The sequence below is a fragment of the Mus caroli genome, unplaced genomic scaffold, assembly GCF_978045245.1.
Source record: "Mus caroli unplaced genomic scaffold, Mus_caroli_1 scaffold_18, whole genome shotgun sequence".
Classification (NCBI taxonomy): Eukaryota; Metazoa; Chordata; class Mammalia; order Rodentia; family Muridae; genus Mus; species Mus caroli.
In genome coordinates this window covers 74,963,268-75,035,356 of record NW_028227273.1, presented here as the reverse complement: position 1 = coordinate 75,035,356, position 72,089 = coordinate 74,963,268, and the positions used below count along the sequence as shown (strand labels likewise).

At 37.0% G+C, this 72,089-nt stretch overlaps 1 protein-coding gene across 1 annotated transcript; it reads left to right on the top strand.

Annotated features, from left to right (window-relative positions):
* The first annotated feature begins 30,913 nt into the window (after nucleotides 1–30,913).
* LOC110289209 (vomeronasal type-2 receptor 116-like) lies at nucleotides 30,914–66,799 on the top strand. Its single transcript, XM_085832674.1, has 6 exons — nucleotides 30,914–31,131; nucleotides 49,846–50,140; nucleotides 50,476–51,267; nucleotides 51,924–52,139; nucleotides 54,541–54,664; nucleotides 65,853–66,799. Exons 1-6 carry the CDS (start codon nucleotides 30,914–30,916, stop codon nucleotides 66,797–66,799), a joined length of 2,592 nt encoding a protein of 863 aa, XP_085688800.1.
* The last annotated feature ends 5,290 nt before the right edge of the window (nucleotides 66,800–72,089 follow it).

The window sequence follows — 72,089 nt, the reverse complement described above, 5'->3', positions numbered from 1 at the left end:
GACACAGCTGGAGTTATCACAGAAAAAGCTTCATTTGAGGAAATGCCTCCATGAGATCCAACTGTAAGGCATTTTCTCAACTAGTGATCAAGGGGGAAAGGCCCCTTGTGGGTGGGACCATCTCTGGGCTGGTAGTCTTGGTTCTATAAGAGAGCAGGCTGAGCAAGCCAGGGGAAGCAAGCCAGTAAGAAACATCCCTCCATGTCCTCTGCATCAGCTCCTGCTTCCTGACCTGCTTGAGTTCCAGTCCTGACTTCCTTGGTGATGAACAGCAGTATGGAAGTGTAAGCCAAATAAACCCTTTCCTTCCCAAAAAAAAAAAAAAGAAGTGTTCAGTCCAAAATGTTCTCCTTAGTTCAGTGCCTCTGACTCCTCTCTTTGTCCTCAGCACTTATACATCTTTCAGAATACATGATCATGATCAGATGTAAGAAAGTTAATCACAAGTTCACACATAAAATCAAATCATAAATTGAATTAGAAGCTTACAACAGATGTTTATATGCATATCCATTGAGAGTAATTATCTGGCTTAACATTAATCACATGTCACAGTTTCATTGAAAGTTAAAAGTCATAACTAAGTTATTAGTGAAAAGTTGCATGGATAAACTTAGTCAATATTTTATGTTATGTACTCACACCAATAATAAATCCTAGTATCTTTTCTATGACCTTTGTTTAATTGTTTTATAACCTCTTAGAATGTGCTCTGACTAGTAGAAAGTCTGTTTACAAACTATAAGCAATGACACCTGGGAGAATGCCAAGGTTCTCATTGAAGCATTGACTATCAAAAGGACATATAGGGATCTGCGGCAGACATCTTGGTTCCCGGACCCTGCTGAGAGTATTCTGCACAGGTGAGAGTGCGGAATAGAGAAGCTAACAGCTTCTGGGACAGGTGGGAGCCACAGAACTTCCAAGGCACCCCCCTTTTCGGGCCCCAGATATCTGGCCACTTTCCCCAGCCAGAGGATAGGGGTACACCCAGCCCGGAAGTGCTTGGACTGAGCATCTGCTTCAGACATCTTGGTTCCAAGACTCCTCAAGAGTATTCTGCACAGGTGAGAGTGTAGAATACAGAAGCTAACAGCTTCTGGGACAGGCCAAAGCAACTCAGCTTTGGGACAGGTCCTGTTTTGGGCCATCGTCTTCCACCAGGAGGGAAGTCCTAACGCCAGATATTGGTGCACCTTCCCTGTAAGAGGAGAGTTTGCCTGCAGAGAGTGCTCTGAGCACTGAAACTCAGAGGAGAGAGCTAGTCTCACAGGTCTGCTGATAGAGGGTAACAGAATCACCTGAGGAACAAGCTCTAAGCAGAGACAACTAAATCAACTAACTCCAGAGATTACCAGATGGCAAAAGGTACACATAAGAATCTTACTAACAGAAACCAAGACCACTTACCATCACCAGAACCCAGCACTCCCACCTCGCCCAGGCCAGGGCACCCCAACACACCCAAAAAGCTAGACCTGGATGTAAAAGCATATCTCATGATGATGGTAGAGGACATCAAGAAGGACCTTAATAACTCACTCAAAGAAATACAGGAGAACATTGCTAAACTGGTAGAAGATCTTAAAGAGGAAGAACAAAAATCCCTTAAAGATATACAGGAGAACATGACCAAACAGGCAATGGAATTAAATAAAACCAACCAAGACCTAAAAAGGGAAGTAGACACAATAAAGAAAACCCAAAGTGAGGCAACGCTGGAGATAGAAACCCTAGGAAAGAAATCTGGAACCATAGATGTGAGCATCAGCAACAGAATACAAGATATGGAAGAGAGAATCTCAGGTGCAGAAGATTCCATAGAGAACATCGGCACAACAATTAAAGAAAATACAAAACGCAAAAAGATCCTAACTCAAAACATCCAGGAAATCCAGGACACAATAAGAAGACCAAACCTAAGGATAATAGGAGTAGATGAGAATGAAGATTTTCAACTTAAAGGGCCAGCAAATATCTTCAACAAAATTATAGAAGAAAACTTCCAAAACCTAAAGAAAGAGATGCCCATGAACGTACAAGAAGCCTACAGAACTCCAAATAGACTGGACCAGAAAAGAAATTCCTCCCGACACATAATAATCAGAACAAAAAATGCACTAAATAAAGAGAGAATATTAAAAGCAGTAAGGGAGAAAGGTCAAGTAACAAATAAAGGCAGGCCTATCAGAATTACACCAGACTTTTCACCAGAGACTATGAAAGCCAGAAGAGCCTGGACAGATGTTATACAGACACTAAGAGAACAAAAATGCCAGCCCAGGCTACTATACCCAGCGAAACTCTCAATTACCATAGATGGAGAAACCAAAGTATTCCATGACAAAACCAAATTCACACATTATCGTTCCACAAATCCAGCCCTTCAAAGGATAATAAAAGAAAAAAAAAATACAAGGACGGAAATCACACCCTAGAAAAAGCAAGAAAGTAATCCCTCAACAAACCAAAGACAGCCACAAGAACAGAATGCCAACTCTAACAACAAAAATAAAAGGAAACAACAATTACTTTTCCTTAATATCTCTTAATATCAATGGACTCAATTCCCCAATAAAAAGACATAGACTAACAGACTGGCTACACAAACAGGACCCAACATTCTGCTGCTTACAGGGAAACCATCTCAGGGAAATGGACAGACACTACCTCAGAGTTAAAGGCTGGAAAACAATTTTAAAAGCAAATGGTCTGAAGAAACAATCTGGAGTAGCCATTCTAATATCTAATAAAATGGGCTTCCAACCCAAAGTTATAAAAAAAGACAAGGAGGGACACTTCATACTCATCACAGGTAAAATCCTCCAAGAGGAACTCTTAATTCTGAATATCTATACTCCAAATGCAACGGTAGCCACATTCATTAAAGACACTTTAGTAAAGCTCAAAGCACACATTGCACCTCACACATTAATAGTGGGAGACTTCAACACACCACTTTCATCAATGGACATATCATGAAAACAGAAACTAAACAGGGACACAGTGAAACTAACAGAAATTATGAAACAAAAGGATCTAGACCAATGGAATAGAATTGAAGACCCAGAAATGAACCCACACACCTATGGTCACTTGATCTTTGACAAGGGAGCAAAAACCATCCAGTGGAAAAAAGACAGCATCTTCAACAAATGGTGCTGGCACAACTGGATGTTACCGTGTAGAAGAATTCGAATTGATCCATTCCTATCTCCTTGTACTAAGGTCAAATCTAAGTGATTAAGTAACCACATAAAACCAGAGACACTGAAACTTATTGAGGAGAAAGTAGGGAAAACCCTCGAAGATAGGAGTACAGGGAAAAAATTCCTGAATAGAACAGCATTGGCTTGTGCTGTAAGATCGAGAATCTACAAATGGGACCTAATAATATTGCAAAACTTCTGCAAGGCAAAAGACCAAGTCAATGAGACAAAAAGGCCACCAACAGATTGGGAAAGGATCTTTACCTATTCTAAATCAGATAGGGGACTAATATTTAATATATATAAAGAACACAAGAAGGTGGACTCCAGAAAATCAAATAACCCCATTAAAAAATGGGGCTCAGAGCTAAACAAAGAATTCTCACCTGAGGAATACCAAACGGCTGAGAAGCACCTGAAAAAATGTTCAACATCCTTAATCATCAGGGAAATGCAAATCTAAACAACCCTGAGATTCCACTCACACCAGTCAGGATGGCTAAGATGAAAAATTCAGGTGACAGCAGATGCTGGCAAGGATGTGGAGAAAGAGGAACACTCCTCCATTGTTGGTGGGATTGCAAGCTTGTACAACTACTCTGGATATCAATCTGGTGATTTCTCAGAAAACTGGATATAGTACTACCAGAGGATCCTGCAATACATCTCCTGGGCATATATGCAGAAGATGTTCCAACCTGTAAGAAGGACACATGCTCCACTATGTTAATAGCAGTCTTATTTATAATAGCCAGAAGCTGGAAAGAAGCCAGATGCCCCTCAAGAGAGGAATGGATACAGAAAATGTGGTAGATTTACACAATGGAGTACTACTCCGCTATTAAAAAGAATGAATTTATGAAATTCCTAGGCAAATGGACGGACCTGGAGGGTATCATCTGAGTGAGGTAACCCAATCACAAAGGAACTCAAACAATATGTACTCACTGATAAGTGGATATTAGCCCAGAAACTTAAGATACCCAAGATATAAGATTCAATTTGCTAAACATATGAAACTCAAGAAGAAAGAAGGCCAAAGTGTCGACACTTTGCCCCTTCTTAGAATTGGGAACAAAACACCCATGTAAGGAGTTACAGAGACAAAGTTTGGAGGTGTGTTAAAAGGATGGACAATTTAGAGCCTGCCATATCCAGGGTTCCATCCCATAATCAGCTTCCAAATGCTGACACCATTGCATATACTAGCAAGATTTTGCTGAAAGGACCCAGATATAGCTGTCTCTTGTGAGACTATGCCGGGGCTTAGCAAACACAGAAGTGGATGTTCATAGTCAGCTAGTGGATGGATCACAGGGCCCCCAATGGAGGAGCTAGAGAAAGTACCCAAGGAGCTAAAGGGATCTGCAACTATCCCGAGCTTTTGTCCCCGCCGGCAAGAACACACTCAGGACAACTGGAATCTTCTGCAGCAAAGCTTTATTGCTTACTTCTCAGGAAGATCTCGACCCCAGAAAATGGAGTCCCTTATATAGCACTCAGTCATGACGTTTCAGCACCTGATGTGGCGTGACAGCTCTTGATTCGTTGCTCGCTCATCACACCACTATTACACCCCGAGAATGGGCAGTGACTAGGAGTGAGTTCACTCTCGCACTTGCGCACAAGGCTTGTTTACTAGTTTGTCACAGCGGAGGCCAGCGCCATCTTATAATGGTGATTGCTCGCGGCACGCGCACGGCTCTCCACAGCGATTGCTCGCTGCACGCTGCACGCTGCACGGCTTTCCACATCTCCCCCTTTTTATTTTATTAAATTGAGGCTGGACTAGGTCTGTGTAATTATGCCCATCCGCTGTGGCTCCTGTCTTAGGTCGTTCCTCCAATGTCACAGCCTTTTCCTGTCATAGGGTAACCCTATCGCCACTGGGCCCCGTGTCTTAGGATGATCTGTGCATGAGGAAAGTTGCCCATCCCTGGATACCGCAGTGCTATGTGACAGTAACTACTAAATGACCTAGGGCGAACTCTACAAAAGAGGCCAGCCACCAATGTCAACTAATTTTTGAGCATAGATAGCCAGATTTCGGGGGAGGCGCCTTGCTCAATGGCAGCAAGTGCTTGAGCTATCACAACCTTGTCACGTGATTGTTGGGTTCTGAGCTTGCAAACCAACCAGAGCATGAACACAAGTCCACAGCAGGTGGCAACGCCAAATAAACCCACCCCCACCCATTCCTTAAAATAAGAAAATGCAGATGAAATCCAGGAGGAGAGGCCCTCTGTCAATGACAGGTCCACTCGCGTTGAGTTGATCTTTAAAACTGCCACCCTCAGGGCCTCAAGAGTCTCATCGAATCCCTCAGACCAATTTCCTGCAAGATACAAGGAAAGCTGTCTAGACAGATTAGCTGCATAAGTAAAATTTTCATATTGGACACTGGTAATACACAGGGCTTCCAGTTTTCTTTCACAACCCAACTGGGCCATCTGGTATAGAACTCCTATCTGTTCTTCTGCCAAGTCAAGGCGCTGATTCAATATCATCAGCCCTCCCTTTAACTTGGTACTAGCAGAAGTTTGGACAGTGATGGCATCAGCCAGATCTGCTGAAAGCTGATTTAATTTTGTGCCTGATTGAACCGTACTAACCATAGCATACCCTGCAGCTGTAGCAGCAGCTGCACTGGCTGAAATTGCTATGATCACGGCAGCAGTAATTCCAAAATCTCTTTTTTGTCGAAACAGGGATAAGGTGGAGGGTGTTTCCACCGGAACCGGGATCCAACGTGGGATCCGTGCTACCATGGCACGGGTGTTCTTTGTTATGTCCCAACATTGAGAAATCCAACAAGAATCATTGGAACAGACTTCAAATGAATCATTTGAAAGAATAAACAAGAAAGGGGGGTAAACACAGACTGGGGTAGATGGATAATTAATCTGGTTTACCAAAGTTTTATTGAACCCAGTGATCTCTACACTGGTATTAGTATATCCATAAGAATCCTGGGAGGCAGCATGTATTCCCCAATACTGAGCAAATCTTGAGATGCCATTAAAAGAAGCCTTTCCAACTGCTCCTCCCTGGATAAAGATCAAAGGATTGAGTTCTGTACAACTGCCATTGACTCCACAAAGCACCCACTTGTGAAAGGGATGCATTCTAAAGTCCTGTATGAAAAGTCCCTTTTTCATAACAAATTCCTTCTCTGGATCATCTATCATGTTGGGAGAAAAGGAAAAGGTTTTACTCTGATCTGCCCAACGAGTGATGGAGGATTGACAATCAGACCAAGGCAATATCAGCCCTTCATCTTCCAAGCTACAATGAGGGGCTATTTTTGGTTGGTGGGGACGTTCTTTGTCTGAAAAGTTAGGTGGTAGAAATGTACCATTAACCCAAATTGCCTCCTGCCAAAAGGTCCGATTTGTAAAGGTTATATCTGCATTGGAAGTATCTTGGGTTGTACTTACCCAACCTCCTCGGTGCTCATTAAACTTCCCCAAAGCTCGAGCTGTGAGGTTGATACATTTTCCTGGTCCATTCATTTGAAAACATAAAGAACCCTGTTCTAATAAAGAGCGATTTTCCCCTAATGGTGCTCGGGTGGGATCATAGGGTAGATATGGCAAATCTAATGTTTTATTAGTAGTAAAGAATTTTGGAAAAACTATAGCATTATGGCGAACTGGCATTGGTTTAGGGAAAGTCGAGAGAATGGCCCATCTCTGTTCGCCCCTCATACTAGGAACCTGAGACAAGTTCAGCATTGTCAGGATCAGGAGCAGTCCTCGGGAGGTCTGCATCTTCTGCACCATCCTTGATGAATATCTTGCGGGTGAGTCGTTCCGGCAGCCAAAATGGGTTGTCTTCACTCTGTGGAAAAACACAAACAGCTCCCCTGGATCTTATCAAAATAGGATCCGGGCCTTTCCACAGACCAGTTAAGACATCCTTCCATTTGACCATTTCTTTTGGTCTATCAGGGTCTGAGCTATGTCGATCAGATGCAGAGCGACCTTGCTCGTCAAGATTCAAAAAATTGAGTGTAAAGAGTGCCATAGATACAGCTACTCTTGGCACTGAGGGCAGAGTCTCATCAACTCCCCTTTTTTGTTTTATGAGATAAGACTTAAGTGTACGGTGAGCACGTTCCACAATGCCTTGTCCTTGAGGATTATAAGGAAGGCCAGTTAAGTGAGTGACATCCATTTGATGACAAAATTGCTGAAATTTAGTAGAGGTATATGCTGGCCCATTATCAGTTTTAAGAATTGTGGGCTTGCCCCAAGCACTCCATGCTTCTAAACAGTGCTGTATAACATGAGAGGCTTTCTCACCTGTTAAAGGTGTAGCAAACATAACACCAGAGCAGGTGTCAATGGAAACATGTAAATATTGATTTCTTCCAAAGGAGGAAATATGAGTGACATCCATTTGCCAGACCTGTAATGGTCTGATGCCTCGGGGGTTTACCCCTACATGAGGAGTAGGCAGAAATTGACAACAGTTTTGACATTGGGTGACAATGTCACGAGCTTCTTTCCTAGTTAAAGTGAAACGGCGGCGTAATGTTTCAGCCGTCACGTGGAAGCGTTTATGAAACTCCCTTGCAGCCTCTGACTGCGAGGACAGAGCAGCAGCCACTATTCTAGTAGCTTTGTCTGCCAAGTCATTTCCATGAGACATGGGGCCAGGAAGGCCAGAATGAGCCCTAACATGAGTAATATACACAAGATGTCTTCTATGTAACAAGGCTGACTGAATTTGCTGAAAAATGTGAGCAAGCTTGCTAGAGGGTCTAATTAAGCCAGCAACTTCAAGCATATTAACTGCATTGACCACATATGAAGAGTCAGATACAATATTGAGCGGTCCCGGAAAAGTTTCAAGGACTTCTAGAACTACCAAACACTCTACAACCTGGGGTGATGTCTCATTATATTGTTTAGATGTTACTTGGCCATTTACTACATATGCACCTATGCCAGATTTGGATCCATCTGTATACACTACTACTCCATCCGGAAGTGGGTGTTTGGCTGTTATTACTGGAAACACTATGGCTTGGCTTAAGGCAAATTGTAAAATTGGATGTTTTGGATAATGATTATCAATTTGTCCTGAATAAGAGGCAACCAAGACTGCCCAATCGTTAGTTGTTGCTGCCAGGGTTTGAACTTGAGCAGAAGTATAAGGTACGATTAGCATATGAGGTTCTTTCCCAAAATAAGTAATAGCTGCTTTTATCCCCCTAAGTGCAAGTTGAGCAATTGCATTAGGATACCACTCAATGATTTTTGCAGGGGAAGCATTAGGATGGACCCACAATAAGGGTCCTTTTTGCCATAAGACTGCTGTTGGTAACTGTGCAGTTTTTAATATGCACAATTCAAATGACTTTGACTCCTCAATGCGTTGTAATTGAGCATCTTGTAAGGCCTTTTCTATCGTTTGTAAAGCTTGACATGCAGCTGGGGTAAGTGCTCTGTGGGAGGAGATGTGGGTATCTCCCTCTAATATGTCAAATAAGGGCTTTAATTCTGCTGATGGAATTTTCAAAAATGGTCTTAGCCAATTAATATCTCCTAGCAATTTTTGGAAATCATTCAAGGTATGTAGTTGATCTTTGCGAATCTCTAATTTTTGAGGAACAATTTTGTCAGGATAAATGAGTGACCCTAGGAAGGCTCCCATTCGAGCAACTTGCACCTTTTCAGTGGCCACCTGCAATCCCCATTGCCCTAACGTTTTTATTAATATAGGGTATGCATCTTGCAATAACTTTGAATTTTTATGGCAAATCAAAATGTCATCCATATAAATTATCACCTGTAATGATGGAAAATGCTCTCTAACTGACTTAAGTGCCAATTGCACATACAGTTGACACATGGTGGGACTATTCGCCATCCCCTGAGGTAGGACCTTCCATTGGTATCTTTGATCCGGTTCTAAATGATTAATGGCTGGGATGGTAAATGCAAATCTTTGCCTATCTTGAGGGCATAAAGGTATAGAGAAAAAGCAATCTTTAATATCTATAATTATAATTTCCCAATTTTTGGGTAAGGCAGAAAGCAATGGTAGCCCTCGCTGAACTGGTCCAAATAGACGCATTTGTGCATTAATGGCTCTAAGATCATGTAATAAGCGCCATTTGCCAGATTTTTTCTTAATTACGAAAATAGGTGTATTCCAGGGTGAGGTAGAGGGCTCTAAATGACCCAAGCATAGCTGTTCAGAAATTAGTTTTGTAGCTGCTTCTAACTTTTCAGAGGAGAGAGGCCATTGAGGAACCCATACAACTTCCTCTGTAAGCCATGGTATGGGCATGGAGCCCTCAACGGCCCCTAGAAAAAACCCAAACCTTGTCTCCCATTATTACCTTTTTGAGGGATAGGTTCAAGTTTACCCTGCTCTCCTTTCCCTAATCCCCTTCCTTCTTTATAGCCCATTTTCTTCATTATTTGAACAGCTTGTGGCGAGTATTCATTAGTCAAAGTCAATCCTAGTGCCTGTAAAATGTCTCTCCCCCAGAGATTTACTGGGAGTGGTAGAACATAGGGAGTGAATCGTCCTGTTTGACCTTCAGGAGCTGTCCAGCTCAAAGAACGGGAACTAATAGTGGGACAGGACTGATAACCTAAACCTTGCAAAGAACGTGATGACTGAGTAACGGGCCAAGTTTTTGGCCACCATTGGGAAGACAGGATACTTTTATCTGCTCCTGTGTCTAAAATCCCTTTAAATTGTTTTCCTTCTATAACTAATTCTAAGAATGGCCTGGAGTCAAGAGGCATCACTAAGTAAGCAGAATCATTTCCAGTAGAACCAATCCCTCTGGTAGCTCGAGGGACACCAGAGGAAGGAAAACAGCCATGTAGGCTTGGCAAAATTATTAACTGAGCTATTCTATCCCCTTGTGAAATAGAAAAGACACCCTGAGGACAGGAACAGAGAACTTGAAGTTCCCCTTCATAGTCTTGATCTACGACTCCAGGGTGAACAATAAGACCTTGTAAGGTAAGGGAGGCCCGGCCCAATATTAGGCCAACACTCCCGGATGGCAGAGGTCCTTTATAGTCAGTAGGAATAGGCTGTACCCCCATTTGGGGCATTAGCATGAATCGGGTGGTGGTACGGAGGTCCAACCCAGCTGATCCTTCTGTTGCCCTGCGGACTGTGGGGTCCACCTTTTGCCTGTCGAGGTCCCATATGTTTTCGGGCCCTGAGACCTGAGGGCCCTGTACTGGTTTTTTGGAATGGTCTCATTATCTACTGCTTGAGGGAATCCTGGCTGCAGGGGCCTGCCTCGAATGTCCCTGACTGAACGACAATCTCTAGCCCAATGATATCCTTTTCCACACTTAGTACACAGTCCTGGTGCTCTCCTTTTGACAAGGGCTCTACAGTCCTTTTTTAAGTGTCCCGGTTTGCCACAATTATAGCAGAGTTTGAGCTCAGCCATGTCAGGGCGTTTTTGCCCTTGTAGAATGGCAGCTGCTAAACCTGCATTAGTGAGTGGCCCTCCAAGCTCACGGCAAACCTTCAACCAATCCTGCAGTCCCTTGCTCTTTCTAGGTGTAATAGCCGCCCTGCATTCCTGGGTAGCCTGTTCATAGATCAACTGTTCAATTAAAGGCATAGCTGTTTCTGGATCCCCAAAAATTCTCCCTGCCTCTTCTGTCATTCTAGCCACAAAATCTGAGAATGACTCCTGTGCGCCCTGGGTGATCTTGGTCAAATGCCCACTTGCCTCTCCCTTCTTAGAGAGTGCCTTCCATGCCTTAACTGCAGCAGCTGAGATCTGAGCATAAGCTCCCCAATGGTAATTTGTCTGGTTATTAGCGTGTTGTCCCTGACCTGTAAGCAACTCAAAAGTCCATGTTCCTTGGTCCCCTTCAACATTGGCATTGGCCCTTGCCTGTGCTTGGCAGGAGTCTTGCCACAAAGCTTTCCATTCTAAATACATTCCCATGTTAGGAGATGCGGCTTTTACTACAGTCATCCAATCGCCGGGGGTCATTGCCAGAGTAGCAAGCCTTTCGACTTGGGCTACAGTAAAGTTGGCATTGAGTCCATAGTTACGAACTGACTCTGCTAATTCTTTAATCTGTATATACTCCACTGGGGCATGAACACGTCCACCCTCTGCGCCTTCGAAGACTGGGAACGCTTGCTGCACTTTTCTCTGTTCCTCTTTTGAAATGAATGAGTCTGATTGATACCTCTGCACGTAGGGCGGAGGTGTACTAGGACCCAGAGGTTGCGGATCTGAAGATCGCATAGTGATTTGACATTTGTCTCTAGCTACTTTTGCTTTCTTTATGTTATTCTGTAACTGATTAGCTCGTCTTTCATCTGGCTGGTATCTTTCTTCCTCTAAGTCTGTCTCCTCAGAGGAGCTAAGTTCCTTATCCAATTCTGAGCTACTGACAGCTAGTGCCTTAAACTCATCTAATGGCGGGTAGAGGCTCCTTTCCTTATGTGCCTCTCCAGTTCTTTCTCTCTTCTTCTCTCCCTTTACATCCCTTTTTCTAATCTCTCCCAAGGCATTCTTTCCTTTGTATCTCTTTTCCTCGGGCTCAAGGCCCGTGGAAAGGCCTAAATTCTTCGGTGCACCTTGTTTCGTCCCAACTTTCAATCTCTCTCCCCACTCTGCCTCTGATAGACTGTCTTGAATTTCGTCCAAAATCTTCTGTCCTGCTTCTACCATCTGCTCACAATCCTCATCTGTTAAGCACGATCTCACCAATTTCCATAACGGCATGACCCCTGCTTTAAGTTTGCCGTTCTTCTGTTCCCTAACTAGATCTCCTTTCAGTTTATCCCAAGAAGTGACAGTTAACGAACCTGAGCAAGCATACCATGGTGCCACATGGTCTACCTCCCTGACAAATGCCTCTATACTCTTAGTGGCGATTTTTAGGCCACACTGCTTCAGGACTGACCTTAACGCCACTACTACAGAGTGAGAAATTCCCATTCTGCCGCTATCCAGTCCTGACCGTGACTGAAACTAATCGCTGTCCAGGCACTGTCCAGGTGCTGTCCGAGCCTGACTGCGACTGGGAACCAGTCAGCAGTTCCAGCGGTGGAAACAAAACGAAACTGAAAGGGAAAGTGCGATCCCCGTGCAAACAATCATAAGGGCATCTAACTCTGGAGAAATTTCAAGACAATACTTACCTTGCAGAGCTGTAGTGTCCCGCAGTTCTGATTCCGCCCCGCGAACGAGGGATCTTCCTTGCGCCGGTGTGATGGTAGTTCCCGGGTCTTCGGCGCCACTTATCCCGAGCTTTTGTCCCCGCCGGCAAGAACACACTCAGGACAACCGGAATCTTCTGCAGCAAAGCTTTATTGCTTACTTCTCAGGAAGATCTCGACCCCAGAAAATGGAGTCCCTTATATAGCACTCAGTCATGACGTTTCAGCACCTGATGTGGCGTGACAGCTCTTGATTCGTTGCTCGCTCATCACACCACTATTACACCCCGAGAATGGGCAGTGACTAGGAGTGAGTTCACTCTCGCACTTGCGCACAAGGCTTGTTTACTAGTTTGTCACAGCGGAGGCCAGCGCCATCTTATAATGGTGATTGCTCGCGGCACGCGCACGGCTCTCCACAGTGATTGCTCGCTGCACGCTGCACGCTGCACGGCTTTCCACATGCAACCCTATAGGTGGAACAACATTATGAACTAACCAGTTCCCGGGAGCTCTTGACTCTAGCTGCATATGTATCAAAAGATGGCCTAGTCGGCCATCACTGGAAATAGAGGCCCATTGGTCTTGCAAACTTTATATGCCCCAGTACAGGGGAACGCCAGGACCAAAAAGTGGGAGTGGGTGGGTAGGGGAGTGGGTGAGATGGGATTGGGGACTTTCAGGATAGCATTGGAAATGTAAATGAGGAAAATACCTAATAAAGAGCATAAAAAAGGACATATAGGAGTCCCACTATTAAAAATAGCTTAATTAACACAAATATAATTTTAAGAATTCTTATAGAGTCATCATAAAAACTAAAGAAATCATGCATTTGTCTATACATCATCAATTCAAGATAGTACATCTTCCTGGATCTGCAGAGTTCTGCTCAAAAAGGGTTGGGCAAATACCTAGTAATTGTTATATATGTGTAATAATAACAGGAAAAGCATATTAATAGCAAAAATCTTTCCAAAAATCATTCAATTTTAGGGCTTGTCTCTTGGAGCTTCATCATAGAAGCAATCTAAAGTGAAGTAAATTCAAGAAGATCACCTGCTAGTCATTAGTTTATCCTATGATGGCTTCTGACAAAACTTAAAGTTGGGGATGAGAGATATAGTCAGAGAGGGTGGGTATTGGACTGTGTGGGGACCTTGGAAAATATAATCAATATGTTGAATTTTATATAAGGATAAATATATTATTATTAAGATTTTTAAGGAAAAATTTATAGAGGGGATGAGGACTTGCTCTGCAATTCATGGTGTCATATATCCTTAGAATTCAAGTTTGGTTCCCAGAAATAATATTAGGCAGTTCACAAACATCCAAATCTTGAGGATATAACACAAATACTAGACTCAATGTTTATAAACATGAAAGGCTCATATATTCACATATAAACACAGACAGTAAGATGCAAAAAAGTAAAACAGAAGGTACTCATATTAATATCAATGTGATGGCAAGCAACAGATGTGCTGAAAAAGAAAAAGTAAGATAGACAGCTTGGGAACCTGGGTATAGGAAATTTGAGTATTCTCCCTACATTAGTACATTTTTTATATTAATTATAATGCTATATTTTTAGTGCATGCATGTGTTTTGAAATTAATTTCATTTTTATTTGAATAATTAATGAAGGTATTTGATATCACAAACAGAAATGATAACAATTAACAAATATTAATTCTGAAGAAAAAAAGACAGATAAAAATGTAAATGAAATATTATAGTCCAGAGGGAAAAGTGATACTTAGGATGTTTATTAAAAGAAATAAGATAAATGACATTTTGTCATATATAAATATTCTATATTCAAATAAATACGTATAAAAATTTAAAGATTGTTATGATTTTTGAGAATCTATACATGTAGGGAATTAAATAACATTTTCTAATAATTCAGCATAGTATCTCAAAATCTACAGTCACAGCACAATGATCAGAGTCAACTTGAATACAACAGACTTTGTCAGTTTCTTTTGCATACCTAAATTTATTTTATATTTTTGTTTTGTTTTTTTGAAACAGGGTTTCTCTGTGTAGCACTGGCTGTCCAGGAACTCACTCTGTAGACCAGGCTGGCCTTGAACTCAGAAATTAACTAGCCTCTGCCTCCCAAGTGATGGAGTTAAAGACATGCACCACCAATACCTGGCACATACCTTATTTTTAAAGCACATGCTTTATAATAAACATAATATGAAAATGCATACTATTTTTTCTCATTTCTATTCTTGAGATTATAAAATGATTGCATCATTTTACTCTTTCATTATCTCTATGCAAATTTTTATGCACTTACTTTCTCATTTTAATTTCATGTAGTTATCTTTCATTTATTGCCCAGGAGGACCTGAACATACAAGTTATGCACAGACACACATGCAAATGCACATTCACAGGTACATCCACAAACCCTAACAGATACACAAACACACATGAATCCTCACATACACAAACACAAGCATGACTTTAGGGGCAAATACACACACACACACACACACACACACACATGCACGCACACGCACACACATACACACACACAATTGTAGATAACTAAGGAATGCTGTGAAATAGTTTGCCCAATGTGTAATATTCTTCCACAGGGAAGATTATAATTTTCCCCATGAAAGACTACATAACATCACTCTACATCTGTCTTATGAGATATGGAATGAGAATGTTTCAGTCGGTTGCACACACCCACTTCTAGAAGATGAATGGTAAAATAAACCTTACAGTGCTGAAAAAGTGCCATTAATCCTTACCACAGTGAGAACTTGCCAAACAATCTTATGCCACAAAGCCTGCAATGTGTGCTATGAGCTGCTTTTGTTTGTATTTTTAAATTTGATTGAATATAACTCTGCAGATTATGTCTTCCTTAGAATATACACAAAGAAGAAGGGAGCTCAAAAACTAGACCTCACTGCCAATGAAAAGTGGAATTGGGATAAATAAAGGCCCTTGGTTACAACAGGGTAGACACCAAGGAAAAGCTTTTGTAGTTAATACAAATAATAAAGTCATGAGGGAATTTTGTATGCATTCAAGACCCAGTCAGTGTTTGTGCACTAAAAATCAGCACTGCTGAAATTAAAACACAGAAATCAATTTTAAAGGTAACTTAAAATTCCAATATTGTTAGAAGAGCCATATTCACTGCTAATATACAAGAGAGAAAACATGGTATAAAGAAAGAAACAAGAGTGACATTATCTACATGAGAAATGTTCTAGAAAATTGGTTTTTCTTTTAATATGTAAAATTGCTTGCACTGGAGCATAGTTCCAGTAAATAATAAAGTCTATGAAAAACAAAATTGTCTAATATTCATTTCCTGTGACACATCAATTTTACAAAGCAATGAAGAGTAAAAATGAATATATTAGATGACATTAATTTTGGCATACATATTAAAACTCATATTTTACTTGATGTAAAGGAAAATTTCACTCTCATAAACCTTGAGAGAAAATTCTTAGTTTGTCTTGGAAAGATTCAAGATACATCAACCGAAGGATTGAACAAAAAGACCAATAGTATGAATTATGCATTTCAGGATCTTAGTGATGGTCATGGGGACCAGATCTTGATCTTAACACACACATTTCAGGAAGAGTACATGTGTTCTAACAGTTTTACCTTCACCTGAAAATGTGGGCTACATCACAAATATGAACACACATGCAAATAATGGATGTAATAGCAAGTTTCTAAAGACTATACCATGAATGTGACTATAAAACAAGCACTTTTCTCTTAAAATTATTCCATACTCATAAGGAACACTCTATACAATAAATGCTCTTAATACATTATAATAAAAGTTGATGAAATTGTCATTAATTTAGTTTGTTTTTTTTCTGATTTTATGCAAGTTCAATGTTTTTCACATCAGTCAGACTTATTATTTATAATTACTAAACCAAAATTGTTGCTCACATATCAGGAGTAGATTTTTTGCAGTGAAGGGTTTGCTGCTCCATAAAATAAAGAGAAACACATGTCCATGCACACTGGTACCTGAATAGCTGAGAAGAAAAGGCACCAGAAAAGTGGATTTATGAGGAATATTGATTATAATGAAATAGAAGAGGCCCCACCCAACAAACACAGGTTTTCCATCTACTATTCATATGAGAAAACATAATGATTTCCCTTGAGTCAAAATATGATTCCCTAAAGAATTAGAAATACCATGAAATATTTTATCCAAATAAAAAATTTAATATACCCATAATTGATATTTTTTTAAAATAAAAAATAAATGTGTGAAAGAAATAAACCACTAAGTTTATATTTATTTTTTTCAATTTTTATTAGATATTCTCTTCATTTACAGTTCAAATGCGATCTAGAAAGTCTCCTTTACCCTCCCTTCTACCCTGCTCCCCTAACCAACAACTCCCACTTCTTGGCCCTGGCTTTCACCTATCTATACTGGGGTATATAAAGTTTGCAAGACCAAGGGGCCTCTCAACCCAATGATGACCAACTAGGCCATCTTCTGCTTCATATACAGTCAGAGACACGAGCTCTGGTGTTACTGGTTAGTTCATATTTATGTTCCACCTATAGGGTTGCAGACCCCTTAAGCTCCTAGGGTACTTTTTCTAGCTCCTCCATTGGAGGCCCTGTGTTACATCCTATAAATGACTTTGAGCATCCACTTCTGTATTTGCCAGACACTGGCATAGCCTCACAAGAGACAGCTATATCAGGGCCCTTTCAGCAAAATCTTGCTGGCATGGGCAATAGTGTCTATGTTTGGTGGCTGATTATAGGATGGGTCCCACAGTGGGGTAGTCTCTTGATGGTCCATCCTTTCATCTTAGCTCCATACTTTGTCTCTCTAACTCCTTCCATGGGTATTTTCTTTCCTATTCTAAGGAGGAATAAAGTATCCACACATTCATCTTCCTTCTTGATTTTCCTGTGTTTTGCAAACTGTATCTTGGGTATTCTAAGTTTCTGGGCTTATATCCACTTATCAGTGAGTGCATATCAAGTGACTTCTTTTGTGATTGGGTTACATCACTCAGGATGATATCCTCCAGATACATTCATTAGCCCAAGAATTTCATAAATTCATTGTTTTTAATAGCTGAGTAGTACTCCATTGTGTAAATATACCACATTTTCTATATCAATTCCTCTGTTGAGCGACATCTGGGTTCTTTCCAGCTTCTGGCCATTATAAATAAGGCTCCTATGAACATAGTGGAGCATGTGTCCTTATTACCAGTTGGAACATCTTCTGGGTATATGCCCAGGAGAGGTATAGCTGGATATTCCAGTAGTATTATGTACAATTTTCTGAGGAACCTCCAGACTGACTTCCAGAGTGGTTGTACAAGCTTGGAATCCTACCATCAATGAGGAGTGTTCCACTTTATCCTCATCCTTGCCAGCATCTGCTTTCACCTGAATTTTATATCTTAGTCATTCTGACTGGTGTGAGGTGGTCTTGCAGGGTTGTTTTGATTTGCATTTCCCTAATGACTAAGGATGTTGAACATTTGTCAGGTGCTTCTCAGCCCTTGGTATTCCTCAGATGAGAATTCTTTGTTTAGTTCTGTACCCCATTTTCTAATGGAGTTATTTGAATTTCTGGAATCCAGCTTCTTGAGCTCTTTGTATGAATATTAGTCCCTGTCAGATATAGGATTGGTAAAAATCGTTTCCCAATCTGTTGGTGGTATTTTTCTCTTATTGACAGTGTATTTTGCCTTACAGAAGCTTTGCAATTTTATGAGGTTTTATTTGGAGATTCTTGATCTTACAGCTCAAGCCAATGCTGCTCTGGTTAGGAATTTTTCCCCTTTGCCTATATCTTCGAGGTTTTTCCTCACTTTCTTCTCTATAAGTTTCAGTGTCTCTGGTTTTATGTGGATTACTTTGATCTACTTTGAATTGAGATTTGTACAAGGAGATAAGAATGGATCAATTCGCACCATTTGTTGAAAATGCTGTCTTTTTTTCCATTGGATGGTTTTAGCTCCCTTGTCAAAGATCAAGTTACCATAGGTGTGTGGGTTGATTTCTGGGTCTTCAATTCTGTTACATTGGTCTACCTGTCTGTCACTGTACCAGTACTATGTAGTTTTATCACAATTGCTCTGTAGTACAGCTTAATGTCAGGCATGGTGATTCCACCAGAGGATCTTATATTGTTGAGAATAGTTTTTGCTATCGTAGGTTTTTTGTTATTCCAGATGAATTTGCAAAATGTCCTTTCTAACTCAGTGAAAAATTGAGTTGGAATTTTGATGGGGATTGTATTGAATCGATAGAATGCTTTAGGCAGGATAGCCATTTTTACTATATTAATCCTGCCAATCCATTAACATGGAAGATCTTGCCATCTTCTGAGATCTTCTTTAATGTCTTTCTTCAGAGACTTGAAGTTTTGTTATACAGCTCTTTAACTTCCTTCGATAGAGTCACACCAAGGTATTTTATATTATTTGTGACTGTTGAGAAGGGTGTTGTTTCCCTAATTTCTTTTCAGCCTGTTTATCCTTTGTGTAGAGAAAGGCCACTGATTTGTTTGAGTTAATGTTATATCCAGCTACTGCACTGAAGCTATTTATCAAGTTTAGGAGTTCTCTGTTGAAATTTTTAGGGTCACTTATGTATACTATCATAACATCTGCAAATAATGACATTTGGACTTTTTCCTTTCCAATTTGTATCCCCTTGATCTCTTTTCGTTGTTGAATTGCTCTCACTAGGACTTCAAATACTATATTGAATAGGTAGGGAGAAAGTGGGCAGCCTTGTCTAGTCCCTGATTTTAGTGGGATTGCTTTGAGTTTCTATCCATTTAGTTTGATGTAGGTACTGGTTTGCTGTAGATTGATTTTATTATGTTTAGGTATGGGCCTTGAATTCATGATCTTTCCAAACTTTTATCATGAAGGGGTGTTGGATTTTGTCAAATGTTTTCTCAGCATCTAACCAGATGATTATGTGGTTTTTGTCTTTGAGTTTGTTTATATAGTGGATTACGTTGATGGATTTCCATATATTAAACCATCATTGCATTCCAGGGATGAAGCCTACATGGTCATGATGGGTGATCTTTTTGATGTGTTCTTGGATTCGGTTTGTGAGGATTTTATTGAGTATTTTTGCATCCATATTCATAAGGGAAATTGATCTGAAGTTCTCTTTCTTTGTTGGATCTTTGTGTGGCTTAGGTATCAGAGTGTGGGTTCATAGAATGAATTGGGTAGAGTACCTTCTGTTTTTATTTTCTGGAATAGTTTGAGGAGAATTGGATTTAGGTCTTCTTTGAAAGTCTGATAGAACTCTGCACTAAACCCATCTGGTCCTGGACTTTTTTTGGTTGGAAGACTATTGATTGCTTCTATTTCTTTAGGGGGAAGTGGGACTATTAAGATTGTTAATCTGATCTTGATTTAATTTTGGTACCTAGTATCTGTCTAGGGAGTTGTCCACTTCATCAAGGTTTTCCAGTTTTGTAGAGTATAGCCTTTTGTAGTAGCATCTGATGACGTTTTTGATTTCCTCAGGTTCTGCTGTTATGTCTCCTTTTTCATTTCTGATTTTGTTAATCAGGATAGTATTCCTGTGCCCTCTAGTTAGTCTGGCTAAGGGTTTATCTATTTGCTGATTTTCTCAAAGAACCAGCTCCTGGTTTGGTTGATTGTTTGAGTAGTTCTTTTTGTTTCTGCTTGTTTGATTTCAGCCCTGAGTTTGATTATTTCCTGTTGTTTAATCCTCTTGGGTGAATATGCTTCCTTTCATTCCAGAGCATCTAGGTGTGCTTTCAAGCTGCTAGTGTATGCTCTCTCTAGTTTCTTTTTTTTGAGGTACTCAGAGCTATTAGTTTTCCTCTTAAGACTGCTTTCATTGTGTCTCATAAGTTTGGGTATGTTGTCGCTTCATTTTCAATAAACTCTAAACAGTCTTAAATTTCTTTCATTATTTCTTCCTTGACCAAGGTATCTTTGAGTAGAGTGTTGTTCAGTTTCCACGTGAATGTCGGCTCTCTATTATTTATGCTGTTACTGAAGATCAGGCTTAGTCTGTGGTGATCTGATAGGATGCATGAAATAATTTCAATATTTTTGTATCTCTTGGGACCTGTTTTGGGACCGATTATATGGTCAATTTTGGAGGTAGTACCATGAGGTGCTGAGAAGAAGGGATTTATTGTTTGTTTGTTTGTTTGCTTTAGGATAAAATGTTCTGTACATATGCATTAAATCCATTTGTTTCTTAACTTCTGTTAGTGTCCATGCATCTCTGTTTAGTTTCTGTTTCCAGGATCTATCCATTGATGAGAGTGGGGTGTTGAAGTCTCCCACTATTATTGTGTGAGGTGCAATGTGTGCTTTGAGCTTTACTAAAGTTTCTTTAATGAATGTGGCTGTCCTTGCATTTGGAGCATAGATGTTCAGAATTGTTAGTTAATCTTGGTAGATTTTAACTTTGATGAGTATAAAGTGCCACTGCTTGTCTTTTTTGATAGTTTTGGGTTGGACGTCAATTTTATTCGATATTAGAATGGTTACTCCAGGTTGTTTCTTTGGAATATTTGCTTGGATTTTTTTTTTCAGCCTTTTACTTTGAGGTAGTGTCCGTTTTTGTCCCTGAGGTGAGTCTCCTGCAAGCAGCAAAATGGTGGGTGCTGTTTGTGTAGCCAATCTGTTAGTCTATGTCTTTTTATTGGGGAATTGAGTTCATTGGCATTAAGAGAAATTAAAGAAAAGTAATTGTTGCTTCCTGTCATTTTTATGGATAAAGTTGGGATTTTGTTCTTGTGGTTGTCTTCTTTTAAGTTTGTTGAAAAATTACTTTCTTTGTTTTTCTAGAGTGAAGGCTCCACTTTTGTATTGGTGTTTTCCCTTTATTATTCTTTGAAGGGTTGAATTCTTGGAAAGATATTTTGTGAATTTGGTTTTGTCATGCAATTCTTTTGTTTCTCCATCTATGGTAATTGAGAGTTTTACCCAGGTATATTAGCCTGGGCTGGCATTTGTATTCTCTTAGTGTCTGTATAACATCTATCTAGGCTTTTCTGGCTTCGATAGTCTCTGGTGAGATGTCTTCAGTAATTCTAATAGGCCTGCCTTTATATGTTACTTGACCTTTTTCTCTTACTGGTTTTAATATTCTGTCTTTATTTAGTGCATTTTATGTTCTGATCATTATGTGTCAGGAGGAATTTCTTTTCAGGCCCTGTCTATTTGGAGTTCTGTAGGCTTCTTGTATGTCCATAGGGATCTCTTTAAGTATGGGAAGTTTCCTTCTATAATTTTGTTGAAGATATATGCTGGCCCTTTAAGTTGAAAATCTTCATTCTCATTAACTTCTATTATCCGTAGGATTGGACTTCTCATTTTGTCCTGGATTTCCTTGATGTCTTGAGTTAGGATCTTTTTTCATTTTGCATTTTCTTTGATTGTTTTGTCCATGTGCTCTATGGAATCTTCTGCTTCTGAGATTCTCTCTTCCATCTCTTGTATTCTGTTGCTGATGCTCGCATTTATGGTTCCTGATTTCTTTCCTAGGGTTTCTATCTCCAGAGATGTCTCCCTTTGCATTTTCCTCATTGTTTCTACTTCCCTTTTTAGATCTTGGATGGTTTTGTTCAATTCCATCACCTGTTTGGTTATTTTCTGTAATTCTTTAAAGGATTTTTGTGTTTCTCCTTTTAGGACTTCTTCGTGTTTTGCAGTGTTTTCCTGTAATTCTTTAAGGACTTCTACCTGTTTAGCAATGTTCTTCTGTATTTCTTTAAGTGAATTATTAATGCCCTTCTTAAAATATTCTACCACCATCATGAAATATGATTTTAAATCTGAATCTTGCTTTTCGGGTGTGTGGGGTAACCAGGACTTGCTGTGGTGTGTGTACTGTGTTCTGATGATCTCCAGTGGTCACGGTTTCTGTTAGTAAGATTCTTATGTTTGCCATTCACAATCCAGTAATCTCTGGTGTTAATGTTCTCGCTGTCTCTGTCTGGAGCTTGTTCCTCCTGTGACTCTGTTAACCTCTGTCAGCACTCCTGGGAATCAAACTCTCACCTGAGTCTCAGTGGTCAGAGCACTCTCTGCAGGCAATCTCTCCTTCTGCAGGGCAGGTGTCCAGAAATCTGGAGCTCCAATCCTCCTCCTGAGTCCTGGGGTCAGAGCCCTCCTTGTAGGCTGACTCTCCTCTGGCAAGGAAGGTGCCCAGAGGCCTGGGTCTCAGCTCTGCCTCCTAGCTGAGGATGCAGATCCTAAGGGACCCTGTCTAAGAAGCTCTTTTGCTTCTGTGGTCCACATGCTCTCCAGTGATCACGAGGTCCTGGGTGTGCTAGGGGGCTGCTGCGTGGAAAGTCCTCTGGAACACTTGGCATTCATTCATTAGCTCCCACTTACAACTACTGTCATATCTTTAAGATCAGTCTAACTCTTTCTTTCTATTATGGGGACTCATCATATGCCTGTATTCTTGTCTATTGTGAAGGGGAAGAATAAGTTAATTATGATGGATGATATGAAGTCTTTGATATTTGGGTGGGGGGGTGAGCAAAAAAATGTCAGTCCTTTACACTCTTATCTCAGATTAGCTTGATAGGGTGGTGTCTCATTTTTTGTTGCTATGCAAAAAAAGGTATCTAAAGAAAAGGGGAGAAAAAGTGCTTATTGTGTTTAGAATTGCAGGTTGTAGAACGTCATGACAAATAGGTTAAGGAGGAAGGTCCTTAAACATGTCAACAGTCAAGAGGACACAGTGATCACTGTCCTACCACAGTATTCTTCTCTTTGCCTTAGACAGACTCTCTAGTGGAGACTGTTTTCCTTCCTCTGTTACTCATCATAGATAGGCCTTCTTCAGTTTGTTATCAAAGACTTTATAGCAAAATCAGTTGACTTGTTTAGTGTATAATACTCCTTCCTATTTTCCTCTATTCAGATGTTCTGTAATGATATGTTTAGCCTCAGACAGTCCCATTCTTTCTGCACATATCCCTCTATTTCTATAACCAACTGTATACTTCCATAAGAAAGTATGTATAGGGCAAATGTCATAGGATGAAATAATGAATCTAAAGCTTAAGTTTGTCATCTCCCCTGTATGCCCCTGTGTGCAATTTGAAACAAACAATTTATATGTTATTGTGCTGTGATAAATGTTAGTAATAGATGTGTATCCCATTCCAGTGGATGGAAAATGAGGTTTTAAAGGTACCAGAAAACATGTATTATGGCTCACTGGTATAAATGATAAAGGACCTATGTCAAAAATAAAATTAGGTTTAAGATATTGCAGGTCTATTGTATACCAGGGCAAATATAACAATAATTTTACTAAGCTATTATAATCCAACTTGACTACTTAAAAATGTATCTTTACATCTGCCAGGGATCGTCCCAGGTAAAAGAGTGATTTCTTCCTGAGTAACCCAGGTCTTGATTTATTTATAGATAAAAACCATCCAGTTAACTCATAGAGAAATGACTAGCTAAAGTAATGTTAATTTTTAGTAGAACCATAACATACATAGATGATATAACTTATAGTTTCATGTGAATCATATTATTATTTCTTGTGGTTTGAATATCTTTGCCCCAAGGAGTGATACTATTAGGAGGTATTATCATGTTGGTATATGTGTGTCCTTGTTGGATTAGGTGTGTCATTGTGTTTGTGAGCTTTAAGACCCTCATCCTAGCTGCAGTGAAGTGACCCTTTTTTTTAGCCACCTTCATATGAAGTAGAACTGTCAGATCTTTCCTTATCAGGCATGCCTGTACACTGCCATGTTCCCACCTTGACAATTTTGAGCCAACCTCTGAAAACTTTGCCTTCCCAGATTAAATAATCTCCTTAGAATGGCTATGCTCATGGTGTCCATTAGTAGCAGTGAAACTCTAAGCTATCTACCCTGTATAATTTAGAAAATAGTTTTTCATTTCCCGTCGAACCATTTCTTTGTATAGATGTCTCTGTTTTATTTTTCTATAACACCTAAGTATAATATTATCTCTAATGATCATTCAAAGACAATATTTCATGTAATATGTAAGAGATATGAAAAAAGGCACACAGAGCTTATGAATGTAGTTCATCAGAGAAATATGAGGAAATTAATTTCTTACCATTACCAAACAAACTGTGAGACTTTCTCTAGACCCTATAAAAATGAAATGAGCTATTTATTCTCTCAATCATGGGGAGACTATTCTAGAGAGCAACTTGAAAAATTAATGCCTAATATGACAGAGTGACATGCTCTAAATTTAGCTGAAAGTAACATGTTTAAAAAGAGCAGAACAATTCTAATGAATGAAACAAGATTTTCAAGGTATCAGTAAAACATATTTTGGCAAAGTATAAGAGCTATAAATACTAAAATGGGATCTGGGACCAAAATTAAAATTACAATTATATGAAAATAGATTTGAGGCCCTAGTAAATACCAGGACTGATGTAATAATAATTTCACATGACTCAGGGAATTCAACATGTCTACCTCAAAAAGTGTCTACATTTCTGCTGGGAAGTGGGATATTCCCTCACATAAAACAAAAATTTAAATATATTAAATGTATTGGTACAGAAAGACAGGTATTGAGATGAAAGTTACATGTAGCAAATATACCTTGGAATTATGTGGAAGAAATATATTAAAACAGTGGGAAAAACAGACTAATGTTTTTTCAACTTCATATAGAAGCCACAAAGTGGGTAATGTTCCTAATAGAAATTGAAAACTTCTATCAAAAAACAATTAAACACATTCAATCAGAAGGATATGGCATGTTATGACTCTCCAAATGTTTGAAGTTCGTCATTGACCCATAACTTTGAAATGGTTGAATAACAAATTTGGTCATACAGAATCATGACCCTTAACTAAGAAATAGTTATCAGGCCTAGAAGTGCTAGGCCAAGAAGAGCAGGAGACTTGAAATATAGGTGAGTCCACCTGTGCTTAGAAGTCTCCTGTATTTAACATTAAAAAAATCATAAAATGATGAATGTTAATTAAATTAGAATTATAAATAAATTCATCCTATTTGTTACATGCAATATGATTTATCCTTAACAATTTGGTGTCTAAATTATGGTTTATATAAAGGGTTAAGTTAAAAGATTGCTTTTTCTAAAAAAACAAAAAAACAAAAATACATATCCTTAAGAGAACAGGACAAATGAAAATACTCTTAACTTTGTCCACAAAATGAAATGATAGTCATGAAGAGTTTTAGCATAAGAAATTTTTAAACCTTTAGCCATTCTTTTTATAATAATTTTAAAGCAAATATTGGGAATAATAATAAAAAGTTTTTCAGATCTATATCTTATCATGCAATGGATGATATGCTATAGAGTAATTATAATAATGGTACCTTTAAAATTACTTATTGAAGTAAAAGAATTTTGTCTTTCTTAAGATTGCAATTTTTTTCCTGAAAAAAGAAAACTACTTAACATATAAGTCTTCATAAAATTCAGTAACATCAACTACAGATTAGAAAAGATTAATTATAAACTGTTAATTATTTTAGAAAATTACTGGAAAATATTAATTGATTTTTGGATCACCTTTGAATTAAATCCTCAAGAGTTAGAGATGGCTATAATGAGAATAACTTTACACATTAAACCTGACCGTGCTATGGTTTATGTATGTGGTAAAAATTAAACAAGTTTTACATATTATAACATAAATCATATTATGATGATTCTGCACAATTCTACAGAGCAAACTATTGTAGAAAAATCTAATTGTACCTTAAGTGAGATAATAATAAAAGTAAAAAGGGATATGAGATCTCCTATTGAAGTATTTCAAAATGATTTATTATCCTAAAACTTTTGAATGTCAGTGAGAGAGTCTTAAAGCTCTTGCATTCTACCATAAAAAATACAAAGGGGAAGACAAAAAAGACAGCAAAGCAGATGAAGATCTGAAAGTTGAACCCATTACATGGGAACAGCTCAAAAGAAAAAAAAAAAGGTGAAAAACCTTAAAAAGCTTAAAACTTCATCCTTGTTTTGGTATTTATATTAAGTATAAAGGTCATATTTTTTTTTCCAGAACACCCGCAACTTTCATTGGGAAAAGTGAAGGAAATATAACCATCTCTACAGTAGCTAATGAAGCTTTTTGGTAAACTGGTTTTCTTGCTTTACTGTTACATGTCTTCCATTCATAAGGCACATTTGGGGATATGACCCATTATTACAGTTTCTTTCTTTCTTTCTTTCTTTTTTTTTTTTTTTTTTTTTTTTTTCGAGACAGGGTTTCTCTGTATAGCTCTGGCTGTCCTGGAAATCACTCTGTAGACCAGGCGCGCCTCGAACTCAGAAATCCACCTGCCTCTGCCTCCCGAGTGCTGGGATTAAAGGCTTGCGCCACCACGCCCAGCTTGCAGTTTCTTTATGCAGTCCAAAATGGCTTAAAAAGAAGGACAGATGCCATTCACATGCTCATGCATAGAGCAGAGCCAACATTAGTTGTTTTGCACATACCATACTTTTCATTAATATATAAATACAAAAAAGTTCCAATGATCTTACTTTTAAAACATTGTTGATTTTCCGAACAAAAGCACCAGACAACAAGAAAGTTGCTATCATCCTGACAAGATTCCCCTTTAATATGATAAAACCAACATCTCTTCCAGTTGTCTGCCTGGTAGAGGTGTTTCCTCAAAATCTGCATCCAAGACAGTTTCAAAGACACTAGCCATAGGTGTTCCAGACTTAATGACTGCATTATGTAGGCTTGTTTTTTTCTGGTTACAGATGTTTCCAAAATGCTTGTAAACTGAATAAAAGACTTGGCCAATATCCCTATATTCTTATTGTCTCCAATTATGTTGTTGTTGACACCTAAGAGGAAGCTTTCTGTAGAGAACAATTCTTTCATTTCTCTGAGAGGTGGAGAGGATGGTTGCTGTTGCCAGACTTTGGTTCATACAGGAAAGTTGGTTGCAGTTTTTAGATGGTCAAAGGTGAAAAAAAAATATTCATGGATCTCTTTGTGTGTGTCTCTCTCTCCACTCTCCTCTCTCTTCTGTCTACTGTTAGGGTGTGAAACTAAGCATAATTATGTGTTAAAAGGAAAAGAAAAGTAGAATATTGTATCTCTATAAAATATGAAAGTGATATAAGTCTGAAATTTCTTAGATTAGTAATGATTTTGGAAGATGATTGAAAATTCATTCTCATAAAGACCTAATTGGATTAATAATAATTAATTTAAGATGTATGATTAACTACTTAAGTCTTTGAGAATTGCTCATCAACAAGCTGTTAAATCCTTTACATGTGTAAAAACATAGTTTTTGTTTGTTTGTTTTTTTGTTTTTTTTTTTTTTTTTTTTTTTTGGTTCCCAAGAAAATCCTTTCCTAAAGTCAGTGAGTGTTGTAGACAAGAGACCCAGTCAATCAGAAGTTTTAAGATAGTGGCTACTTGCTAAAATGCCAGTAATTCTCTTTATCTTAGGAAAGAGAATCTTGTGTCCCTTCAACTTATATAGGACTGGTACCTAATACCATGTCAAAGTCAATGCTGGATACAAGAATTTCTGTATGATTTCCTGGAAGAGAGTTTGGCAAATTAGAAATACCCTTTCCATTTGGCTCATGGAGTGACTATTTTGGTTTCGTTATTGTGCCTATTTTCATGTTCATTTAAGTGGTCTGTCTTCTTATGGACTGTATCCATGATTACATGTTTAAATTGATATAAAAGGGCTTGAATTTAAAATTCTTAGTTTAAGTTTCTACACTTAAAAGCTACTGATATATACTGTAAGTAATAATTAAGAAATTCTTGTTGGAATCAGTCATCTTACAGATGATAAAATCCTTTAGTGGATTAAGAACAAACACTGTTGCCATGCTCAGAATTGATGCCCATAAATATATGGATAAGCCTAACATTATTTGCTGTATATGTATTGCAGCTTAATCTCAGAATAAATAGCAAGCAAAAAGCAAAGGATTTTTAACCTATTTTGATAGACTTTATACAGATAGGTAGGTCTCACTCACTCAGAGACCTTGAGAATGTGGTATTTAAGATATTTTTTTATTTTTAATATTTTTTATTACATATTTTCCTCAATTACATTTCCAATGCTATCCCAAAAGTCCCCCATACCCTACACCCCCCCCACTTCCCTACCCACCCATTCCCATTTATTTTGGCCCTGGCTTTCCCCTGTACTGGGGCATATAAAGTTTGCGTGTCCAATGGGCCTCTCATTCCAGTGATGGCCAACTAGGCGATCTTTTGATACATACGCAGCTAGAGTCAAGAGCTCCAGGGTACTGGTTAGTTTATAATGTTGTTCTGCCTATAGGGTTGCAGATCCCTTTAGCTCCTTGGGTACTTTCTCTAGCTCCTCCATTGGGAGCCCTATGATCCATCCAATAGCTGACTGTGAGCATCCACTTCTGTGTTTGCTAGGCCCCGGCATAGTCTCACAAGAGACAGCTATATCTGGGTCCTTTCAGCAAAATCTTGCTAGTATATGCAATGGTATCAGCGTCTAGAAGCTGATTATAGGATGGATCCCTGGATATGGCAGTCTCTAGATGGTCCATCCTTTCATCACAGCCCCAAACTTTGTCCCTGTATCTCCTTCCATGGGTGTTTCTTTCCCAATTCTAAGAAGGGGCACATTGTCCACACTTTGGTCTTCATTCTTCTTGAGTTTCATGTGTTTAGCAAATTGTATCTTATATCTTGGGTATCCTAAGTTTTGGGCTAATATCCACTTATCAGTGAGTACATATTGTGTGAGTTCCTTTGTGATTGTGTTACCTCACTCAGGATGATGCCCTCCAGGTCCATCCATTTGCCTAAGAATTTCATAAATTCATTCTTTTTAATAGATGAGTAGTACTCCATTGTGAAAATGTACCACATTTTCTGTATCCATTCCTCTGTTGAGGGGCATCTGGGTTCTTTCCAGCTTCTGGCTATTATAAATAAGACTGCTATGAACATAGTGGAGCATGTGTCCTTCTTACCGGTTGGGACATCTTCTGGATATATGCCCAGGAGAGGTATTGCTGGATCCTCTGGTAGTACTATGTCCAATTTTCTAAGGAACCACCAGACTGATTTTCAGAGTGGTTGTACAAGTTTGCAATCCCACCAACAATGGAGGAGTGTTCCTCTTATTTTTTAAAAAAGAGCTTTTTGTGATAGACAAATCAGGGAAGGCAGCAGTCTATATCTGCTCCAAAGAAAATTATGGACAAAGGTCAATTTTCTCCTTGAGATTGCTACAAATGTGTAAAAACTGGTCACTGGGATGTAAAGTGCCCTTTAATTTGACTGATGAAAGTATACAGTCCAAACTGTAACAAGCAAGATACGGAATAGGCAATTACCCCATTTTTACTATAAAAGGTAGGAGATTCCTAAATATTTCTGCTTCACAGTCAGAAATTCTGGGCATGGCTGCTGAAATGGATGTCTCCACTGACACAGATAAACTTTGGGTGACTGTACCAGGAGTCATTATATTTCTGTCTTTTTATTTAAAACAGAAATACTTGGTCAAAACATCCTTCTTCCTCAGGTAAATGTTTTTTTCTCACAGGTACTTGATGGGTTTGAAAAGTAGATTAATGAAAGAGATTCCTAAATCCAGATATAACATTAATCAGTGAAGTTCTGATAATATTATCATGCTCACAAACCTAAAAATTAACGTTTCCTTAGGTTGTCTTCTAAGTATCAAATTGAAATGGAGTTTTAATTTTGCTCATTTTACATAATCTCTTTACAGAACTTTGAACCAAATAAGATAAAATAGATGTAATTTACTGAAAGCTGTAAATACAAATGATCTAGACATTGTAATAGTAATTCTTACCTTGACAATTTTCAAAAGTTTAATTATTGTGTAAAATTTAAAGATATTAGAGATAAATTCCCTTTCTTGAACTAAAAGCAGAAAATATTGGGAAAATGTACACCAATGCATATTGTACCAAATGTCTTGTAAGTTGTTTCCTATAATTCACACTTTTTCATTGCCAGCAAAAGCCCTGCAATGTATTAATTTTGAGTTGTTATACCTGCAATGTTTTCTTTTTAGATTTTTCACTTTTCAGTTAGTTGGCCTCTTATGAGGTAACCTGTGGGGAACAGCATAAATTGTTTATCATATTAAAGGGTTCTTGATTCATATGGTTCGCCAATTCATCCCAAGAGAAGATCAACCCTGAGCTCTTGCTGTCTGTAGTCTTTGCTGAAGTCATAGTGCCTTTGGCTAGTGAAGAATGTGAACAAACATAATTCCAAACTTGTTTTGCACTTGAATAGAAGGCCTCAGCAGCAGAGTTCATGTGAAATAACCGTTTCAAAATTCCCAAAGTCATTCTAAATCCCTTGGAATGATTAGTGAGACAGACTGAGTCATCAACAAATACACAACATACATAGTTACAAAAACATGAACCAAGCATATATGTACTGGACACTATTTGTTCTGCATCAAGGAGACCCATGAACTAATAGGATGTTCTCTTGGATTTTTATGTTCTGGTTCTTGCAAATAAACAAATTTGTCTCTGCTTTTACCTATAATATCAGTAGATGTTATGTACAAATCTCTGAAGAATTTCACCATAAAGGAGATGTCGTGATTGGTGCGTTTTTCCCACTTCACACATTCTACACTGGGAAGAAAAATCCACATTCGACTATCCCATATTACTATTTGGACACTCACATACAGTAAGTTCAATTATTTATTTTTCAAGTTCTAATTCTTACATCTTAAATGGAATAGTCATTAAACTTTACTAATCTGTTATATTTATTTTGACAAATTCACTCTTGGAATTTTTAAAATATTTTCATCAGTTTTATTTTACTTTCAGATTATTTTCCTCACTCACAGGGAAAGGAAATGGAAACTTCAACTGTGTTCACTTTAGTTTCTTCTTTGATTGTTAACCATAATTTCTTATTTGTTATTGTTGATATGCCACAATGATGGAAGATTTTTCATTGTTATGATTTCAAGGAAAAATGATTTATTCTAATCCCAGCCCTTGGGAGGCAGAGGCAGGCAGATTTCTGAGTTCAAGGCCAGTGTGGTCTGCAAAGTGAGTTCGAGGACATCCAGGGCTACACACAGAAACCCTGTCTCAAAAGCAAAAAACAACAAACAAACAAACAACAAAAAAAAACAAAACCACAAAGAATGATTTATTCTAATCCTGTCCTTCTTGCTCTTAGCATTTTGTAAGTACTGATTGCACCTATGATATTAGATGATGTCACTAAATGTTATGAGTTCAGTGTGAATATTGTAATACTTGATTGAAGAGGTAATGTGTGTTACATTCAGCTGATTTCAGAGTTAACAACATCACATATAGAAGTGGAAAATACTTCTATGCACATAGATGTTTCATCTATCTCATGTTTTTATTTTTATAAGTGTTTGTTTGATAGTTTAAATTTTAATCTCATACATCTTACCTGTGTTTACCTGTTTACTCCTTTGGTTTGCAGCATTTAGTTTCATTTTTATATATGTGTCTACTAAGACTTTGTGACTATAAGAGTTTCATCTTGGTGCTATTTCATAGCTTTAGATAAATAATCCAATTTAATGGATAGTGTCAGATAGGTATTACTGAGGTGGACAAAAATATTCTTGTATGTTTCTTAATAACGTAAATAAGTTGTTTTTATCCAAGAGAGAATTTCTTTCAAAGAATACATTTTTATGAATGTATGGAATAAGTAGTATGACATAGAAGTAGTACAATACTTCTTATCTATCTCTGTGAACACAAGAAGAAATATGTTAGAAATTGAGAAGCAGAAAATGACCAAAAGAAATACAGGAAAGATTTTAGAATTTCTAAAATAGAATCTGTCAAAATAACAATTAAAAACATCAAATAAAGTGAAAAGATGAATTTTGCTCTATGAGACAATACTGGGTGCTTGGTAAAATCTTTTGAGGTATTAAGCTATTAAATCAAAGAGAATGGAGGGGAAAATTGTTAGATATAAATTAAAACTTAATCATTTTTTAAACATACATGTTAATTTTGAATCATTTAAACATATCAAATATGGGTACATAAAATTTGTCATTTTGGTAAAATATTTAATGGTATTTCTAAATTTTTAGGGAATCATATGTTGACTCAAAAGAAATCATAATATTTCCTCATAGGCTTAGCTGATGGGGCAACTTTTGTTGTTGTGTAGGCACTTTTCTATTTTGTTATAATTAATGTTTCTTATAAATCCACTTTTCTGGTGTCCATTACGCTCAGCAGTTCAGGTACCAATGTGCATCAGCAAGCACTTCACGGTACAGGCTGTACTTCCAGATATGTGAGCAACTAGTGTGGTTTTACTCTTCATAGTTTGATAACATTGATATATCATATGAATTCCATTCTAGGCAGTATTGTTTTTAATAGATTTTATTATTTTTACCTGGGCTATGCACCATTGTGTGAAATTTTCATATTAAAAGACAAGCCAATTTTCTTGAACATTTCTTATGTAGGTAATGTCATTCTGGATTCTTTCTACCCTGCCTTCTCCCATGTATATGAGCCGTAAGTATGGTGCCATTCCGAACTATATTCTGAAATGGCTTTATAATTGATTTCACTCTTCCTATGAATTTAAGAAATGCAGTATTTCAGTACAAAACATTGATTTTTAATGCAAACACAATTCGTTCTCAGCCTTATTTTTATTTGAATTAACTACAAAAGTTCTTTCTTGGTACTAACCTTGTTGTAACCTCTTGTCTTCATTCATCGAATTTGTACTTTTTCCTCAGCAGCAATGTCTTCTTTGTGAGATCTCTTTTTTTCTCTGTGTATATTCTAAGGAAGACATAATCTGCAGCATTATATTCAATCAAATTTAAAGATACAAACAAAAGCAGCTCATAGCAAATATTTCAGGCTTGCTGCATACGTTTGGCAAGTTCTCACTGTGGTAAGGATTGATGGCTCTTTTTTGTAAGCACTATCAGGTTTATTTTACCATTCATCTCCTAGAAGTGTGTGTGTGCTTCCAACTAAAACATTCTCAACCTGTGTCTAATAAGACAGATGTGGAGTGATTTTACATAAAACCTTTCATGGGGAAAATTATAATCTTTCCTGTGGAAGAATATTAAACATTGGGTAAACTATTTCACATCATTCATTAGTTACCTACAATATTGTGTGTGTGTGTGTGTGTGTGTGTGTGCGCGCACTCAAAGGGTTGCTTGTGTTTGTTTGTGTGTGTGTGTGAGGATACATGTATGTCTGTGTATGTGAGAGTGTGTGTGTACCTGTAAGTGGGCATTTGCATGTGTGTGTATGCATGACTAATAAGTTAAAGTCCTCCTGGGCAATTAATGGAAGAAGACTCCATGAAATTAAATTGAGAAACAAAGTGCATAAGAATTTCCTACAGAAATTGAAAGGGGGAAATTATGCAATCATTTTATAATCTCAAGAATATAAATAATAAAAATAATTTTCATTTTCAAAATATATTTATTATAAAGCATGTGCTTTAAAAATTAGGAATGCAAAAGAGAGTGATCAAGTCTGTTTTATTGAAGTTGACTCTGATCATTGTTCTGTGACTGTAGATGTTGAGTTATTCTGCTCAATTAGTAGTGATTTTTTAAATTTCCCGCATATACAGAATTCTCAAATACCATATGTATCTTTAAATTTTTATATGTATTTATTTGAATATATAATGTTTATACATGAGGAAATGTCATTGATTCTATTTCTCAAATTAAACATCCTAATTATCAATTTTTGTCCTCCAGAATATATTATTTCATTTATATTTTATCTGTCTTCTTTCCTTTAAAATTTATATATGTTAATTTTTACAAATTTACTATTTTATGTCAAATAACTTTATTAATCATTAAAATAAAAATGAAGTTAATTTCAAAACACATGCATGCATTAACAACATGGGGTTTTAGATAATTTCATAGATATACTCAAGTAGGTAGTATAAGCAATTTTCCTATACCCAGCATGACAGGTTTTTGATCTTGCTTTTTCTGTTTCTGTATCTCTATTGCTTACCATCATATTGATATTATTATGACTACCATTTCTCTTTCTTTTTGTGTGTGTTTGTGTCTTTGTTCATGTGTGACTATGTGACCCTTTCATTTTCATACCTATTGAGTCTATTTCTTGTGTTATATTCTCAAGATTTGCATGTTTGTGAGCTGCCTAACATTATTGTTGGGAATCAAACTTGGTTTCTCTGGAAAAATGACACCCTTCATTGTTGAGCAAGTCCTCCTCCCCACCATAAAAATTTTCCTTGAAAATCTTAATAATGATAATATATTTACACTTATTAGAAATTCAGTACATAGATCATATTCCCCAAATAGTCCAATACCCACCCTCTTTCCCCATATTGCTCCTCCCCAAATTTAAGTTTTGTCTGGGGCTATCACAAGACAAGCTAATAAGTATCAGGTGATCTTTCTGAAATGACTTTGCATTAAATTATATCTATGGCCAAGGTCCAATAAGCAAGGCTTCAGAATAAATCATTTTAGGAAAGATTCCTGCTATAAATATGCTTTTTCTGGTATTAATAAACATACATAACAATCAGAATGTATTTGTACATTTCTATGAGCAGATATCTGCAGATTTAGGAATGTGGACTGTCTTGCAGTAATGCCATATAGACTAATAGATGATGTCTTAATTCTTAATGATGATCCTATTAGAATTCTTAAAATTAAATTTGTGTTTATTTATTTTTTTATAGTTGGACTCCTATTCAGTCCTTCTCTGATAGTGAAAAATGCAATGAGAACTCTGCCAGTCTCCCATGTGCCAATAGTTAATTGCTTGTATATAGTACCCAGACTTGCTTTTACTCAGAGCACATTCCAAGAGTTTGTAAAACAGTTAATCAAAGTTCATAAAATGGGAATTCTGTTTCAGTATAGGTGCTAGGACAGAAGATAAAATATTGACTGAATTTATCTATACAAAACTTCACTAATAACTTAGTTATGTTTTTTAAAATTTTTAATAAACCTGTGGAGGTGTGACAGATGATTCTGACAGAGAGTTCTTTGCAGATGTTATTAAGCATACTCTTAAAGAAAATGGACATTAATTTTAGAACTAGACAGTTGTTGACTTTTTTCAGTTTGTGCAAATGGTTAGTACTTGGTTTCTAGAAAGGATACTTTAGATGTGAATATTTAGGCAGATAAATATTCCTAATGGATTTGAATATATATATTCTCTGCTGTAAACTTCTGTTTCAATTTATTATTTGATTTTTGTGAGAACTTATGATGGACGTTTTAACATGTGATCATGTACATTGAAAGATGTATAACTGCTGAGGACCAAGAGAATTGTCGGAGGAACTGAAGAGGTTTTTTTGTTTGTTTGTTTCATATGTTGTGTTTTGTTTTTGTTTTTGTTGTTTCTTTTTCTTTTCTTTTTTTTCTTTTTTTTTTTTTTTTTGACAGAACACTACTTAGACAAAGAGGAGAAGGAATAATTTTTTTTTTTCACTTGCCCGCTCAGGATATTTATGCTTCTCCCTATTTTTTAGATACCTTTCATCAAAAATGTTTTACAACCTAGAAATAAACTTTAAAATTACTGTTCCAAGTGTCCCTTTTTCTTCCTGGGACATCCAACTAGCAGACTCAAAGTTAGAGCTGTGCAGTTCCTGCTGAGATAGATCAAAGGCCTCATTACTTAACCCCTTGTGGCCAGACCCTTGATGTCATTCTCATAATCCTACAGGCTTTTACTCTCAGAATGAGCAAGAAGGTTTTTAGGATGTTTAAGAAGTTATCATCAACATTAAACCATATTTGGAAAGCTAGAATTTCCAGAGACCCTCGAACTTTAAAGACACACTATAGTCCTTCTCATTACCCAGTCTCCTCTCTAGGTCAGGAGGTACCATAATCAACATTGGCTCCTTGGAACAAGAATTTTGAGGAAGGTATGTCAACACAGACAAGACTCTCAGTTGGACCTTGCAAACATCTTGATCATGGAGTGTGTGGTTATGGAGGGTGAGAAATAAGAGTTGATATTATATAATGCCATCAGCAGAGGCTGATATTGGGTACCATCAGAATCAGCTTTATACCATGAGTCACCAGCACTGACTTGAAATTGTCTGCTGCTATCAGCATAAGCCCATAGTATGTGCCATCAGAAGCTGGTTGTATTAGTTGAGTACCATCAGTGCCCAGGGTAGGCCAGGAACCATCAACTCAGGACTTAATTGCCTGCTTTCACCAGGCTGTTCACCCTGCAGTTCTATTTGAATTTGTCAGCATCATCCTTAGATCAGGAGCCATCAAATATGGGATGTGAGCATCTGAGTATCACTCAGGATGGAACAAAGTGATTCTACCGACAGAGAGATCTTTACAGAGGCTATTAAGAATTCTCTTAAAGAAAAACAAAAATGCATTAAGGCTAGCACCAGCCAACTGACTGACTTTCTTCATTTTGTAAAAATGGACAGTCCTTGGTTTCCAGGAAGGACACATTAGATATGAATGCATGGGAGAAAACAGTTAGATATTAACAACTGGATTACAGAGAATGGAGGACTAGGTGTGCCCCTTACAGCATTTGGTATTTGGACTGTGCTTAGGAAGGAATTGACAGATGACAAAAAAAAATAAATAAAGGCATATGTGCTCAGGAGTCATTCCATTCAGTTCCTTGTGAGGAGAATTGATTACTACTGTTTCCATCAGGATCTAAGAACAATGTTTATTCCTCGACGTAAAAGTCTGAGAAAAGTAGCTCAGGACAGGCTAGTGATAAATCAAAAAAGGAAAATCAACCTTTGAAGAGGAAACTGACTCAGAAATGAAACTATCAAAATATAAAAACATAAGGGGCCTAAACTGAAACATTTAAATATAAGTCATTCCATAAAACTCCCTCAAAAATGTAAAAAGCAATCAAAGAGATCTACAAGGTCTGTTTCTGGTGTATTCCAAGCTCTACAACAGGGTAAATTGTTAAGCTGTTTCCCAGAGTGTATGGAGAATATCAAGAGAAGAAGGATCTCTTACATAACATTAACATTTAAATTACTTATAACTCCTCATGATTAGTTTAAAATACTCATAGTCTGACTAATTAAAAAAACAATTTTATATATATATATATATATATATATATATATATATATATATATGAACTTGGCTAAAAAAGAGTTATCTAGGATGTCTGAAAAAAAGAGGAGAATATATTAACATATGAAATGATTATGGGAATGGGAAATACTTTGAAGAAACAACTCACAAAAAAAAATGACAAAGGAAGTTCTAGTAAAAATTGCAGCTGCAAATCAAGAACCATGGAGATGCTTGTCAAGTAGAGATACAAATTTCCAAAAGGCTTGATAATATAATAAAACAACCAAAAATTATATTGACGATGACTCTTTTGCTCAACTGATAGAGGCTCTGAGGCAAAAGATGTTGTTTTAAAGCATATGTCCTTTGAAAATGCTACACTCACTTGAAAATCTCTTTTAAAGACAATTTAAAATCTGGAAATTTATTTAAAGCATTTGCTGAGAATTCTACTTCCTATTCTCAAAATATATTCATTACAACCACCTCAGGAGGCCAGAACACTATCCAAAATCTTATTGATCAAAGACAGAAAAAAAATTTAGTAAATCAGGCTTGGACTACAAAATTACTCACAAAGCAGCAGACATAACAGCAAACAGTATCTCAGTAAGTCAGTAGGTCCCACATATTTTAATATTCTTGGCACCACTCGGAAATGAAATCTAACTGGATTTCCACCTGGCACGAAAAGGTACCACTACATAAAGAGTGCCATACTAGCTTTCATAAAAATATCACTGCCTTATTTGGTAATATTGTAATCCCTAATAATATAGGAATCTTATCAAACCAGGGAAACTGTGAGGAGCCTACTTCAGGCCCCTCAAACAATATTGGTCATTCAACAGCCTCAGGCAACCAATCCATTTGACAATGGAGAACTATCCAACAGCTGCATCAAGCAACCCTTGGCAGTACAAGACTTAACCTTCACAGAAATATTTATACCTGACTCCTTCTCAAACAGCTTACCTCAATTATTAAGAACTTAAAATGATTTTACTCACACAAGAAAACTTTACATAACCAATGGAGCTTATGACAGTAGTTCTTGGCTCTTAAATACTAAGGCCAAGCCCCTTTTTAAAATGTATGTGTCACGTTTTAATAGCTATTTTGCAATCTTAGCCCAAACTTTCAGAATTACAAATCTTCTTTAATTTAGAAATTGCCTTTTCTCTATTGGACATGTTCTTCTTTCTACTATACTTTATGCTCCAAGGCATGAAGCTAAGGATAAATTTGATTAATTAACAAAATACTTTTGATATTTTTAGGAAGATAAATTAGAAAAATCTTACAACTTCATGAAATCACCTTTGCTCTTTTTTTTTTATTTTTGATTTTTAATATTTTTATTACATATTTTCCTCAATTACATTTCCAATGCTATCCCAAAAGTCCCCCATAGCGCCCCCCACTTCCCTCCCCACCCATTCCCATTCTTTTGGCCCTGGCATTCCCCTATATTGGGGCATATAAAGTTTGCAAGTCCAATGGGCCTCTCTTTCCATTGATGGCCAACTAGGCCATCTTTCGATACATATGCAGCTAGAGACAAGAGCTCCGGGGTTCTGGTTAGTACATCATGTTGTTCCAACAATAGGGTTGCAGATCCCTTTAGCTCCTTGGGTACTTTCTCTAGCTTCTCCATTGGGAGCCCTGTGATACATCCAATAGCTGACTGTGAACATCCACTCCTGTGTTTGCTAGGCCCCGGCATCATCTCACAAGAGACAGTTATATTTGGGTCCTTTCAGCAAAATCTTGCTAGTGTATGCAATGGTGTCAGCGTTTAGAAGCTGATTATGGGATGGATCCCTGGATACAGCAGTCTCTAAATGGTCAATCCTTTCATCACAGCTACGAACTTTGTCTCTGTAACTCCTTCCCTGGGTGTTTTGTTCCCAATTCTAAGAAGGTGCACAGTGTCCACACTTTGGTCTTCATTCTTCTTGAGTTTCATGCGTTTAGCAAATTGGATCTTATATCTTGGGTATCCTAAGTTTTGGGCTAATATCCACTTATCAGTGAATACATATTGTGTGAGTTCTTTTGTGATTGTGTTACTTCACTCAAGATGATGCCCTCCAGGTCCATCCATTTGGCTAGGAATTTCATAAATTCATTCTTTTTAATAGCTGAGTAGTACTCCATTGTGTAAATGCACCATAATTTCTGTATCCATTCCTCTGTTGAGGGACATCTGGGTTCTTTCCAGCTTCTGGCTATTATAAATAGGGCTGCTATGAACATAGTTGAGCATGTGTCCTTTTTACCGGTTGGGACATCTTCTGGATATATGCCCAGGAGAGGTATTGCTGGATCCTCCGGTAGTACTATGTCCAATTTTCTGAGGAACTGCCAGACTGATTTCCAGAGTTGTTGTACAAGCTTGCAATCCCACCAACAATGGAGGAGTGTTCCTCTTTCTCCACATCCTCACCAGCATCTGCTGTCACCTGAATTTTTGATCTTAGCCATTCTGACTGGTGTGAGGTGGAATCTCAGGGTTGTTTTGGTTTGCATTTCCCTGATGATTAAGGATGTTGAACATTTTTTCAGGTGCTTCTCTGCCATTAGGTATTCTTCAGGTGAGAATTCTTTGTTCAATTCTGAGCCCCATTTTTTAATGGGGTTATTTGACTTTCTGGAGTCCACCTTCTTGAGTTCCTTATATATATTGGATATTAGACCCTTATCTGATTTAGGATAGGTAAAGATCCTTTCCCAATCTGTTGGTGGTTTTTTTGTCTTATTGATGGTGTCTTTTGCCTTGCAGAAGCTTTGCAGTTTCATGAGGTCCCACTTGTCAATTCTCGATCTTACAGCACAAGCCATTGCTGTTCTATTCAAGAATTTTTCCCCTGTGCCCATATCTTCAAGGCTTTTCCCCACTTTCTCCTCTATAAGTTTCAGTGTCTCTGGTTTTATGTGAAGTTCCTTGAGCCACTTAGACTTGACCTTAGTACAAGGAGATAGGAATGGATCGATTCGCATTCTTCTACATGATAACAACCAGTTGTGCCAGCACCATTTGTTGAAAATGCTGTCTTTCTTCCACTGGATGTTTTTAGCTCCCTTGTCGAAGATCAAGTGACCGTAGGTGTGTGGGTTCATTTCTGGGTCTTCAATTCTATTCCATTGGTCTATTTGTCTGTCACTATACCAGTACCATGCAGTTTTTATCACAATTGCTCTGTAGTAAAGCTTTAGGTCTGGCATGGTGATTCCACCAGAGGTTCTTTTATCCTTGAGAAGAGTTTTTGCTATCCTAGGTTTTTTGTTATTCCAGATGAATTTGCAGATTGCACTTTCTAATTCGTTGAAGAATTGAGTTGGAATTTTGATGGGGATTGCATTGAATCTGTAGATTGCTTTTGGCAAGATAGCCATTTTTAAAATGTTGATCCTGCCAATCCATGAGCATGGAAGATCTTTCCATCTTCTGAGATCTTCTAGAAATTCTTTCTTCAGAGACTTGAAGTTCTTATTATACAGATCTTTCACTTCCTTAGTTAGAGTCACGCCAAGATATTTTATATTATTTGTGACTATTGAGAAGGGTGTTGTTTCCCTAATTTCTTTCTCAGCCTGTTTATTCTTTGTGTAGAGAAAGGCCATTGATTTGTTTGAGTTAATATTATATCCAGCTACTTCACCAAAGCTGTTTATCAGGCTTAGGAGTTCTCTGGTGGAATTTTTAGGGTCACTTATATATACTATCATATCATCTGCAAAAAGTGATATTTTGACTTCATCTTTTCCAATTTGTATCCCCTTGATCTCCTTTTGTTGTCGAATTGCTCTGGCTAGGACTTCAAGTACAATGTTGAATAGGTATGGAGAAAGTGGACAGCCTTGTCTAGTCCCTGATTTTAGAGGGATTGCTTCAAGCTTCTCACCATTTACTTTGATGTTGGCTACTGGTTTGCTGTAGATTGCTTTTATCCTGTTTAGGTATGGGCCTTGTATTCCTGATCTTTCCAAGACTTGTATCATGAATGGGTGTTGGATCTTGTCAAATGATTTTTCTGCATCTAAAGAGATAACCATGTGGATTTTGTCTTTGAGTTTGTTTATATACTGGATTATGTTGATAGATTTTTGTATATTGAACCATCCTTGCATCCCTGGGATGAAACCTACTTGGTCAGGATGGATGATTGTTTTGATGTGTTCTTGGATTTGGTTAGCAAGAACTTTGTTGAGGATTTTTGCATCAATATTCATAAGGGATATTGGTCTGAAGTTTTCTATCTTTGTTGGGTCTTTTTGTGGTTTAGGTATCAGAGTAATTGTGGCTTCATAGAATGAGTTGGGTAGAGTACCTTCTGTTTCTATTTTGTGGAATAGTTTGTGAAGAACTGGGATTAGATCTTCTTTGAAGGTCTGATAGAACTCTGCACTAAACCCATCTGGTCCTGGGCTTTTTTTGGTTGGGAGACTATTAATGACTGCTTCTATTTCTTTGGGGGATATAGGGTTGTTTAGATCATTAACCTGATCTTGGTTCAACTTTGGTACCTGGTATCTGTCTAGGAACTTCTCCATTTCATCCAGGTTCTCCAGTTTTGTTGAGTATAGCCTTTGGTAGAAGGATCTGATGGTGTTTTGGATGTCTTCAGGATCTGTTGTTATGTCTCCTTTTTCATTTCTGATTTTGTTAATTAGAATACTTTCCCTGTGCCCTCTAGTTAGTCTGGCTAAGGGTTTATCTATCTTGTTGATTTTCTCAAAGAAGCAGCTCCTTGATTGGTTGATTCTTTGAATAGTTCTTCTTGTTTCCACTTGATTGATTTCGCCCCTGAGTTTGATTATTTCCTGCCGTCTACTCCTCTTGGGTGAATTTGCTTCCTTTTGTTCTAGTGCTTTTAGGTGTGTTGTCAAGCTGCTAATGTGTGCTCTTTCTAGTTTCTTTTTGGAGGCACTCAGAGCTATGAGTTTTCCTCTTAGAAATGCTTTCATTGTGTCCCATAAGTTTGGGTATGTTGTGGCTTCATTTTCATTGAACTCTAAAAAGTCCTTGATTTCTTTCTTTATTCCTTCCTTGACCAAGGTATCATTGAGAAGAGTGTTGTTCAGTTTCCATGTGAATGTTGGCTTTCTATTATTTATTTTGTTATTGATGATCAGCCTTAGTCCATGGTGATCTGATAGGATGCATGGGACAATTTCAATATTTTTGTATCTTTTGAGTCCTGTTTTGTGCCCAATTACGTGGTCAGTTTTGGAGAAGGTACCATGAGGTGCTGAGAAGAAGGTGTATCCTTTTGTTTTAGGGTAAAATGTTCTGTAGATATCTGCCAGATCCATTTGATCCATAATTTCTGTTAGTTTCACTGTGTCCCTGTTTAGTTTCTGTTTCCATGATCTGTCCATTGGTGAAAGTGGTGTGTTGAAGTCTCCCACTATTATTGTATGAGGTGCAATGTGTGCTTTGAGATTTACTAAAGTTTCTTTAATGAATGTGGCTGCCTTTGTATTTGGAGCATAGATATTCAGGATTGATAGTTCCTCTTGGAGGATTTTACCTTTGATGAGTATGAAGTGTCCCTCCCTGTCTTTTTTGATGACTTTGGGTTGGAAGTCAATCTTATCAGATATTAGAATGGCTACTCCAGCTTGTTTCTTCATACCATTTGCTAGGAAAATTGTTTTCCAGCCTTTCATTCTGAGGTAGTGTCTATCTTTTTCTCTGAGATGAGTTTTCTGTAAGCAGCAAAATGTTGGGTCTTGTTTGTGTAGCCAGTTTGTTAGTCTATGTCTTTTTATCGGGGAGTTGAGTCCATTGATATTAAGAGATATTAAGGAAAAGTAATTGTTGTTTCCTGTTATTTTTGTTGTTAAAGTTGGCATTCTGTTCTTGTGGCTGTCTTCTTTTAGGTTTGTTGAGGGATTACCTTCTTGTTTCTAGGGCGTGGTTCCTGTCCTTGTATTGGTTTTTTTCTGTTATTATCCTTTGAAGGGCTGGATTCGTGGAGAGATAATGTGTGAATTTGGTTTTGTCGTGGAATACTTTGGTTTCTCCATCTATGTTAATTGAGAGTTTGGCTGGGTATAGTAGCCTGGGCTGGAATTTGTGTTCTTTTAGTGTCTGTATAACATCCGTCCAGGATCTTCTGGCTTTCATAGTCTCTGGTGAAAAATCTGGTGTAATTCTGATAGGCTTGCCTTTATATGTTACTTGGCCTTTTTCTCTTACTGCTTTTAGTATTCTATCTTTATTTAGAGCATTTGTTGTTCTGATTATTATGTGTCGGGAGGTATTTCTTTTCTGGTCCAGTCTATTTGGAGTTCTGTAGGCTTCTTGTATGTTCATGGGCATCTCTTTCTTTAGATTTGGGAAGTTTTCTTCTATAATTTTGTTGAAGATGTTTGCTGGTCCTTTGAGTTGAAAATCTTCATTCTCATCCACTGCTATTATCCGTAGGTTTGGTCTTCTCATTGTGTCCTGTATTTCTTGGATGTTTTGAGTTAGGATCTTTTTGCATTTTACATTTTCCTTGATTGTTGTGCCAATGTTCTCTATGGAATCTTCTGCACCTGAGATTCTTTCTTCCATCTCTTGTATTCTGTTGCTGATGCTAGTATCTATGGTTCCAGATTTCTTTCCTAGGGTTTCTATCTCCAGTGTTGCCTCATTTTGGGTTTTCTTTATTGTGTCTACTTCCCTTTTTATGTCTAGTATGGTTTTGTTCATTTCCATCATATGTTTGGATGTGTTTTCCTGTTTTTCTGTAAGGACTTCTACCTGTTTGATTATGTTATCCTGTTTTTCTTTAAGGATTTGTAACTCTTTAGCAGTGTTCTCCTGCAATTCTTTAAGGGATTTTTGTGCTTCCTCTTTAGTGTCTTCTGCCTGTTTAGCATTGTTCTCCTGTATTTCTTTAAGTGTGTTATTAAAGTCCTTCTTGAACTCCTCTACCATCATCAGGAGATTTGCTTTTAGATCCGTGTCTAGCTTTTCCGGTGTGTTGGGGTGCCCTGGACTGGGCAAAGTGGGGGTGCTGGGTTCTGATGATGGTGAGTGGTCTTGGTTTCTGTTAGTAAGATTATTACGTTTACCTTTCGCCATCTGGTAATCTCTGGGGTTAGTTGTTATTGTTGTCACTGTTTAAAGATTGGAGCAGAAGCTGTGTTCCACTCACCAGCAGTCTCAAAATCCTGCGGTGGTGGTCGTGGGTAGCTGACGGTACCCCGGTGCTGGTCCAGCCGGAAGAGGCCTGTGGTCCTACTCAGGCCGGTTTTCTGCTTCCCTAACTAATGCAGTCTCTGGTCCCGCGTGCAATTGGATTGGAGCAGAAGCTGTGTTCCACTCATCAGAAGTCTTAAGATCTTGTGGTGGGTGTTGTGGGTAGCTGGCGAGTGTCAGCTGACCCTGCGCCCCAGCTGCCCTGGTGCTTTTCTGACCGGAAGAGGCTTGTGGCCCTATGTAGGCAGGATTTCTCTCTCCCCAACCAGAGCAGTCTCAGGTCCCGCGTGATTGGACTGGAGCAGAAGCTGTGTTCCACTCACCAGCAGTCCCAAAATCCTGCAGCGGGGGTCGTGGGTAGCTGGCGGGTGTCAGGCAATCCTGTGCTCCAGCTACCCCGGCGCTGATCCGGCCGGATGAGGCCTGTGGCCCTACTCAGGCCAGTTTCTGCTTCCCTAACTAATGCAGTCTCAGGTCCCGCGCGCAATTGGATTGGAGCAGAAGCTGTGTTCCACTCTCCAGAAGTCTTAAGATCCTGTGGCGGGTGTTGTGGGTAGCTGGCGAGTGTCAGCCGACCCTGCGCCCCAGCTTCCCCGGTGCTTTTCCCACCTTTGCTCTTAGAAAAACTGCTACTGACAAAGTTTAATACAATTCTTAATCAAGATCACTATGTATTCCTTTGATATCTTTGAGGATTAGCCATCATAGAATAAGATTTGTCTAGAAGAAATCACATTATTAAAGAAAACTGACTCTGCTTCCAGAAGTTATCAAATAGCAATACTTTTGTGCTGTTAGTAGAAATGGGCCCCCAGAGATTCATGTATGTGACTACCTGGCCCATACTGACTGGTCTTGTAGGAGTAGGTCTGGCCTTTGTAGAGTTACTATGTCCCTATAAAATGGTGGTTTAGAACTCCAAGAAGCTCAGTTTTTTTCCTGGGCCTTCATTTCTACTGCTTGTGGATAAAAATGTATAACTCTCAGCTCCTTGTCCAAGACCATTTCTGCCTGCATAATGCAATGCTTCCCACCAGGATTAAATGGACAAGATCTCTGAAAGTGTAAGTTTTCCTTCATAAAATATATTATGGTCGTTGTGGGTCTTCACATCCACCAAACACAGGGAAGACAAATGTTGATATTAGAGGAAGGGTTATTACTTTGAAGTGCTATGTGGTTTTGTTTTTTTGATTTTTGAGTTTTTGTTATTTATTTATTTATATATTTACCTATTTATTTTTGAGAAAGATTGACTATGGGACTTTTTTGAAGGAAAGCAATGAAATACTTTAAGTGCAAGTGCTGCTTAATGAGCCAACCAATAAAGTTTGTGGGAAAAAAAAAAACATTCTGAGTGTAGTTTTACCTCTGCATTGTTGATTCAAGTAGACAAAGAGGAAATGAGTATTAGTGTTTTGTTTAGATATGTTGGAAAAGAATGTTGTTTCATTTTGACTTTCAAAATGTGACCCTGAATTTAAAGTGCAGGACTATTGATTAATTCCATTGGCAAGAAAATCTCAACAGCCTTTTATTGAAATGGCATGTGGTTATTAATATTTAAGCATATGAAGATATATAATGAAATGTACAAACCTGAGTAAAAAAAAATTCACAATGTGCAGATTGAGGTGAAAATAGTACTAAAATTGCAATTGATCTAATTCCTTTGTTCAAACACATACAGATATTAAAGGAAAGCCTAGTGTAAAATGAAAAAAAAGGGGTTGAAAATCTCTGGGCAAAATTCTTCCCATCTAAAGCCGGGCGTGGTGGCGCACGCCTTTAATCCCAGCACCCGGGAGGCAGAGGCAGGCGGATTTCTGAGTTCGAGGCCAGCCTGGTCTACAAAGTGAGTTCCAGGACAGCCAAGGCTACACAGAGAAACCCTGTCTCGAAAAACCAAAAAAAAAAAAAATTCTTCCCATCTATGCTTCATATGTGTGAAAAGGAGTTTAAGGACACCAACCTTGTCTACAGATAGTGTTTCAGGATACACAAATGTAGAAATTAAAAGAAACCAAGAAGAATAGAAAACTGGCTAAGATTTAATTTTCCAAGGGAGCCCTGTTATTGCTCTAGCAAGGAATATAACATAGAAGGTTCAGCCATGTGGTTCTGGCATTAAGAGACAGGATTGAAAAAATGTGTTCTGGCATCTTTCTCTGTGACTTAGGACATTTGTTATGGCCAGTATTATAACAGGGATATCTGTGTAAGGAGACATAGAGGATCTGTTTTTTTAAACTCCAAAGGAGAACCCTGAATGCTGAAGATGACAGAGGTGTGGTATAACTGCACACATTCACTGCTAACAGGGAATGGAAAAAACCCAAGAGCAATAAGTGTTATGAAGTCAATAGAGATGAAAGGAATTGGAGATGTAAAGATAAATTATAATCAGACATGGAATTGCAGTGCTTGGAGTTTGTATTACTTATGATTTCTATTCCTGCACAAAAATCATGACCAAGAAGCAAGTTGGGGAGGAAAGGATTTCTTTGCCTTAGACTTCCACACTGCTGTTCATCACCAAGGAAATCAGGACTGGAACTCAAGCAGGTCAGAAAGCAGGAACTGATGCAGAGGTCATGGAGGGATGTTCATTACTGGCTTGCTTCCCCTGGCTTGCTCAGCCTGCTCTCTTATAGAACCAAGACTACCAACCCAGAGATGGTCCCTCCCACAAGGAGCCTTTCCCCATTGATCACTAATTGAGAAAATGCCTTACAGTTGTATCTCATGGAGGCATTTCCTCAACTGAAGCTCCTTTCTCTGTGATAACTCCAGCTTTGTCAAGTTGACACAAAACTAGCCAGTACAGAGTTTGCTCAACTTGTATTAGATCTTGCTTTGGCACATTGTTTTCTGTTCTTTTTTTCTCAAATTTAAATGGTATTATGTTCCATTATACGATGGAAGTATGTGATCTACATTTTTTCTTTATTTTTCAGGAGATTATATTGCATTGTTATATACATTTTAGAAGAATCTTTGAACTTTGGACTTCAAACAAACCTGATGCTATTTTAGATTATGTGAAATTAAAGTGGACCTAATCCATTTTGCACTATTTTATGGCTACAACACTATCATGGTCAAGGAATAGAATGTAGTGGTTTGTATAGGAATGGCTCCATAGACTATTCTGTTTAGATGTTTGACCATGCTGTGTGGCACTATTAGATTATGTGTCCTTGTTGGAGTAGGCATGGACGTTTTAGAGCACGTGCGTCACATTGTTCATGGAGTTACACTTCTGAGAAGAACAAAACTAGTCAGTGTGTTCCTGTTTCTACTTTAGGTGACTGTGTATTAGGATATAAAACCGTCAGATGAATTTTGAAGACCATTTCTGCAAGAACAGAGTCTTATTTCCCACCATGACAATAATAGACTAAAACTCTGAAATTATAAACTAGGTCTAGTTAAATGTTTTCATTTATGAGAATAGTCATGCACATTATGTCTCCTCACAGCAATACATTCCTAACTAAGAATTCCCATTTAAATAGGGTTTGGAACTCATGCTGACCTCCATTTTCCTTACTACTGTTTTGATTCACTTGAACTTTCACAGATCATTGCATGTTATTATATTTAGGGTGAGATCATAAATATAAATTCTCTCGTGTCTTGAGAATTCATTTTTTCCATGAAGTTATTGTTAACCTCTGGTTTTTAGGTTTTTAACACAGATTTTGACCTAAATACTTATCACTGGGGGAGAAGCAAAAATATATAATGAAAACTTAATGACTTTTTTTTCTGTTATCCACTTTGACAGAAACATTAAGTAATATTCTTATGTAGGTGTGGATTTGGAGCCTTTCAGAGTAAAGGTTTTTTTTTTTCTCAGCAAAACATAATTAAACAGATAAAGAGATGTTTCAGAGAATAGAAAACACAAATTGTGTGGAACTGAGTTCATACTTCACCAAAGAATATGAGTACATGCCTGTAATCCAGTGATGCTATGGAGGGTAAGAGATTAAATCAAAAGAATCTTTTCAGGATTCCTATGAAGAGATCAAGGCATATGTGATAAGAAATACAGGAATCCAGCAGGCGAATATGGTAGTGCATGACTTTATTCCCAGTAATCTAGAAAAGGAGACTGGTGGGCATTTCTGAGTTCAAGATCAGTGTGATTTTCACAACAACTTACAGTCAAGTCATAGACACTGTATTATTGAGTAAACCAAGGAAGCAACTTAATATAAAGTGAATGAAATGCATAAATGATTTAGTGCATATCTATCTATCTATCTATCTATCTATCTATCTATCTATCTATCTGTCTGTCTATCTATCTATTTATCATCTATCATCTATCTATCTTTCTACCTATCCATACAAGTAAATAAAATATACTATAAATAAGGCAAATAGTAATCAAACTGTGGTTGTCTTAACTTGAATTTATTCTTTCTTAACTTTATACAACTGTACATTCTAAGAGACATGCATGCATGCAGTCACACATAAAAACATCATAAATAGAATGATAAAAATATAAAGGGCATAATACTGTGCCATTTAATGTCACGTATTCACATACAGGAGTGGGCTTTCCTTTGTTTCTCTAAGACATTAGTAAATGCATGCTGCAATATATAAAAAATTATATCAGAGAAATAGTTTCCATAGTCACATGCCATGAAATGAAGGTCAGAATATTATTTAATTAAAATACTGTTTTTAAAAGTCTCTGGGGTTGATAGTAAAATAGTTAGTTTTCATAGGTGAAGACCCCAGAATGCTGAAAATCTACATTCCAATAAATGTGATATTTGAGGTAAAATGATTACTTATTCATAAACAAAATGAGTAAAGAATCAATATATGAAATATAAATAATATATGCATTGAGGATCAATAAATAATGAGTAGCAATGTTAAAGGAGCCTTCCTATTCTACCATATTTACCTAATCCAGTTCATCTGTTCAAGGTGAAGAAATTAAATTACATATTTTATAGATTCAAAATTAAACTATATAACTTACTGTACTAAATATGCAGATGTGTATGGTAAAGTTGATCGTTATATTACCATTTTTATGCCATTTAAACAGGTATAACTTTAAGAACTACCAGTATATTCTTGCTCTGCAATTTGCCATTGAGGAGATCAATGGGAACCCCAATCTTTTACCCAACATATCTCTTGGATTCGATTTTTACAATGTCAGATTCACTGGAAAGTACATTTTTGATATTACTTTTAATTGGCTCACAGCTCTTGGTGAGAGAAATTATATACCTAATTACAGTTGTAAAAAGAGAAATTTCACTGCTGCACTGACAGGAACATCATGGATAACATCTGCCCAAATTGGGACATTGCTTCAACTCTTTAAATTTCCACAGGTGAGAAAATGTGGATTTTGGGAACCGAGAGTCAGTTCTCTTTGTTATTGTATTGGTGTATTTAAACTGAAAGAATGGTTGATCAATTATCCAAACCTCAAAGTAATACTCAGAACATGGAGTTCAATCCAGGTTTCTCTTGCTTGTAAGAGAATTATTTATGTAGTAAATGAAGCTAGATAAGTCCTGGAAACTTCCATGCCTAACAAAAATTTCTGTTAAATGTAGTATGTGTAATGTCTCTTTAAAATATTCTCCTGTATTCTTCTATTGCTTAAGGGAATAAAATTTATTTAGATGTCAACATTTTTTCTCTTCTTTCCAATTTGCTTCAGATTAGTTTTGGACCTTATGATCTTCTCCTGAGTGACCATGGTCAGTATCCTTCTCTCTACCAGATGGCCCCCAAGGACACGTCACTTTCACTTGCCATTGTTTCATTGATGGTTCATTTTAGGTGGTCATGGGTTGGTCTCATACTCCCCGATGACCACAAAGGAATTGAAATTCTCTCAGATTTTAGAAAAGAGATGGAGAGAAATGGCATCTGCCTAGCTTTTATAAAAATAACCCCAGAAACATGGACTTCATATGTTTCCAAATTCTGGGAAAATATGGATGAGACAAATGTAACAATTATTTATGGTGACATTGATTCGCTAGAAGGTGTAATGAGGAATATTGAGCAAAGGTTATTGACATGGAATGTCTGGATCATGAACATTGAACATCATGTTATTGACAGAGCTGATTATTTCATGTTAGACCCATTCCATGGAAGCCTAATTTTTAAGCACAATTATAGAGAGAATTTTGAATTTACCAAATTTATTAAAACAGTTAATCCCAATAAATACCCAGAAGACATTTATCTTCCTAAGCTGTGGTATTTGTTCTTCAAGTGCTCATTTGCTGACACTAATTGTCACGTGTTAGACAACTGTCAAACCAATGCTTCTTTGGATATACTCCCTCGTCACATATTTGATGTGGCCATGAATGAAGAGAGCACAAGTATTTACAATGGTGTGTATGCTGTGGCTCACAGCCTCCATGAGATGAGACTTCAACAACTTCAAATGCAACCATATGAAAATCGCAAAGGGATGGTGTTCTTTCCATGGCATGTAATAACCTTTCTACTGTATTTTATTGTCAGCACTCTGGCATAAGAGATTTGCAGCAACACTAATTAGGGATTGTAAAATTCAGGTATCTTGTCCACAATTAAGAATTGTTTGTGTTTCTAATCTTACCTATAAATCAATATAGTTTCAAATGTATGAAGTTTTGAAATCATGTGCAAGATACCAGGAGCAAATATGCTTTGTCAACATCAAGTTCTTTTCATCAATATCTAGCTGTGCATTCTTCTTACAGTAATAGAGGCAATTAATATACTCATTGCTTTATATATTTTTAAGAGAAATTACAACGGGGTCATTTATGTGAAACAATGATAGTTGGTTTATATAGACATGATGCCTTTGAATTAATTTCTTGACATTAGTATCTTCATTTTGGACACTAGCTCTGAACATATTCTGAAGGTGAAGGAGTCTTGCTTAGTTTCAAAAAAGCTTATTTTTTCATAGAACAGTTGTCATTGATGGCTTACTTGAGCTTGGTTCTAAGTTTTCACTTGAAGATCAATAATAATGTTATTCTGAACATCCTCTTCACTAAGTCATCCTTAATGGAATCTTCATTAATATTGATGTTCACAGCAGAATTTATTCTACCCTTATGCACAATGAAATATAAAATTATGTTTCTCTTTAAGCTTAATACTTTCCTGAAGGATATTGACGTGAAAGACAAAAGGAGTTTAGATTGGAAACAGACAATAGATACAGAGTATGACATTCATAATATTTGGAATTTACCAAAGGGTCTTGGATTAAAAGTGAAAATAGGATCCTTTTCTGCAAATGCTCCCAAAGGTCAACAGTTGTCATTATCTGAACACATGATTCAATGGCCAGAAATATTTTCAGAGGTGGGTTATATATTACCTAAATGCTTTGTGCTTATATTATTAAAACAATTATATTCTCTGATATAATGATGATTGACTCAAGTTCCATGACACTTGGAGTATCAGTATAAAAGTGTTTAAAGTATTTCTAGTATACTGTTTTTATTTTCCTTGATTAAGATCAATGGAAGTATACAGTGTTCAATAAGTCCCCCTCAAATGAGGAGTAGGTTTCCTCCATTTCTCATAAATGAGGGATGGGACACATGGAAAGAGGAAATTTTCATCTCCATATGACTCGTGTGTTAATGTACTTGAGGAAAATCTCTTTTGGAGATTAAAATCCTAAAACAATATTAAGTTTATTAAATACCATGACCAAAAATGACTTTTATAAGATAGACTGTATTTTGTTTTATGGTTTTAGAATTATCAGTTTCTACAAAGAATAGAAGCATAACAACAAATTTACATACTGGAGAGAGGAAATGGAAAAAATATTTCTATCCTCAAATATTAACAGCATATAAAATTAGTATCCTAGAATTAAGGAAACGTTTTCACTTTTCAATTCCCAACCACTGTGTCCTAATTTCATCACCAAGTATGAATTCCCTAAAGATTCAATAACTTCCCTTATAATATCACAAAAATGTAAATAAGCATAAAATGATAATATTCTTTAAAATATTATTTAATATCTCCATTAGCAATCCTTAATTGTCTTTAATTCTCAATATGTGCTATCTTATCGAATGTTTAATAATAACTTGAAAGACCTTACAAACCAATTTGAGAGTGCAGGGCATTATATTTGAATATACATGGTTTTCATATGTAACAGGTTGCAAATGATATATCATTCTCTGAATTCAGGAAGAAATGAATACTCCAGCTCTCTTCTATCTTCCCTGTAATTTTGACATTCTTAAAATAAATATTGACAATTAAATTTTAACTGAGTCTTTTCATGTTAGCTAAATTTATCTATATATTTCTTCCTACAAATATATGTTTATGTGCTTCCATAATAATTTTAATCCTCTCAAATTGACAGTCAACATTCACCATAATGGTGGAAGTTGAGATGCTCAACACATGTGTCAGAAAGTACAAAATTTATATTCCCCAGTACAGGGGAATGCCAGGGCCAAAAGTGGGAGTGGGTGGGTAGGGGAGTGGGGCGGAGGGTATGGGGGACTTTAGGGATAGCATTGGAAATGTAAATGAGGAAAATACTAATAAAAATATTAAAAAAAAGTATAAAATTAGTGTTAGGGTAGATGGACCCCATGGACTCCAATATTATGTTCCTAGTCACTAATGTCTCACAATTTTGTCCATAATTCAAGATTCCAAGTTTTTTAACACTGTGATAATTGACAGACCTAAATTTAAATACTTTTGCCTTCTCAAGGCCATTATCTTTTAACTTTATTAAATTCCTTTTAAAAAATTTTATTGGTTATTTTACATATTGACATTTCATACATTACCCCCTTTATGGTTTCTCATTTGCAAACTCCCTTTCATATCCTCCATCTTCAGCTTCCATTAAGGTGCTCATCCTACCCCCATATTCCTGCATCATCGTCCTAGCTGTCATTCCCCTTTGCTGGGAATCAACTGCCTTTCAGAGGACCAAGATAATCTACTCCCATTGAAGCCAGATATGGTCATATTCTCCTACATATACTGCTGGAGCCATGGATCTCTCCATGTGTATTCTTTGATTGGTGGTTAAGTCCCTGAGAGCTCTGAGGATTCTATTTCATTGATATTGTTGTTTTAACTAAGGGGTTGCAAACCTATTCAGCTCCTTCAGTTTTTAACTATCCCAGTGGAGTCCCTATACTCAGTCAGTCAGTTGACTGCAAGCATCCTCATCTGTATTGGTAAGGCACTGTCAGAGCCTCTCAGGAGACAGCTATCTAACTCCTGTCTGCAAGCATTTCTTGGCATGAGCAATGGTGTCTTCTTTGGTGATTGTATTTGGGATGTATCACCAGGTAGGGCAGTCTCTATATGACCTTTCTGTCAGTCTCTGCTCAACGCTTTGACCCTGTATTTTCTTTAGATAGGAACAAATTTTGGTCAATATTTTTGAGATGGCTTGGTTCCCCAATCCTTCAACCAGGGGCCTTGCCTAACCTATGGTTATGGACTCTAAATGTTCTCTCTCTGCTTTGTGGGGTATATCAACTAAGGTCATCCCCAGTGGATCCTGGGAGTCTCTTGCTTTCCAGGCATCTGGGAATCTGTTAGCTACCCCACTTACCCATCCCTTTTTACTACAAATAATATTTTAAATATGTCTAATTACTAATAAAATATTTGCTTTTCAGTGTATGATCTTCAAAAAATTATTTTTTCATTTTTCATAAAACCCTAAACATTAAATAACATTATTCATTTCTCTCAGATCCCACAGTCTGTGTGCAGTGAAAGCTGTGGGCCTGGATTCAGGAAAGTAACCATGGAGGGCAAGGCCATCTGTTGCTACAAGTGCACTCCTTGTGCAGACAATGAGATTTCTAATGACACGGGTAAATGCAGATTTTATGGTTAACATCCTATTTCACAATTTTATTCCACAATGTTCTAGCAAATGTAAAAGATCTGAGGGGAAGTGAGATATATATATATATATGAGACAGGATTTCTCTGTGTAGTCCTGGCTGTCCTGGAACTCACTATGTAAACCAGGCTGACCTCAAATTCAGAAATCTGCCTGCCTCTGCCTCCCAAGTGCTGGGATTAAAGGTGTGTGCCACCACTGCCCAGCTAAATAACTTTTAAAGATATTTAAATGTCATAATTCATCACCATCTCTTCAAAGAGCTAACCACAGACATTGCAAATCATTCCTGATTTATATATTTAATCTAGTGCCAATATTGTTATTGGAAGATGTAATATATTCCCCTGAACTTTTCAATGTTTTTCAATTTATTCTTCTTTTTAACACTTTTAATTAAGTATCACAGATTTTAAAAAAAATGTATTTCCAAGATTTTTAAGAACCTTAAAAGGCTCAGATAAGTTGCATCTTCATAGAGATAATTAACAGCTCATTTCTCATTTTTATTTGTTTGATAATTTCATCCAATGTATTTTCATCACATTCATCACTCACACTCTTCTCAGATTTATTTCCCCTTCCCTCATTCCCAAAATTTGTAACTAAACTATCTAATACAGTTCATGATACTAATGGATACTTACATGTGTGCAGTCACCTAATGTTTGTTAACCAACCATGTCCTGCAAACTGAAATATAAAATTATCTTTCCTGTAGCTATCAATTTTTAATACCTCATTTTCTGGAGATGGGGAATACTTAATGACTACCTACAATATCTATACTGAAACTTGTCTGGGTTAAGACAGCATGCATCTAAAACATTTTCTTCTGTGTTATGACTTTATGGGAACAATATCTCTGTGATCAAAAAACAGAATTATTTTGTGGTATTCTGTACACTGAAGGTTTTGGAAACTTTCTGGCTTCTCTTGGATAAGAATTTTACAGAACTTTTTATGTTGTTACTAGAATGATTAGGAACGAGTTGGGGTATTGGTCTTTTAGGGGAAGGCGCACACCTAGGGACTGGTTTTAGGTTTTAAAAGTCCATGTGACAACTGGGACTTTTTTTTTTTTTTTTTTTTTTTACTGCTGCTGCCTTCAAATCAAGATTTATCACTGGCTGCTTTTATGCTTTCTTCTATTATGTAAATGAAGGAATACTCTAAATCTATAGTACACACCACATTTAATGAATTAATTTATTTAGTTGCAATCTAATCATTGTTAACACTCTGTGGCAACCCTCCCACAGCTCATTAACTCATTCCTTCACCCCTATATTGGCTTTTCAGCTTCCCAAACTTCTGAAACTCTGAGGGATGTATCCTAGGTGTTCTGTGCTTTTTGGCTAATATTAATTACTAGTGAGAACATATGAGGTATGTCCTTTGGCGTCTAGCTTACCACACTCAGGATGATATTTTGTAGTTTCATACATTATCCTTTAAATCTCATTATGCTGTTGATCTTAATAACTGAGTAATATTCCATTGTGTAAATGTGCCACATATTCTGCATCCATTCTTCTGATATAGGACATGTATTGCTTCCAGCTTTTGGGCTCTTACAAATAAGGCCACTACAGACATAGATGAGCATGTGTCCCTTGATATGTTGAGCCAATTTTGGGGTATATATCCAAAGGCAGTATAGCTGGTTAGATCTATTTCCAATTTTCTGAGGAACACCCAGATTTATTTCAAGAGTGGTTATACCAGTTTGAAATTCTCTAGGTGGGACAGTCTCTGAATGGCCATTCTTTAGTCTCTGCTCCAAACTTTATCCCTGTATTTCCTTCCATGGATAGTTTGTTCCCCCTTGTAAGAAGGATTGAAGTATACACACATTGGTCTTCCTTCTTTTTGAGTTTTAAGTGTTTTGCAAATTGTATCTTGGTTATTCTGAGTTTCTGGGGTAACATTCACTTACCAGTGAATGAATACCATATATGTTCTTTTGTGATTTGGTTGCCTCATTCAGGGTTATATACTCCAGATCCATTCATTTGTCTAAGAATTTCATAAATTCAATTTTTGAATAGAAGTGTAATACTCCATTGTTTTATGTATCACATTTTCCATATCCATTCCTCTGTTGAGGGACATCTGTGTTCTTTTCAGCTTCTGGCTACTAAAAATAAGGCTACTAAGAATATAGTGGAGCATTTGTCCTTATTAAAAGCTGGAGCATCTTCTGTGTATATGCCTAGGAGTGGTATTTCTGGATCTACCAGTAGTACTATGTCCAGTTTTCTGAGACAGAGCCAAACTGCTTTCCAGTGTGGTTATAGGAGCTTAGAATCTCACCATCAATGATGGAGTCTTCCTCTTTCTCCACATCCTCGCCACCCTCTCTGTCACCTGAGTTTTTGATCTTTGCCATTCTGACTGGTGTGATGTCGCATCTCAGGATTGTTTTGATTTACATTTCCCTGATTATTAAGGATGTTGAATATTTTTTAGGTACCTCTCAAGCATTCAGTATTCCTAAGTTGAGAATTCTTTGTTAAGCTCTGTACCCCATTTTTAATATGGTTATTTGTTTTTCTGGAGTCCAAATTCTTGAATTCTTTATATATGTTGCATATTAGCCACCTATGGGATTAAAAATTGGTAAAGAGCTTTTCCCGGTCTGTTGGTTGCCATTTTGTCATATTGATAGTGTATTTTGCCTTACAGAATCTTTGCAATTTTATGAGGTTTCATTTGTAGATTATTGATTTTACAGAATAAGCAATTGGTGTTCTGTTCAGGAATATTCCCCTGTGCCCATATCTTTGAGGCTCTTCCCCACTTTCTCCTCTATATATTTCAGTATCCATGATTTTATGTAGAGTACCTTCATCCACTTAGACTTCAGCTTTGTACAAGGAGATAAGAATGGATCAATTCTTGTTCTACATGCTAACTGCCAGTTAATTCAATAACATTTGTTGAAAATACTGTCTTTTCCCCACTGACTGGTTTTACATCCTTTGTCAAAGATCAAGTGACCATAGGTGTGTGGATTCATTTCTGTGTCATCAATTCTATTCCATTGATCTACCTACCTGTCATTGTATCAATAAAATGCAGTTTGTATTGAAATTGTTCTGTAGTACAGCTTGAGGCCAGGGATGGCAATTTCACTGGAGATTCTTATATTGTTAGGAGTAGATTTTGCTAGGTTTTTTTGTTATTCCAGATGAATTTGCAAATTTCCCTTTCTAACTCTGTGAAGAATTGAGTTGGAATTTTGATGGGGATTGCATTGAATAATTACATTGCTTTTGGCAAGATAGTAATTTTTTACTATATTAATCCTGCCATTCCATGAGCATGGGAGATCTTTTCATTTTCTGAGATCTTCTTTGATTTCTTTCTTCAGAGACTCGAAGTTCTTATCATATAGATCTTGACTTCCTTATTTAGAGTCACACCAATGTATTTTATACTATTTGTGACTATTGTAAGTAGAGTTGTTTCCCTAATTTCTTTCTCAGCCTGTTTATCTTTTGTGTAGAGAAAGGCCACTGATTTTTTTTCCAGTTAATTTTATATCAAGCTACTTCACTGAAGTTGTTTATCAGGTTTAGGAGTTCTCTGGTAGAATTTTTGGTGTCACTAATACATATTCTATCATATCATCTGCAAAGAGTGATATATTGACTTCTATCTTTCCAATTTGTATCCCTTTGATCTCCTTTTGTTGTCTAATTGTTCTGTCTAGGACTTCAAGTACTTTATTGAATAGGTACGGAGAGAGTGGGCAGCCTTGTCTAGTCCCTGATTTTAGTGGAATTGCTTCATGTTTATCTACATTTGTTTTGATATTGGCTACTGGTTTGCTATATATTGCTTTTATTATGTTTAGGCATGGGCCTTGAGTTCCTGATCTTTTCAAAACCTTTATGATGAATGGGTGTCAGATTTTGTCAAATGCTTTATCGGCTTCTAATGAGATGATCATTCAGTTTTTGTGTTTGAGATTGTTTTATAGTAGACTACATCGATGGATTTCCATATATTGAACCATTCCTACAGTTCCAAAATTAATAGTGGAGATTTCCATTTTGTCCACATCCTTGCCAGCATGTATTCTCTCCTGAGTTATTGATCTCAGCCATTCTATTTGGTGTGAAGTAGAATCTCAGTGTCTTTTTGATTTGAATTTCACTGATCAATAAGGACTTTAGTTCTTAAGTGCCTTTTAGCCATTTGTTTTTTGTTGAGTTCTTTGATCCACTTGTTGTTGAGTATTCTGCAAGGTGATAATTATAGATCTATATTCATATTCCTAAATACAGACTGTTAATTAGACCAGCATCATTCATGGAATATGCTTGCTTGCTTGCTTGCTTGCTTCTTTTCTTTCTTCCTTTCGTTCTCTCTCTCCTTCTTTCTTTTTTATTATATGTTTTTGGCTTCTTTGCAAATATAAAGTGTCCATATGTTCATGGACTTATTTCTTGTCTTCACTTCCATTCCATTGAATGGCCTTTCTATATATGGACCAATACAACGTTTTGATTTGTTTAGTTTTGTTTTTCACTATTGTTCTGTAGTACAGCTTAAGTTCAGGGGTGGTAATTCGTTCAGTAGTTCTTTTTGTGTTAAGAATTGTTTTTTCTATGCTGGGTTTTTGTTTTTCTATATGAAATTGAGAATTTCTCTTTCAATGTTTGTGAAAAACTGTGTTGGATTCTTGATGGTAATTGCATTGAATCTGTTGATTGCTTTTGGTAGGATATCCATATTTACGATGTTAATCCTACCAATTTATGAGTATTGGAATTCTCTCTATCTTCTAACATCTTCTTCAACAGCTTTCTTGAAGGACTTGAAGTTATTGTCATATAGATCTTTCATTTACTCTTTAAGCATTACACCAAGATACTTTATACCAGTTCTGTGTAATGTGAAGGGTGTTGTTTTTTCTTTTCTTTTCTTTTTTTTTTTTTCATTCTTGTTATCATTTGGGTAGGGGAAGGCTACTAATTTATTTGAGTGAAATTAATATCCAGCTACTTTGCTTAAGTTGTGTTTTAGCTGTTGAAGCACTCTGGTAGATTTTTTGAGGTTGCTAATGTAAACTAACATATCACCCACAAATAGTGATACCTTGACTATTTCTTTTCCAATGTGTGTTCTTTTAATCTGCTATTGTTGTCTCATTGCTCTCTCTAGTAAGTAAAGTACTATGTTGAAAATATATTGAGAGAAAGGTCATACTTGTCTTGTCCTGTAATTTAGTAGGATTGTTTCAAGTATCTCTCCATTTAATTTGAGGTTGGCTGATTGTTTGGTGTATATTGTTTTTATTATATTTATATAAGGACCATGATATCCTGATCTCTCTGATACTTTTGATATGATGGGGTGTTGTATATTGTCAAATGCTATGTCAGCTTTTAATGAGATGCTTTACATTGAGTTTGTTTATATAGTGGATTACATTAATGGGCATTTGTAAATTGCCATATCACTACATTCCTGAAATTCTACAAAAGAATTTCTACAGCTGATATAACCACTCAAGATTGTGGCCGGATACAAAATTAACTCAAAGAAATCAGTATCCTCCTGTACGTAAGCAAGAACATGGCTGAGAAAAAAGTTATTATAAACAAATATAATATCTACTTCATGTATCTCTAACCAAGTAAGCAAAAAAATCTATATGATAATAAGCTCGGATCTCTGAAGAGAAAAATAGAGTAAGATATCAAAAGATGAAAACATCTCCTGTGCTTGTAGATCAATATACTTAACATAGTGCAAATGGCCTCCCAGCCAAAAGAAATGTTCAGTTTCAATGTAAACACCAAAATTCCAACAAAATACTTCACACATTTTGAAACAATAATTAGCAATTTCATATGGAGAATTCTGAGTCTTCTGAAGTGTCCAAACTCTCTTCTATCAATAATAATAAATTTTAATTTGTATAAAATTTCATACAAGGGAAATCTTTACATAACACACACATAAACACACACACACACAAATCAATATATAAATGAATTTTAATGTATCCTGTGTATGCATAAAAAGAGCCATTCACACATTAAGAACAAATCTGGCCAGTGTCTGTTAATTGATTATATTGTTCAACAGTATACAGCTCAAAGAAATGCTAAACACTCTAAGTTTGAAAATATTGTTCATAGAAATTTGAACACTAAGCTAATACAATTTTTTATATTTTAATATATCAATTTAATGTTATTAATGAAATAAAATAGGCACTCTGATTATCAATCATATTTTTAGAAATATAGAAATATTGTGTAATACACTGACATAGGGTTTTAATGCTGTGAACAAACAACATGAAAAAGGCAATGCATAAAAGCACAACATTTAATTTGTGCTGGATTAGCAGTTCACAGGTCCAGTAAATTATCATCAAGGTAGGAACATGGCTTTATCCAATCATGCATGATGCAGAAGGGCTGAGAAATCTATATCTTCTTCTGAGGGCTGCTAATAAAAGCCTGGATTCTTGGCATGTAAGACAAGGGTTTTAAAGCCCCTGCCCACAATGACAAACTTCCTTAAACAAAACACATCTACAAAGAGTGCCAGTCCCCAAGCCAAACATAATCAAGCTAGGACATTCCACTTGCTGCGTGCCATAGGTATGTTTAATCACTTGAATCTATAGCCGCAATAGTTAGACATAGCATTAAAAAAGTACATATTGTCCAACTTATAACATCCAAATATTTTATTACAGTTTCAACAATGTTAAATATCCAAGTTCAAATCTCTTCAGAGATTAAACTCTTCAATGTAAGCCTCAAAGGAAGACACGAGCTAGTTGGGCAAACTCCAAACTCTGGATTCCATGTCTGTAGTCAATGAGGTCTTCAGATCTCCATTACTTTTTCATCTTAGTTGACTGCAATACACTTCTTTCACCTGAGCTGATTCCAATCACTGCTAGCAGCTTCCTCAGCAGATATCCCATGGTTCTAGAATCTTGAACATTTTAGGGTTTTCAAGGCTATTTCAACATTATTGCTTCTTCTTCCAGTCTGTGGTATACACATGATATCCGAGGCTCCTTCAAAGTCTTGCATTATTTCTCCAACACTGTGCTCTAGCACACTAGGTTCTGGTTGACTACACTCAACTTACACTGTTTGTTTTGGTGATCAAACCATGCTATTCACATCTACAGTACACTAGGTTCTTGAACTGCAGCTAGGCTTCACCAGTAGCCTCTCATAGGAACTATTCATGGTGCTAAGTCTTACCATTTTTTGGCAAGAACCCTCTATTCCTTTGACATCAAGTTTAAATGAGGCTTCACTTTTACAATCTCATTTCATGGCTTCTCACAATATCAAGCATCAGGTACTTTAAATGACCCATTCATACTTTCATATCCAATAACACCTGGGTGCCTCTAACACCAAATTAAGGTGCAAATTGTGGTACAACATGGGGAATCTCTGGAACACAGCTTTTTTACTCTCAGAAAACACTTCCCAGACTATTTCACCTTTGTGATGCTGATGAATTTTTAATTATTGCTAATTTATAGCTCCATCTAACCAGAATAATTTGTTCTGGTAGTCTCCTTCTCTTTTTGACTTATAAGCCAGAGCCACATGGCCAATGCTTTCAAGTTCAGCTGCTTACTGGGGCGAGAATATCACTCCTCCTTATTCCAGTTCCAGCTTTTGTTTTACAACTCTGTAACTGCATAAGCTTGGCTGCCCTTGGACTTTCTCTGTAAATTGACCTTGAACTCAAGATCTGTATGGCTCTGAATCTAGAATGCTGAGATTTAATGTAATATATATATATATATATATATATATATATATATATATATATACTAAAAGCCATGGATTTAAAGTTATCTCTACTTGGAACTTGGTCTGTCACAGGCTGGCCTCAAACTCAAAGATCTGCTTAACTTTGTCTCCTGGGATAAAAGAAGTATACTATCATGCCTAGGTCTAAATTTTTTTTTAAAAAAAGTTTTATTAGGTATTTTGCTCATTTACATTTCCAGTGCTATCCCAAAAGTCCCCCATACCCTTCCTTCCACTACCCTACCCACTCAATCCCACTTCTTGGCCCTGGCGTTCCCCTGTACTGAGGCATATAAAGTTTGCATGGCCACTGGGCCTCTCTTTCCACTGATGGCCGGCTAGGCCATCTTTTGATACATATGCAGCTAGAGACACAAGCTCCAGGGGGTACTGGTTAGTTCATATTGTTGTTCCACCTATAGGGTTGCAGATCCCTTTAGCTCCTTGGATACTTTCTCTAGCTCCTCCATTGGGGGCCCTGTGATCCATCCAATAGCTGACTGTGAGCATCCACTTATGTGTTTGCCAGGCCCCTGCATAGTCTCACAAGAGATAGCTATATTAGGGTCCTTTCAGCAAAATCTTGCTAGTGTATGCAATGGTGTCTGCGTTTGGTGGCTGATTATGGGATGGATCCCCGGATATGGTAGTCTCTAGATGGTCCATCCTTTTGTGTCAGCTCCAAACTTTGTCTCTGTAACTCCCTCCATGGGTGTTTTGTTCTCAATTATAAGAAGGGGCAGTGTCCCCACTTTGGTCTTCGTTCTTCTTGAGTTTCATGTGCTTTGTATCTTGTATCTAGGGTATTCTAAGTTTCTGGGCTAATATCCACTTATCAGAGAGTTCATATCATGTGAGTTCTTTTGTGATTGGGTTACATCAATCAGGGTGATGCCCTCCAGGTCAATCCATTTGCCAAGGAATTTCATGAACTCATTCTTTTTAATAGCTCAGTATGCCTCCATTGTGTAAATATGCTACATTTTCTGTATCCATTCCTCTGTTGAGGGGCATCTGGGTTCTTTCCAGCTTCTGGCTATTATAAATAAAGCTGCTATGAACATATGGGAGCATGTGTCTTTCTTACTAGTTGGAACATCTTCTGGATATATGCCCAGGAGAGGTATTGTGGGATCCTCCCGTAGTACTATGTCCAATTTTCTGAGGAACCACCAGACTGATTTCCAGAGTGTTTGTACAAGCTTGCAATCCCACCAGCAATGGAGGAGTGTTCCTCTTTCTCCACATCCTCGCCAGCATCTGCTGTAACCTGAATTTTTGATCTTAGCCATTCTTACTGGTGTGAAATGGAATCTCAGGGCTGTTTTGATTTGTATTTCCCTGATGATCATGGACACTGTTTGCCATGATCCTGGTCAAAAGCCTATACATTCCAGCCCCAAGACGTTGTTCCCATGTTTGCCCCCCCCCCATTTCTGGATTGTAGTTCACTCCATATTAAAAATCCAAAGTATTCCCTTCTCAACTGAAAATATAAACAATAGTTTGGTTTGTTGAGATCTTGCTCAGAGATCTCTCCTCTATTTCCCCTTTTTCCCCTTGAAACTAGAATTCAGCTTTATTTCATTTCCTGGTGCCTCTTTATTTTTCTTAAAACATATGTTTTCTATTTTTTCTTTCTAAGATTGCTATGCTTGTTGAAAATGCACTTCATATGACTTAACCGAGATCAAAGTCTCTGCTCAGTTATATGGGACTTCCTTTGCTAATTCAGCTAATATAAACTTCTTTATCTTAGCCTGAGGTAAGCTCTTTAGACAAGGGCAAAAGGCATTCACACACTTCACCAAAATATTTCAAGACTAGTCTCATATAAAAATTCTTCTCCTCTGAAACCTCTAGAACCAGGCTTCCACAGTGAAAATCACCCTCAGCAACAAAGGATTCCATATTCCTACAAGGATGGCACAATAAGCCTAACTTAAAACATTCTACTGCTTTCCAAATACAAAATCTCAAAATCCAAATTCTTTCAACCAAATTCAAGGACAGGTTTATCACAGAAATAACACTCCAGGTACTAACTTATGTCTTTGTTAGGGTTTTACTGTTGTAAACAATCACTTTGACACCGTCAACTTTTATAAAGACATTTCATTGGGAATGATTTATAGGTTCTAAGGTTCAGTAAACCATCCTCAAGTCCAGAGAGTGACAGCATCCAGGTAGGCATGGCACAAGAATAGCTAAGTATATTCAGTTAATAACTTCTAGGAAAATTCTGGCTTCCAGGTATCTAGGATGAGGGCCTTAAAGCCCACTTCCACAATGACATAATCCTTTCAACAAGGCCACATTATAAAATAGTGCCACTCTTTGTTGCAGGCATATTCAAACTACCATATCAAGATAAAGTATTTTATAAATTTTGCTGCATCCATTTTATGTTAATCATAGTATTTATGAAAATATTAAAAAGTTCCATTTTTCAAAAATCCCTTACATTTTCTAAGAATATTCTATCTATTAAAATATATGCTTGCTATAAATATTATGAAAACATATTATTGGATGGTTTTGAGCATCATAAAATGTAATAGCATCTATTTCATAAACACCAGCAGAGAATGGATAGAATTTTAAAATACGAGGAATTTTATGGAGAAAAGTAAATTTAGGATTCACATAAAAGAAGGCACTAACTGAAAAATTTAGGAAAATATTCCCTCTAATCTAAAATACCCATAATCAAATTTAAGCAGATCTGTGAAGTATGAGTACTATCTGGATCATAGAAGATTTTTACAATGTAATTTAGTATTGTAGTTAGTTTCAAAAGAGTTACAGCGTTGTCACTAAAGGCAGAGAAATATTGTGTGTACAGAGAACAAAAGCATTTAAGTAATAAAATTTAAATGACAACCATGAATCTTATAAGGAATTTATTGGAAGTTGAAGGGTACCTGAAAAGATACAGTAGTGTTTTTTAAAAAGGTATAAATATTTTCCCACTGAAGCTATTCCCAGTTCTGCAGATACTGGCTCATCAGAATGGACTCAGTGGTTATTAAAATGTAATAGGTAAATGTAGGGAGCTCAAGGAATTGTGAGTAAAAACTGATGATAGATAAGGGAAGGTGTGTGATGGTAGTATTTAAATAAAGCCACATTAAATCCTATAGTATGTGAACATAAATATGGAAAGAATATGCAAGGAAGAAGGAGGAGTTTCTAAATCTAGATTTATACATTCCAGCATACTAATTACTTTGTCCATGAGAAAAAAAAAATACAGTCACTTTTGTGACAGTAACTGTAGTTTGAGATGTCTTCATAGTCTGAACTCCTGATCTCAAGAAAACGTATGTTTCTGACCAGATGTAGACCAGTATGTGAAGTGTCCAGAGAGTCATTATGCAAATAAAGAGAAGAGCAACTGCTTCCAAAAATCTGTGAGCTTTCTGGCCTATGAAGACCCCTTGGGGATGGCATTAGCAAGCATAGCTTTGTGTTTATCTGCACTTACTGCCTTTGTTATTGGCATCTTTGTGAAGCATAGAGACACTCCTATTGTCAAGGCAAATAATCTAGCTCTGAGTTATATTTTGCTCATCACACTCACCTTCTGTTTCTTATGTTCTTTGAACTTCATTGGTAAGCCAACCACAGCTTCTTGCATCCTCCAGCAGACCACATTTGCAGTTGCTTTCACTGTGGCTCTTGCTACTGTGTTGGCCAAAGCTATTACTGTGGTCCTTGCTTTTAAAGTCAGTTTTCCAGGGAGAATGATAAGGTGGCTAATGATGTCAAGGGGTCCAAACTACATCATTCCTATATGCACAGTGATCCAACTTTTTATTTGTGGAATATGGATGACAACTTCCCCACCATTCTTAGACCAAGATGCGCATACTGAATATGGACACATCATCATTTTGTGCAACAAGGGCTCAGATATTGCCTTCCATTCAGTCCTGGGATACCTCTGCTTCTTGGCCCTTGGGAGTTATGCCATGGCCTTCTTATCCAGAAATTTGCCAGATACATTCAATGAATCCAAATTTCTGTCATTCAGTATGCTGGTGTTCTTCTGTGTCTGGGTCACCTTTCTTCCTGTCTACCACAGCACTAAAGGGAAGGCCATGGTGGCTATGGAAGTTTTCTCTATCTTGGCTACTAGCACAGCACTCCTTGCCTTCATATTTGGTCCCAAGTGTTACATTATCTTGTTGAGACCAGACAAGAATTCATTTAATCATATCAGGAAGGAAACACCCTCTAGAAGAAAGACCCTTTTTAAAAATATAGTTCAACAAAGAATTTAGCTTTTGTTTTAACAACTTCATAAATGGCATCATTCATATATCATTCTAAAATATGTTATACAGCTTCTCTGAGTCTAAGACCTGATGGCTCCATTCCTGGATCATGTCAAATCTTTGTATCCTTTCTCAATAGAAACTCTTCTTTTTGTTTATTGTTTTAATTTTATTAAACTTTATGAGAATTCTTTCATCTTCCTAAAATATCAAAACATTTAGTTTACAAAATCGATTGGAATGTAATTTCTTAATGTCTATTATTTAATCATTCTAACAATTCAATTTTCATATTATTTTTGATTACATTTATAACATTTAATTTTCAATATACCTTATTCGAAAATGAGCAACAAAGTAAAGGATATACAGGGGCTTAACCTAGGCCTCCTGCACATATGTAGCAGTTGTACACCTGGGTGTTCATGTCTGTAGGAACAACTGGTACAAAACCTTTTGTGTATAAGTGGGAAATGTTCTTCTTGTTGGGCTCCCTTATCTGGCCTTATAGAGACTTGAAGTGCTGTGATAGGAGTATACCCATGGGGCCTAAACCTTCACTCAGGGAAGTGGAGGGTCAGAGTGAGAGGCATTGTGGAAGAGAGTAACTGAGAGGGGGGAAGTGAGCACTATCTAAACTGAGTAATTAAAAATTGAAACACCAAAGTTATTTGATGATTTTCCTCATTTGTTTTAAACCACATCTTCATTTATATGACTTTATATGCATAATATAATATTTATAATAAAGGGAACTTTATATTTACCTGTCCAAAAAACATGTGAAACAAATCAACCTATTCTCTAATTAAAAAAAAAAAAAAGAAAAGAAAAATATTTGTGTCACAAAAAGCTAAGAGTCAAAATAAACTACAAAACAGTTAATTGTTTTTTATGGGGTTTGATCTGATAATGTCACATGAAGTCATATACCCTTGATGTGCTCCAAGATCCATGCTTGTATTAAAAAATGCTCACTAATACATTATGTATTTAAAAGAAATTAAGAAACTATTTACTTCTACTATCATATCAGCTTATAGTAAAAGATTATGCAAACATAAAAAATTGAAACATGATAAAAAAAAGACTGATAAAATGATACAAACAAACAAAAAAAGGAACCAATCTCAACGTACAGAGTTTCATATGACTAAATTAAAAAAGAACTATGATTGTCAGGCAGTCAAGTTTGCAAGATTCTCCTAAATATGTTGTCTAACTCACTTCTTTCTTTCATCCTTATTACCTCTTCTCTACTAACTACTGTCAGCTACTGATGTTTGCCCCAAGAACAACATTCTCTCAAAACATTCTAAATTGTGATGTTCATATTCACAAATAGACCTTGTTGCCTGCACTCATAAAAAAATGTATCCCTGCAACAAATCCAGAACATTAGAGAAAACCACAGTCACTAAAAACTTAGAATTGGGAAGATCAAATTAATACTGATATATTTGCAACATATTAAGAAACAAAGGCTCAGGGTTAATTGGTAAAAAGTGGGAGGAAATTTCAAGAGCCATGAAACAAGAACGTTTGGTAAGTTTGTATCTCTGAACAGGGAGCAGCTACCTGTAAAATTGTATAAAATATCACCAACATAACTGTCAATACATGACCAAAAATAGAGCAGCAATATATACATGCTGCTGTCAATGTAGACAGCTTATGAGACAATATGTAAAGAGCTACAGACTACTAAGTAATGTTCAGAAAGCAATAAGCAGTTATGTTAGGATATTAAATCTAAATAGAAGAAAATACATTCTGGTCAAAATTGAATGAAAATAGGCAGTGGTAAAGATTATTGTTCATTAAACCACATATGGGCCTGTCATTGGAGTCTGTGTTACTTACTATCTTTTGTGCATGTTTAGAATACTATATTTACTTTCATTTTGACTTGGTTACTCATGGAGCACTGTTGAGAATCTCTGATTTAGGATATTTTCTCTGTGGACATGAATCTAGTAACCTTTCCTTCCTTGGTTTAAGAGTATATTTTGTCGTGACTCTTAAATTTTTCACTTTTAACTTTTAATGACTGAGGACATTTATCATTTCTTTTTTTAAATTAGGTATTTTCCTCATTTACATTTCCAATGCTATCCCAAAAGTCCCCCATACCCTCCCCCCACTCCCCTACCCACCCACTCCCACTTTTTGGCCCTGGTGTTCCCCTGTACAGGGGCATATAAAGTTTGAAAGTCCAATGGGCCTCTCTTTCCAGTGATGGCTGACTAGGTCATCTTTTGATATATATGCAGCTAGAGTCAAGAGCTCCGGGGTACTGGTTAGTTCATATTGTTGTTGCACCTATAGGGTTGCAGATCACTTTAGCTCCTTGGGTACTTTCTCTAGCTCCTCCATTGGGGGCCCTGTGATCCATCCAATAGCTGACTGTGAGCATCCACTTATGGGTTTGCTAGGCCCCGGCATAGTCTCACAGGAGACAGCTATTATCAGGGTCCTTTCAGCAAATTCTTGCTAGTGTATGCAATGGTGTCAGCGTTTGGAGGCTCATTATGCGTTGGATCCCTGGATATGGCAGTCTCTAGATGGTCCAGACTTTTGTGTCAGCTCCAAACTTTGTCTCTGTAACTCCTTCCATGAGTGTTTTGGTCCCAATTCTAAGAAGGGGCAAAGTGTCCACACTTTGGTCTTTGTTCTTTAAGTGTTTCTTGTCCCTTGATATTCCCCTGGTCACAATTCTCTGTTTAGATCTGTGTGTGCCCATTTTTAAATTGGGTAATTTGAATTGATGTTATTTAACTTATTTAAATATTTATAATTTTTGGATAATAGCTGCTGTCAGATGTAGGATTGATGAATGTCCCATCACAATCTGGAGTCTTGTGTTTTGTACTACTGACAGTGTCCTATGTGTTACAGAAGGTTTGCAATTTCACGGTATCATACTTATCATTTTTTTCTTAGAGGCTGAAGCATTGATGAATTGTTCAGGAACTTGTCCCCTTTATTAATGCGTTAATTAATTTTTCTCTCCTTCTCCTCCATGACACTTAGTGTATCTTTGCGTTGTTACTGTTGTTGATGACATTGATCCAGTTGAATTTAAGCTTTGTGGAGGGTAATAAATATGGATCTATTTTCCTTCTTCTTTATGCAGACATCCAGTTAGATAAGTATAATTTGTTGATGATTTTCTTTTTCTGTGTATGGTTTTGTTTTCTTTATCAAAATCAAATGTTCACATGTGTGTGGATTTTCTTCTGGGCCTCAGATACAAATTCATTTTGTGTCTCTTTTTGTACCAGTAACTTGTACTTTTGATCACTATTATTCCCTAGTCCTGCTTGACCTCAGGGATGTTAATTTTTCACAAAGTTCTGTTCTTTTTCAGTATTGTTTTGGTTACCTGTTGTTGTCTTTTTAATTTTTTTTTGAATGTGCTTTCATAAGAAGTTAACAAAATGAATGGTAATCTACAACTGATGGAGATGAGGACATAGAGCACCTCTCCAAGAAGTGACATAATTTTGGGACATAAGAGGCATCCAGAACTCAATGGAGATGTCCATCAATGCAATTCACAGTATTGGGTCTATAGACAGTGGAGGTACCACTTACTGTTGCCAGACAAGAATCCCAATAGTGTGATAGGGACTCTGATACACTCACCTAACTGTCAACTCTAAATTTATCCTGTATACAGGAAATGCAGGGAGAGCAAATGGAACAGATCCAGGGGTTATTGCCAAACAATAACCAGCCCAAATTGAGACCCATCCCCTTGTAAAGTACCTAACACTCACACAATTAATTTTATATTTACACACAGGAGTCTAGCATAACTGTCCTTTGAGAGGCTCAAAACAGCAACTAACACAGACAGAGGCAAACATCCACAGCCAAACCATTTATGGAGCTATGGAAGAACAGGAGTAAGGTTTGCAGGGAAAGGAAATCAACAGGAAGACAAACAGAGTTAACTAATATCTATGCTTGCAGATCTCAAAGACTGAGCCACAAAACAAAGACTATTCATGGACTGGAAGTAGGCCTCTGTGTACATGTGTAACAAAAGAAAAACTTTGTCTGCATGTGTCCCCCAAACAAATGAAGTGGGGGCTATCCGTAGAGCTATGGCCTGTCAGTGGAATGTGTTCTAAAAGCTGACATACCTTGTATAGTCTCAGTGGCAGAGTGTGTACCCACCCTCACAGAGAGTTTATATGGCAGGGTGTGTGCATACCCAGTAGATCCCCCACCAGCAGAGTAGAATGGTAGGGAGTATAGGGGAAAGGATTGTTGAGAGGGAAATAATAACAATAATAAACTTAAAAAATATCTCATTTTCTTTATTGTCTGTTTCTCTTACTCTGTTTATCAGTCTCTCTGCTTTCTCTGTATATAAATGTGCATATGTGAACTATGTATATTTGTATGTCCTCATGTCTGTATGCATTTGTGTATGCTTGTGTATATATATGTATATATATATATATATATATATATTATCAGCTCTCTCCATATCTTTATGTGGGCTGGCTCTCTATCCCTAAGTATCTAATAGATCATATTACTTGTCTCTTACCCTCTCTCTACTTATCTCTGTCTATCTAATCTTATCTTATCTTATCTCTTATCTTATCTGTCTCTCTACTCATCTTGGCTCCAACTTGGTCTAGGGGGGCAAACTTAAATTTTCTACCTTACATTTTGTTCATACAATGTATGGGGACTAGTTTGCTTTCTCATAGTCTTGAATCATAACAGTCAGAAATAAATATTACATGACTAAGGTTCTGACTCTTCTGTAAATTGTTCCTTCAATTGTTTAATGTTCACTGTCCTTTCCTTGACTAGGAAAAGGATAGAATGTAATAGAACCTATAGTAAGGTCCTGACTGTGAAAGACTGGAAATTGAGTTCCATTCAAAGAAACCATATAAGCATGTAAGGAGTAACTTGTGGGTATATAGTTGTTTACTGGCTTCTATGTTTGTGACACATGCATACACCCACACTGTTGTATTATGCACACTTATATGAGAATATCGTGTGACTTAGGTTGAAAACTTTTGCCACCACTTCAATTACTTTTCTTAAGAAATTATGTAATATCTGTCTACTAGCAAACTGTTAAGAAGTGTATCTTCTAGATTTCCTTCTTGTCTTTCCTGAAAGCTCTGATCACTGTTTCTCAGTGACTCTCCAGATGTCTGACATGCCCATAAGTGTTATGTGGCAAGTCAATGTCGTTTTGTTCTCCAGAGATTTCTCACAGGCTCCTCAAAGCTTTAATAAAAATCTTCAATTGATCCTG

Bases quoted from the DNA above. Each gene is read 5' to 3' on its own strand.
- LOC110289209 (XM_085832674.1), top strand. From the start codon at position 30,914: ATGTTCTCTTGGATTTTTATGTTCTGGTTCTTGCAAATAAACAAATTT. The intron at 50,141-50,475 runs GTGAGAAAATGT...AATTTGCTTCAG, and splicing joins AACTCTTTAAATTTCCACAG to ATTAGTTTTGGACCTTATGA. The intron at 54,665-65,852 runs GTAAATGCAGAT...GTTTCTGACCAG, and splicing joins TGAGATTTCTAATGACACGG to ATGTAGACCAGTATGTGAAG.